Source organism: Triticum aestivum, chromosome 7A (assembly GCF_018294505.1).
Source record: "Triticum aestivum cultivar Chinese Spring chromosome 7A, IWGSC CS RefSeq v2.1, whole genome shotgun sequence".
Lineage (NCBI taxonomy): Eukaryota > Viridiplantae > Streptophyta > Magnoliopsida > Poales > Poaceae > Triticum > Triticum aestivum.
In genome coordinates, this window is record NC_057812.1 from 325,258,978 (window position 1) to 325,331,066 (window position 72,089).

General features: G+C 45.2%; 1 protein-coding gene across 2 annotated transcripts; it reads right to left on the minus strand.

Annotated features, from left to right (window-relative positions):
• Nucleotides 1-37,138: 37,138 nt before the first annotated feature.
• LOC123154239 (DCN1-like protein 4) lies at nucleotides 37,139-41,323 on the minus strand. 2 transcript variants are annotated; one of them, XM_044573012.1, is made up of 11 exons: nucleotides 41,126-41,323; nucleotides 39,870-39,950; nucleotides 39,464-39,548; nucleotides 38,972-39,046; nucleotides 38,857-38,893; nucleotides 38,678-38,761; nucleotides 38,223-38,283; nucleotides 38,034-38,140; nucleotides 37,872-37,937; nucleotides 37,599-37,748; nucleotides 37,139-37,420 (listed from the first exon to the last, which is right to left on the minus strand). In XM_044573012.1, the coding sequence occupies exons 1-10, from the start codon at nucleotides 41,169-41,171 to the stop codon at nucleotides 37,653-37,655; spliced, it is 738 nt and encodes a 245-aa protein (XP_044428947.1). In that variant the 5' UTR covers nucleotides 41,172-41,323; the 3' UTR covers nucleotides 37,139-37,420; nucleotides 37,599-37,652. The 2 variants fall into 2 exon arrangements, with proteins under 2 accessions (XP_044428947.1, XP_044428948.1); XM_044573013.1 differs by lacking the exon at nucleotides 39,870-39,950.
• Between the last annotated feature and the right edge of the window lie 30,766 nt (nucleotides 41,324-72,089).

Consider the following 72,089-nt stretch of genomic DNA (forward strand, 5'->3'; position numbering starts at 1 on the left):
AGTGGTGGAGCTATCAGTTGGTGCAGTTCCAAGCAGAGCGTCGTGGCAGGATCTACCTGTGAAGCGGAGTACATAGTTGCTTCGGAAGCAGCAAGTGAAGGAGTCTGGATGAAGGAGTTCATATCCGATCTAGGTGTAATACCTAGTGCATCGGGTCCAATGAGAATCTTTTGTGACAATACTGGTGCAATTGCCTTGGCAAAGGAATCCAGATTTCATAAAAGAACCACGCACATCAAGAGATGCTTCAATTCCATCCGCGATCAAGTCAAGGAGGGAGACATAGAGATTTGCAAGATACATACGGATCTGAATGTTGCGGACCGTTGACTAAGCCTCTCTCACGAGCAAAACATGATCAGCACCAAGACTCCATGGGTGTTAGAATCATTACTATGTAGTATAGATTATTGACTCTAGTGCAAGTGGGAGACTGAAGGAAATATGCCCTAGAGGCAATAATAAAGTTGTTGTTTATATTTCCTTATATCATGATAAATGTTTATTATTCATGCTAGAATTGTATTAACCGGAAACTTAGTACATGCGTGAATACATAGACAAACTGAGTGTCCCTAGTATGCCTCTACTTGACTAGCTCGATAATCAAAGATGGTTATGTTTCCTAGCCTAGACATGTGTTGTCATTGGTGAACGGGATCACATCATTAAAGATGGACAAGACCCATCTGTTAGCTTAGCATAATGATCGTTTAGTTTTATTGCTATTGCTTTCTTCATGACTTATACATGTTCCTCTGACTATGAGATTATGCAACTCCCGAATACCGGAGGAACACCTTGTGTGATATCAAACTTCACTACGTAACTAGGTGATTATAAAGATGCTCTATAGGTGTCTCCGATGGTATTTGTTGAGTTGGCATAGATCGAGATTAGAATTTCCCACTCCGTGTATCGGCGAGGTATCTCTGGGCCCTCTCGGTAATGCACATCACTATGAGCCTTGCAAGCAATGTGTCTAATGAGTTATCCACGGGATCATGCATTACGGAACGAGTAAAGAGACTTGCCGGAATGAGATTGAACTAGGTATGATGATACCAACGATCGAATCTCGGGCAAGTAACATACCGATGACAAAGTGAACAATGTATGTTGTTATGTGTTTTGACCGATAAAGATCTTCGTAGAATGTGTAGGAGCCAATATGAGCATCTAGGTTCTACTATTGTTTATTGACCGGAGATGTGTCTCGGTCATGTCTACATAGTTCTCGAACCTGTAGGGTCCGCACTCTTAACGTTCGATGACGGTTTGTATTATGAGTTATGTGATTTGATGACCGAAGTTTGTTCGGAGTCCCGGATGAGATCACGGACATGACAAGGAGTCTCAAAATAGTCGATACATAAAGAATGATATATTGGACAATGTTATTCGGACACCGTATGAGTTCCGAGAGGTACTGGATAATTATCGGAGTGCCGGAGGTTTATCGGAACCCCCGGGGGAACTAATGAGCCTTGATGGGCCTTAGTGGGGAGAGAGAAGGACCAAAAGGGGGGCTGGCCGTGTTGAGGAACGCAGTAATTTCAAAAAAAAATCCTACGCCCACACAAGATCATGGTGATGCATAGCAACGAGAGGGAAGAGTGTTGTCCACGTACCCTCGTAGACCGTAAGTGGAAGCATTATGACAACGCGGTTGATGTAGTCGTACGTCTTCACGATCGACCGATCCTAGTACCGAACGTATGGCACCTTCGCGATATGCACACGTTCAGCTTAGTGATGTCCCGCGAACTAACGATCCAGTAGAGCTTCGTGGGAGAGTTTCGTCAGCACAACGGTGTGATGACGGTGATGATGTTGCTACCGGAATAGGGCTTCGCCTAAGCACCGCTATGATATAACCGAGGTGGATTATGGTGGAGGGGGGCACTGCACATGGCTAAAAGATCAACTGATCAACTTGTGTGTCCATGGGGTGCCCCCCTCCCCCGTATATAAAGGGGTGGAGGAGGGGAGGGCCAGCCCTCTACTATGGCGCGCCCTGGGGAGTCCTACTCCCACCGGGAGTAGGATTCCCCCCCCCCCTTCCATGTAGTAGGAGTAGGAGAGAAGGAAAGGGAAAAGAGAAGAGAAGGAAGGAGGGGGTGCGGCCCCTCCCCTAGTCCAATTCGGACTAGGCCTTGGGGGCGCGCAACCTCCCCTCTCTCTTTCCCCTAAAGCCCAATAACGCCCATATACTCCCCGGTGAATTCCCGTAACTCTCCGGTACTCCGATAAATACCCGAACCACTCAAAACCTTTCCGATGTCCTAATATAGCCTTCCAATATATCGATCTTTACGTCTCGAACATTTCGAGACTCCTCGTCATGTCCCTAATCTCATCCGGGACTCCGAACAACCTTCGGTACATCAAAACGCATAAACTCATAATACCGATCGTCACCGAACGTTAGGCGTGCGGACCCTATGGGTTCAAGAACTATGTAGACGTGACCGAGACTCATCTCTGGTCAATAACCAATAGTGGAACCTGGATGCTCATATTGGCTCCTACATATTCTACGAAGATCTTTATCGGTCAAACCGCATAACGGTTACATTGTTCCCTTTGTCATCGGTATGTTACTTGCCTGAGATTCGATCGTGGTATCTCAATACCTAGTTCAATCTCGTTATCAGCAAGTCTCTTTACTTTAATGCATCATCCCGCAACTAACTCATTAGTCACATTGCTTGCAAGGCATAGTGACGTGCATTACCGAGATGGCCCGGAGATACCTCTCCGACAAACATTTATCATGATATAAGGAAATAAATAATAACTTTATTATTGCCTCTAGGGCATATTTCCTTCAGTCTCCCACTTGCACTAGAGTCAATAATCTAGTTCACATCTTTACGTGATTAGTTCACATCTCCAAGTGACTAATACCCAAAGGGTTTACTAGAGTCAATAATCTAGTTCACATCGCTATGTGATTAACACCCAAAGAGTGATCATGTTTTGCTTGTGAGAGAAGTTTAGCTTACGGGTCTGCAACATTCTGATCCGTATGTATTTCTCAAATTTCTATGTCTACAATGCTTTGCACGGAGCTACTCTAGCTAATTGCTCCCACTTTCAATATGTATCCAGATCGAGACTTAGAGTCATTTAGATCGATGTAAAAAGCTTGCATCGATGTAACTCTTTTATGATGAACTCTTTTATCTCCTCCATAACCGAGAAATATTTCCTTAGTCCTCTAAGGATAATTTTGACCGCTGTCCAGTGATCTACTCCTAGATCACTCTTGTACTCCCTTGCCATAAAGATGCTAAGGTATATAATAGGACTGGTAAATAGCATAGCATAGTTTATAGAACCTATGACTGAGGCATAGGGAATGACTTTTCATTCTCTTCGTATTTTCTGTTGTGGTTGTGTTTTGAGTCTTGACTCAACTTCACACCTTGCAACACAGGCAAGAACTCCTTCTTTGACTGTTCCATTTTCAACTACTTCAAAATCTTGTCAAGGTATGTACTCATTGAAAAAATTATCAAGCGTCTTGATCTATCTCTATAGATCTTGATGCTCAATGTGTAAGCAGCTTCATCGAGGTCTTTCTTTGAAAAACTCTTTTCAAACACTCCTTTATGCTTTCCAGAAAATTCTACATTATTTCCGATCAACAATATGTCATTCACATATACTTATCAGAAATGCAGTAGTGCTCCCACTCACTTTCTTGTAAATACAGGCTTCACCGCAAGTCTGTATAAAACCATATGCTTTGATCACTTTATCAAAGCATATATTCCAACTCCGAGATGCTTGCACTAGTCCATAGATGGATCGTTGGAGCTTGCTGACTTTGTTAGCACCTTTAGGATCGACAAAACCTTCTCGTTGCATCATATACAACTCTTCTTTTAAGAAATCCATGAAGGTATACAGTTTTGACATCCATTTGCCAGATTTCATAAAATGCGGCAACTGCTAACATGATTCGGACAGACTTTTAAGCATCAATACGAGTGAGAAAATCTCATCGTAGTCAACACCTTGAACTGGTCGAAAACATTTTGCGACAATTCGAGCTTTGTGGATAGTAACACTACTATCAGCATCCGTCTTCCTCTTGAAGATCCATTTATTCTTAATGACTCACCGATCATCAGGCAAGTCAATCAAAGTCCATACTCTGTTCTCGTACATGGATCCCATCTCAGATTTCATGGCTCAAGCCATTTCGTGGAATCTGGGCTCATCATCGCTTCCTCATAGTTCGTAGGTTCGTCATGGTCAACTAGCATGACATCCAGAACAGGATTACCATACCACTCTGGTGTGGATCTCACTCTAGTTGACCTATGAAGTTCGGTAGTAACTTGATCTGAAGTTACATGATCATCCATATTAGCTTCCTCACTAATTGGTGTAGGAGTCACAGGAACATATTTCTGTGATGAACTGCTTTCCAATAAGGGAGCAGGTACAGTTACCTCACCAAGTTCTACTTTCCTTCCACTCACTTCTTTCGAGAGAAACTCCTTCTCTAGAAAGGATCCATTCTTAGCAATGAATGCCTTGCCTTCGGACTTGTGATAGAAGGTGTACCCAACTGTCTCCTTTGGGTATCCTATGAAGACACATTTCTCCGATTTGGGTTTGAGCTTTATCAGGATGAAACTTTTTCACATAAGCATCACAACCCCAAACTTTAAGAAACGACAACTTTGGTTTCTTGCCAAACCACAGTTCATATGGCGTCATCTCAACGGATTTAGATGGTGCCCTATTTAACGTGAATGCAGCTGTCTCTAATGCATAACCCCAAAATGATAGTGGTAAATCGGTAAGAGACATCATAGATTGCACCATATCTAATAAAGTACGGTTACGATGTTCGGACACACCATTACGCTGTGGTGTTTCAGGTGGCGTGAGTTGCGAAACTATTCCGCATTGTTTCAAATGAAGACCAAACTCGTAACTCAAATATTCTCCTCCATGATCAGATCGTAGAAACTTTATTTTCTTGTTACGATGATTTTCCACTTCGCTCTGAAATTATTTGAACTTTTCAAATGTTTCAGATTTATGTTTCATTAAGAAGATATACCCATATCTTACTCAAATCATTTGTGAAGGTCAGAAAATAACGATACCTGCCGCGAGCCTCAACACTCATCGAACTGCATACATTAGTATGTATTATTTCCAACAAGCTTGTTGCTTGCTCCATTGTTCTAGAGAACGGAGTCTTAGTCATCTTGCCCATGAGGCATGGTTCACAAGCATCAACTGATTCATAATCAAGTGATTCCAAAAGCCCATCAGCATGGATTTTCTTCATGCGCTTTACACCAATATGACCTAAACGGCAGTGCCACAAATAAGTTGCACTATCATTATTAACTTTGCATCTTTTGGCTTCAATATTATGAATATGTGTATCACTACAACCGAGATTCAAGAAACCATTCACCTTGGGTGTATGACCATTGAAGGTTTTATTCATGTAAACAGAACAACAATTATTCTCTGGCTTTAAATGAATAACCGTATTGCAATAAACATGATCAAATCATATTCATGCTTAACGCAAACACCAAATAATAATTATTTAGGTTCAACACTAATCCTGAAAGTATAGGGAGTGTGCGATGATGATCATATCAATCTTGGAACCACTTCCAACACACATCATCACTTCACCCTTAACTAGTCTTTGTTCATTCTGCAACTCCCGTTTCAAGTTACTAATCTCAGCAACTGAACTAGTATCAAATACTGAGGGGTTGCTATAAACACTAGTAAAGTACACATCAATAACATGTATATGAAATATACCTTTGTTCACTTTGCCATCCTTCTTATCCGCCAAGTATCTCGGGCAGTTCCACTTCCATCCTTTGCAGTAGAAGCACTCAATTCCAGGCTTGGGTCTAGCTTTGAGCTTCTTCATGGGAGTGGCAACTTGCTTGCCTTTCTTCTTTGAAGTTCCTCTTTCTTTCCCTTTGCCTTTTTCTTGAAACTAGTGGTCTTGTTAACCATCAACACTTGATGCTATTTCTTGATTTCTACCTTCATCGATTTCAGCATCACGAAGAGCTTGGGAATCATTTCCTTTATCCCTTGCATATTATAGTTCATCACGAAAAGTTCCAGTAACTTGGTGATAGTGACTAGAGAACTCTGTCAATCACTATCTTATCTGGAAGATTAACTCCCACTTGATTCAAATGATTGTAGTACTCAGACATTCTGAGCACATGCTCACTAGCTGAGCTATTCTCCTCCATCTTGTTGGCAAAGTGCTTGGCAAAGGTCTCATACCTTTCGACATGGACATGAGTCCGAAATACTAATTTCAACTCTTGGAACATATCATATGCTCCGTGGCGTTCAAAACGTCTTTGAAGCCCCGATTCTAATCCGTAAAGCATGGTGCACTAAACTATCAAGTAGTCATTATATCGAGCTCGCCAAACGTTCATGACGTCTGCATCTGCTCCTGCAATCGGTCTGTCACCTAGCGGTGCATCAAGGACATAATTCTTCTATGCAGCAATCAGGATAATCCTCAGATCATGGATCCAGTCCGCATCATTGCTACTAATATCTTTCAACTTAGTTTTTCTCTAGGAACATATCAAAATAAACGGGGAGCTACATCGCGAGCTATTGATCTACAACATAGTTATGCAAATACTATCAGGACTAAGTTCATGATAAATTAAAGTTCAATTAATCATATTACTTAAGAACGCCCACTTATATAGACATCCCTCTAGTCATCTAAATGATCACGTGATCCAAATCAACTAAACCATGTCCGATCATCACGTGAGATGGAGTAGTTTTCAATGGTGAACATCACTATGTTGATCATATCTACTATATGATTCACGCTCGACCATTCGGTCTCCAGTGTTCCGATGCCATATCTGCATATGCTAGGCTCGTCAAGTTTAACCCGAGTATTCCGCATGTGCAAAACTGGCTTGCACCCGTTGTATGTGAACGTAGAGCTTATCACACCCGATCATCACGTGGTGTCTCGGTATGACGAACTGTCGCAATGGTGCATACTCAGGGAGAACACTTATACCTTGAAATTTAGTGAGAGGTCATCTTATAATTCTACCACCGAACTAAGCAAAATAAGATGCATAAAGGATAAACATCACATGCAATCAAAATATGTGACATGATATGGCCATGATCATCTTGCGCCTTTGATCTCCATCTCCAAAGTACCGTCATGATCTCTATCGTCACCGGCATGACACCATGTTCTCCATCATCTTGATCTCTATCAATGTGTCGTCACATGGTCATCTCGCCAACTATTGCTTTTGCAACTATTGCTATCGCATAGCGATAAAGTAAAGCAATTACATGGCACTTGGATCTTATGCAATAAAGAGACAACCATAAGGCTTCTGCCAGTTGCCGATAACTTTAACAAAACATGATCATCTCATACAACAATTTATATCTCATCATGTCTTGACCATATCACATCACAACATGCCCTACAAAAACAAGTTAGACGTCCTCTACTTTGTTGTTGCAAGTTTTACGTGGCTGCTACGGGCTGAGCAAGAACCGTTCTTACCTACGCATCAAAAACCACAATGTGGTATAGTGATTGCTTTTTTATCTTCAGAAAGAACCTTGTTCATTGAATCTGATTCAACTAAAGCTAGACAAACAGACACCCACTAGCCACCTGTGTGCAAAGCACGTCAGTAGAACCAGTCTCACGTAAGCATACGCGTAATGTCGGTCTAGGCCACTTCATCCAACAATGCCGCTGAATCAAGAATCAACTAGCGATGGCAAGCAATATGTATATACCCACGCCCACAACTCCTTTGTGTTCTACTCGTGCATATAACATCTACGCATAAACCTGGCTCGGATGCCACTGTCGAGGAATGCAGTAATTTCAAAAAATTCCTACGCACACACAAGATCATGGTGATGCATAGCAACGAGAGGTAAGAGTGTTATCCACGTACCCTCATAGACCATAAGCGGAAGCGTTATGACAACGCGGTTGATGTAGTCGTACGTCTTCACGATCGACCGATCCTAGTACCGAACGTACGACACCTCCGCGATCTGCACACGTTCAGCTCGGTGACGTCCCGCGAACTCATGATCCAGTAGAGCTTCATGGGAGAGTTTCGTCAGCATGATAGCGTCATGACGGTGATGATGTTGCTACCGGAACAGGGCTTCTCCTAAGCACCGCTATGATATAACCGAGGTGGATTATGGTGGAGGGGGCACCGCACACGGCTAATAGATCAACTGATCAACTTGTGTGTCCATGGGGTGCCCCCCTCCCCCATATATAAAGAAGTGGAGGAGGGGGAGGGCCGGCCCTCTACTATGGTGCACCCTGGGGAGTCCTACTGCCACCGGGAATAAGATTCCCCTCCTTCCATGTAGTAGGAGTAGGAGAGAAGGAAAGGGAAAAGAGAAGAGAAGGAAGGAGGGGGCACCACCCCTCCCCCTAGTCCAATTTGGACTAGGCCTTGGGGGCGCGCAGCCTCCCCTCTCTCTTTCCCCTAAAGCCCAATAAGGCCCATATACTCCCCGGCGAATTCCCGTAACTCTCCGGTACTCCGATAAATACCCGAACCACTCAGAACCTTTCTGATGTCCGAATATAGGCTTCCAATATATTGATCTTTACGTCGCAAACATTTCACGACTCCTCGTCATGTCCGTGATCTCATCCGGGACTCCAAAAAACCTTTGTTACATCAAAACACATAAACTCATAATAACGATCATCACCAAACGTTAAGCGTGCGGACCCTACGGGTTCGAGAACTATGTAGATATGACCGAGACTCATCTCGGGTCAATAACCAATAGTGGAACCTAGATGCTCATATTGGCTCCTAAATATTCTACGAAGATCTTTATCGGTCAAACGGCATAATGGTTACGTTGTTCCCTTTGTTATCGGTATGTTACTTGCCTAAGATTCGATCGTCGGTATCTCAATACCTAGTTCAATGTCATTACCGGCAAGTCTCTTTGCTCGTTCTGTAATGCATCATCCCGCAACTAACTCATTAGTCACATTGCTTGCAAGGCTTATAGTGATGTGCATTACCGAGAGGGCCCGGAGATACCTCTCCGACAATCGGAGTGACAAATCCTAACGTCGATCTATGCCAACTCAACAAGTACCATCGGAGACACCTGTAGAGCACCTTTATAATCACCCAGTTGCGTTGTGACATTTGGTAGCACACAAAGTGTTCCTCCGGTATTCGGGAGATGCATAATCTCATAGTCGGAGGAACATGTATAAGTCATGAAGAAAGCAGTAGCAACAAACTAAACGATCATCGTGCTAAGCTAACGGAATGGGTCAAGTCAATCACATCATTCTCTAATGATGTGATCCCGTTAATCAAATGACAACTCATGTCTATGGTTAGGAAACTTAACCATCTTTGATTCAACAAGCTAGTCAAGTAGAGGTATACTAGTGACACTCTGTTTGTCTATGTATTCACACATGTACTAAGTTTCCGGTTAATACAATTCTAGCATGAATAATAAACATTTATCATGATATAAGGAAATAAATAATAACTTTATTATTGCCTCTAGGGCATATTTCCTTCAGCCCCCCCTTGGGTCCGAATTGGACTAGGGTAAGGGGGCACCGCCCCCCTTTCCTTCCCTTCCCCCTCTCCCTTCCTTCTTCCCCCTTTCCTCTAGGTGAAATCCTACTAGGACTTGGAGTCCTAGTAGGACTCCCCTCTCCTGGCGCGCCCTACAGGGCCGGCTGGCCTCCCCCTCCCCTCCTTTATATACGGGGGCAGGGGGCATCCTAGAACACACAAGATCAATTGTCTTAGCCGTGTGTGGTTCCCCCCTCCAGAGTTACACACCTCGGTCATATCGACGTAGTGCTTAGGCGAAACCCTGCGCCGGTAACTTCATCATCATCGTCGCCACGCTGTCATGCTGACAAAACTCTCCCTCATCCTCAACTGGATGAAGAGATCAAGGGACGTCATCGAGCTGAACATGTGCTGAATGCGGAGGTGTCGTACGTTCAGTGCTTGGATCGGTTGGATCGCGAAGACGTTCGACTACATCAACCGCGTTACTAAACGCTTCCACTTTCGATCTATGAGGGTATGTAGACACACTCTCCCTGCTCGTTGTTATGCATCTCCTAGATAGATCTTGCGTGATCGTAGGTAAATTTTTTGAAATACTGTGTTCCCCAACATTTAGAACTTAAATAGTGCTAGATACATCCATTTGAGTGATAAGTAATAACGGACGGTGGTAGTATTACTGTACTTGCATTGCGAGATAGTTGATTATCTAGCATTAGTCCGCATCTTATCTGCCCTGCCCTCCACTTTCTCCAAATTATTACATCTAAATTTACTCTTACCAAAATGTTGAATAAAGCCAATGCCACTGCACACGTTGAGGTATGCATTCCTCTTGTTAGTACCTTTTGCCTTGTAACGTTGTACTTAATTGATAGCTATTTGATTATGTATCATCACTGTGCACCTGGGCTTCATTATCCTCTATTTCTTCCAATATTATTAATCTATACTTACTCTTTACAAAATGTAGAATAAAGGCAACACTTATGAAGAAGTTTCTTTGGGGAATTCCTTGAATTATCCTTCCATCGACATGGAGAAGGGCTTTGTTCAGCCCGTGTTAACATGTAATGTAAGTCCATCATTCTCAAGCCTTCAAACTTTGTTCTAGTATAGATTTGGATAGGCATAATTTCCTCCATTGTTGTTTACTTTGGTGTTTGCATCAGATTGGATGTTTGCAACAACTGCCAGTTTCAAATTATAGTTGTAGAAAATGTTCCTTATGCAGAACAGATCCATTTATTTTCTTTAGCCCTGTATGTATGCATGTGTACTAGATCTCTAATCCGGTGGTGTGGTGAAGCTGCCCACGCCTGCATCATCTCATTTTCTGCTTTCTCTTAACTAATTATGCCAATGATACGGACAATGCCATATTATGTTAATGCTATTTTAAATTATATCTCTGAATTTGCCAATATAAAATGGGACAGAATTGTCAGCACACTGACTATCTGTAACGCCCTCGATGCGGCTATATCTCCCACGTGTCGAAGCACGACTTAGAGGCATAACCGCATTGAAAGAAATGTCTCAAGTGAGGTAATCTTCACAACAACCCATGTAATGAATAAGGGAAAAAGAGATACATAGTTGGCTTACAATTGCCACTTCACACAATACAAGAATGTAACATTACTCATCCAGATACACACAAGGTCCAACTACAGAACCAAAATAAAAGAAGACTACCCCAAATTCTACACAGATCCCCGATCGTCCCAACTGGGCTCCACTACTGATCAACTGAAACGAAACACACAATGAACGACATCTTCATCGAGCTCCTCCTTGAGCTCGGTTGCGTCACCTACACGGTATCCTCGGCACCTGCAAACTGGTTTTGGAAGTATCTGTGAGTCACGGGGACTCAGCAATCTCACACCCTCGCGATCAAGACAATTTAAGCTTATAGGAAGGGTAAAAGGTATGAGGTGGAGCTGCAGCAAGCGACTAGCATATTTGGTGGCTAACATACGCAAATGAGAGTGAGAAGAGAAGGCAAGGCACGGTCGAGAGACTATGATCAAGAAGTGATCCTACAACAGCCTACGTTCAAGCATAACTCCAACACCGTGTTCACTTCCCAGACTCCGCCGGAAAGAGACCATCATGGGTACACATGCGGTTGATGCATTTTAATTAAGGTAAGCTTCAGGTTTTCTACAACCAGACATTAACCAATTCCCATCTTCCCACAACCGTGGGCACGGCTTTCGAAAGTTCAAATCCCTGTAGGGGTGTCCCAACTTAGCCCATCACAAGCTCTCACGGTCAACGAAGGATATTCCTTCTCCTAGCAAGACCCGATCAGGCTCGGAATCCCGGTTACAAGACATTTCGACAATGGTAAAACAAGACCAGCAAAGCCACCCGAATGTGCCGACAAATCCCGATAGGAGCTGCACATATCTCGTTCTCAGGGCACACCGGATTGTCCAAGGTTCCGGTAGGCCAGCCCAGAGTTGCCCCTGGTGGCCACCGGCAGCTGACAGGTTGGACCAACACTCCGAGCAGCACTGGCCCGGGGGTTTAAATAAAGATGACCCTTGGGCTCCGGAAACCCAAGGGAAAAGAAAAGACGAGGTGGCGAATGGTAAAACCAATGTTGGGCCTTGCTGGAGGAGCTTTATTCAAGGCGAACTGTCAAGGGGTTCCCATTATAACCCAACCGTGTAAGGAACGCAAAATCGAGGAACATAACACCGGTATGATGGAAACTAGGGCGGCAAGAGTGGAACAAAACACCGGGCATAAGGCCGAGCCTTCCACCCTTTACCAAGTATATAGATGCGTTAGTTAAATAAGAGATATTGTGATATCCCAACAAAATATCCATGTTCCAACAAGGAACAAACTCCAATCTTCACCTGCAACTAGCAACGCTATAAGAGGGGCTGAGCAAAGCGGTAACATAGCCAAACAATAGTTTTCTAGGACAAGGTGGGTTAGAGGTTTGACATGGAAATATGGGAAGCATCATAAGCAAGTGGTGGGTATCGTAGCATAGGCATAGCTAAAGAGCGAGCATCTAGCAAGCAAAGATAGAAGTGATTTCGAGGGTATGGTCATCTTGCGTGAGATCCCGCAAGGAAAAAGAACGAGTCCATGAGGAAGACAAACGGACGTAGTCAAACGCGATGTTACCGGATCCAACCCAAAGAAGCAACACCGGAAAGGAGCAAACAACATAGTAAACAACCAACACATAAACATGGCATGATGCACTACCAAGTATGATGCATGTCCGGATTAATGAAGCATGGCATGGCAAAGTGCACAAGCAATCCTACAAATTAAGTGGATTGACGGAACACCACATGACTTATTTAGTTCTCTCTTGTTTAGGTACCCAACAAGATTAAATGTTGTTAGCATGGAAAGAGGTGAAGCATAACAAAACTATACCATCTAACCAATTTAAATGGGGCCGGATATAACAAACAACAAATACAGTAATCCCCATATGCATTTAGCAATTTAATGCAACAACAATTTAAACATTTTAATTGTTGTTATCATGATGCGGATGACATGAACAAGTTTATGCAATTTTTAATAAAAGTTGACAAGAGCAATATGAAGCATTTGTCACCGTGGTGGAAAGGAAAAGGGGTGCCACGGCAACGATAACGAAACGGTGCCACGGCAACGTCCTGGTTTCCGGTAACTCGATTGAGATGCTGGTGCAAAAGGAAAAATGACGGGGGCGTGTCAAAATATGGTGGGGCGCTCCCAGATTCTGGGTGTCCCACGAGTTGGCGACAAGGAAACGAGTGACAATTTGGACACGGTGCAAACTCGAGCATCTCATACATCACACAATATTCGTTCACGGGCGTTGTCTCGGGGTTATACCTTTGTAGCGTGCATTATCGGAGCGGTTCGAGTTTGATGCGGTGTAGGGGAAGTAGACGTTCTCAGGACGTTCGTAGTGGAAGAAGTCATACACGGGCACAGTGGGTAGTGGTGGTACTAGCATCTTCGGACTTGTCGGTCTCAATTCTTGCGACGGTAGCGGTATACGTCTCGTTTTCGGAGAGGTACTTGGGGTCATTTGAACTTGTCGGTCTTGTCATCTCGAAGGGGTGCTTGACGTTCTTAGCGATTCCGAAGATGACGGTAGAGGTACACTTGTTGTAGGGGTACTTGTCGGATCCACGGCAACAGTAGAGGTACAAACATTCTCGCGGTACTTGGGTCGTCGTGGAACTTGGCGTTTGCGGTATTGATAGCTCGAAGGGGTACTTGTCGTGTCCAGGGTCTCCGGCCGTAGTGGTACTTGATGATACGGGTAGTCGAACTTGACGAAAAACGGGTCTCCTCGGGGACTTGATGCATCCGAATTCTTCGGGTTTGTAGTAGTACTTGGCGTTCGGAGCGGTGGTCGTTCGTGTTCCGTAAGTCGTGGTACTTGCCGGACTTGGTGAATCCAAGTGTCTCGGTGGCGGCCATGGTACTCCCTGATTTGGAGGGTCTTGACAACGACAACAGGGGCTAGCGATGGCACGGAGGAGGGCCTCGGGTGGTTGAAGACGCCAGCGAAAGTGGGGTGAGGCAGGGAGCAGCAAGGCGTTGCTATGGATCCTGGACGGTGGCGGAACATCTGCTGGCAAGCAGGTGCGGGGTGGAATGGGCAAGAGAATGGAGGGTCCTGGTGCTGGAGCTTGACGGCGTGGACTTGAAGTGAGGAGGAGGCCACGGCAAGAGGTCGGCGACATGGACTTGGGGGCGCCGGCGACGCTTGGCACGATGCAGGGCTCCGGCGGCGCGGTCGACGAGCAGGAGAGGCGGGGTTGAGGAATACGGGTCCGGGCGGCGAGGAGGCACGACCCTGGAGACTGGGCGCGTCGCGCGGGACTTGGGGCGCCGGAGGTCGACGTCTACGGGCGCAGGGCCTCAGCAGCAGGGGGTGCGGCCATGGCGGGGCTTGGCTGCTCGTGGTGGTTGGTGGTGGCTCGGGACGAGGACAAGGGGGGGTTTGAGGAGAGGGACGGCGGGGAAAGAGGAGGGGATCGAGAGCAAGCGCTCTCTCCCTGGCGGCGCGAGAGGAAGGAAACGAGGGAGAGAGAGAAGTGGGATCGAGGCCTAGGGTTATGGGGTGTGCGGGCTGGCCTTGGTGCGGGTAGCCTAGGTAGGCCGGCGCGAGAGTGGGCCTAGGGAGGCCCAAGTGGGCTGCGGCTGGCCTGAGGTGCAGCTGGGCCTAAATGGCCTGTTGGGCACCCTCTCTCTCACTCTAAAGAAAAAAACAGAGATAAGGAAGAAAAGAAAGAGAGGTTAGGGGACGAAGTTGGACGCGCGGATAATTTTCCCGGACTCACAAAAGTGTGATTTTTCCGAGAAAATAGAAAAAGGCCATGATTGAAAGATTTAAATTCAAACTCATTTGATTTAAATTCAAATGATGTGAATAGGAAGTGAGGGTTGGGAAGGTCCAAAAAATGTTCGGATTTTTAGTGGAGCTCAGGAATATGTTGAAAGAATATATGGCAAGGTTGGAGACCAAGAATTAAGATAACAAAGGCATTGAGATAATTTGCAAGTGTGTTATGGTGATATCCCAATTAAAGAAATATTTAAAATAGCTTCCTAATATTGGGAGGATATGTTGTAAAGAGAATCACCATGTGAATTCCCTCGGTTTAAATGGATCAAAGATCCATGCCATTTATTTAGTTGAGTTGCAAAAGATTTATGAGATGATGACATGATGCAAAGCAAAAATAAAAGGGCAGGCACAAATGAAACACACGGCGAAACCCGGAACATATGGAAGTCTTCTCGAGCATCGGTCTCGGGGCGTCACAACACTCCACCACTACGAGAGGATCTCGTCCCGAGATCTAGGATGGCACCGGATAGAAAATGGAAGAGGAAGAGGTAAAACAAAGTTGCTTCTTTGACAAATGAGTGAAACCAAAGAACCTTGAAAGGTTAAGCCATTTTGAGAAAAAAATACAACAGAGATGAACGAAGTTGAAAACACTCCGTTAGAAAAGAGGAACGAGGAAGAACAAATTTTTGGCAGCACTCCGGTTGAAAAGTGATAAGAAACTTTATAAGATGAGAAGAACTTGAGCAGCGGGCACACACTCTGGTTAAAAGGATAAGCAAGAAAAAATCATGATCTTCACAATTCGAGATGATGACTGAAAAGAGCAACATCACAAAGCCTTCGGACAAAATGAAAGAATGGAATGGAATGGAATGAAATGGAATGGACGGAGGGTAACAAGATCTTGAGAGATCATGATTACAACAAATGTTGGAATGGAGTTGTTGGATTATCAACAACGAAAAACATAAACTTGATATGGTCTTATGGAATAGACCTCAAAATTATGAGGTGACAACCTGCCACTCACGGAAAAAGATTGGATTGATAAGAACAAGGAGACGAGAAAATATTTCACCGGGAGAATAAAAGAAGAACTTGGGTCACTTATGAGCACCATAAATAGCAACAATCCTTAGGGAAGGCTTAGATGAAATATAACCCAAGATAACTCCAAGGAAGAAGGTGATGGGTTTAAATATCCCATTCTTGTGAAAGAAGAATGATATATTATCACCTCAAATGATAAGGGAGAACAATTGCACTCCGGATAGCAAGATTAAGAATGCTAGAAGTCCTCAGAAAAGAATCTCAATGAACACTTCGAGATTGAATTAAATCCTTGATGAACCATCATGTAGAGCCTCCATGAAGAACTCCAGTAATAAAAGAATGATCAAACGAAAGGAAAGAGAAGTTGAAAACACAAGGTGAATCCTTGCAATTGATTGGATGAAGCTTTGCGACGAGATAAAGTGGTAACTTGGAACTCCGGAAGGAAAGATAAGGCATCTCGAACCGAGAATGTGATATGATGAACCACTTCAGAAAGAAGAAATTAGAATGCTTGGATGAAACAAGAAATAAGACTTATGTTATGCGTATCCTTCACCAATTTAGCTTGATGGCAAGCAATGGATTGCAAACAACTTAATATCATGGAAAGGATTAAGAGAGATAGATCATACACTCAATGGACCACCGGTAGGATTGAAACAACGAATAAATTAATATGATAACCATGGAATAGAATCTTGAGCAAACCACCGTAAGAATTGAAAAACGAACGAAGTAAAGGGATGAATCACCGGTAAAAATTTGAAAACGAACAAAGATACTTAGGGAAATTTAGATACAATAGAATGAAGAGATCACGAGCTGATTAGATAATACTTGAATGAAGCACCGGTAATATTTGGAGAGCGAGAGCTGAAAGCTAAGAATGGAAAAGTCTTATGAAATGATGGGCTCCAGAGAATCAAACTGAAAAGACTCCTGAATTGCTTCGGATAAGTGGAAAGAATTCTCACAATCGAACACAATTATGAGAGGATGGCAACAAGCTAGAATGACGAATCTTTGAGAGAACGGATAAGATTTAGAGAAAAATCTTCTTCGGTCTTCAAGTGTTGAGAATTGCAAAGAGAAACACCACCATGAATAGTTGAGATACTCCGCGATGACGAATAGAAAGGTTGAGCCAACGGTGACAAGAATTTGAAAGCGATATTGGAGAAGGCAATTGACTGATGATAATTCATTCTTGCGTCAAACTTTGAAAGATTTGAGAATAGCTCCGGGAAAATTAGAAGAGTCAGGTAAGATCCTAGGAAAAGACCTGTGGGTTAGGGCCCACTCAAAAGTTACAACGTTGAACAATTTCAAAGAGAGATTGCACCGGTTGAATTAAATGACTTGAATGGAATAACAACCTCAAAATATCTTGGACGGATTGATAATGGAGACAAAAATCTTCTGAGATATCTTCAGCACTCCGGAACAATTGAATAGCGAGAAATGACTGAATGTGAGGTGCACCGGCATGAGAAGGTATTTGAAACGAGGAAAAGGATATGATCAACAAAGCTTGAATTAGATCCACCGGAGAAGATAAAAGAAATGAAGAATGATGAGCTTGAAGCTCCATTGGAATATTCATGATGATCACCGGATAAGAACATTGACGGAAAATGAATGGAGAGGCTTCCCATCAATAAAATTGATTCCTGATTAAGAAATCCGAGTCCTTGAAGAAAGAGGGTGGGTGGGGGGAAAACAAAGACAATTTGGGACGAATGAAACAAACACCGTTGAGAATGCTTGAGTTGATCTTGCGGATGCTGAAAATGATCGGATCCAGTTGAAAAGAAAACACGCCGGTTAAAAAGGATTGACAAGACAGACTCGATGATCGAAAAGGATTAGTGCTCACATAGCAATATGAGAACACCGCTTAGGAAAGGTATGGAATCTGCATTTGACTTCGAAGCACCTCGAATACCACAACTCAAAACAAAACAAAGGATTGGCTTGCAAAATAAGCCGGAACAAACATATGATAGAGATTTCGTCCGAAGTTTTCATGGTGGGGCCCACACGGGCTCGATCGTACAGCACCATCATGTACAAGGCAGTGCACATGACATATGAAGCGTCCCCGAGTCAGCATAGCCAAGGACACTTTAAGACACAACGAGACCACTGTAAAACCAACCGTGGATAGGCGGACCACTAGACGTTGAACCCCAATTTCATATCATACATCTGTCGGAAAGATATCCTAAGAGCTACTTGAATTCCCACTTATAAACTCCTGAAACTTCCCGGTTATGCAATCAGGTGTTGGGGATACAGGGGAAGCATAATATCTCACCCAAAACTAACAAATCCTACATCCAAATGTATCCATCCTTCAACACATAACCAAGAAACCTTCGGAAATCGTTTACCTCAACCTTCAAAAAGCATCCGTTATACGAGTTATGGCAATACTCCCGAACTCCCGCCCCAGTACTGGGTGGCGTCGAGGTTATCTCACCAACAACTGCATAAAAGAGATTTTCGATGTCGGCGAACTCAGGTATTCCAGAATTGCAACGATAAAATTGTGACGACAACACCTCGGAGCTCAACTCCCCGGGACACTACCACAACCCCTAAATGTCAGGAGGCACCAAGAACAATGTTCTCGTCACAAAACCATCGGAACGATTCCAAGATACCCGCGTGATCCTAATTTTTTTAGTGAAATTTGAGAAGAGAAGAGTCAAAACTCTACGTCAGGATGCCTCACCAGAGCGACGAAGGGACTGAGGAGTAAAAAGAATCCTACTCTCCGATATATATAATCCTAAAGACTCAAAACATTTTTCTAGACTCAACAACGCCAGCGATTCGATCAAGCAGGGGGCTCCTAAGTCGGGGAAGGCTCTGATTACCAACTTGTAACGCCCTTGATGCGGCTATATCTCCCACGTGTCGAAGCACGACTTAGAGGCATAACCGCATTGAAAGCAATGTCGCAAGTGAGGTAATCTTCACAACAACCCATGTAATGAATAAGGGAAAAGAGATACATAGTTGGCTTACAATCGCCACTTCACACAATACAAGAATAAACATTACATCATCCAGATACACACAAGGTCCGACTACGGAACCAAAATAAAAGAAGACTACCCCAAATGCTACACAGATCCCCGATCATCCCAACTGGGCTCCACTACTGATCAACTGAAACGAAACACACAATGAACGAGATCTTCATTGAGCTCCTCCTTGAGCTCGGTTGCGTCACCTGGACGGTATCCTCGGCACCTGCAAACTGGTTTTGGAAGTATCTGTGAGTCATGGGGACTCAGCAATCTCACACCCTCGCGATCAAGACTATTTAAGCTTATAGGAAGGGTAAAAGGTATGAGGTGGAGCTGCAGCAAGCGACTAGCATATTTGGTGGCTAACATACGCAAATGAGAGCGAGAAGAGAAGGCAAGGCACGGTCGAGAAACTATGATCAAGAGGTGATCCTAGAACAACCTACGTTCAAGCATAACTCCAACACCGTGTTCACTTCCCAGACTCCGACGGAAAGAGACCATCACGGCTACACACGCGGTTGATGCATTTTAATTAAGGTAAGCTTCAGGTTTTCTACAACTGGACATTAACAAATTCCCATCTGCCCATAACCGCGGGCACGGCTTTCGAAAGTTCAAATCCCTGCAGGGGTGTCCCAACTTAGCCCATCACAAGCTCTCACGGTCAATGAAGGATATTCCTTCTCTCAGGAAGACCCGATCAGGCTCGGAATCCCGGTTACAAGACATTTCGACAATGGAAAAACTAAACCAGCAAAGCCACCCGAATGTGCCGACAAATCCCGATAGGAGCTGCACATATCTCGTTCTCAGGGCACACCGGATTGTCCAAGGTTCCGGTAGGCCAGCCCAAGGTTGCCCCTGGTGGCCACCGGCAGCTGACAGGTTGGACCAACACTCCGAGCATCACTGGCCTGGGGGTTTAAATAAAGATGACCCTTGGGCTCCGGAAACCCAAGGGAAAAGAAAAGGATAGGTGGCGAATGGTAAAACCAATGTTGGGCCTTGCTGGAGGAGCTTTATTCAAGGCAAACTGTCAAGGGGTTCCCATTATAACCCAACCGTGTAAGGAACGCAAAATCGAGGAACATAACACCGGTATGATGGAAACTAGGGCGGCAAGAGTGGAACAAAACACCAGGCATAAGGCCGAGCCTTCCACCCTTTACCAAGTATATAGATGCGTTAATTAAATAAGAGATATTGTGATATCCCAACAAAATATCCATGTTCCAACAAGGAACAAACTCCAATCTTCACCTGCAACTAGCAATGCTATAAGAGGGGCTGAGCAAAGCGCTAACATAGCCAAACAACGGTTTGCTAGGACAAGGTGGGTTAGAGGTTTGACATGGCAATATGGGAGGCATGATAAGCAAGTGGTGGGTATCGTAGCATAGGCATAGCAAAAAAGCGAGCATCTAGCAAGCAAAGATAGAAGTGATTTTGAGGGTATGGTCATCTTGCCTGAGATCCCGCAAGGAAAAACAACGAGTCCATGAGGAAGACAAATGGACGTAGTTGAACGGATCCTCACAAACGCGATGTTACCGGATCCAACCCGAAGAAGCAACACCGGAAAGGAGCAAACAACATAGTAAACAACCAACACATAAACATGGCATGATGCACAACCAAGTATGATGCATGTCCGGATTAATGAAGCATGGCATGGCAAAGTGCACAAGCAATCCTACAAATTAAGTGGAGCTCAATATGCAACGAGTTGCATATTGACGGAACACCACATGACTTATTTAGTTCTCTCTTGTTTAGGTACCCAACAAGATTAAATTTTGTTAGCATGGCAAGAGGTGAAGCATAACAAAACTATACCATCTAACCAATTTAAATGGGGCCGGATATAACAAACAACAAATCCAGTAATCCCCATATGCATTTAGCAATTTAATGCAACAACAATTTAAACATTTTAAATTTTGTTATCATGATGCAGATGACATGAACAAGTTTATGCAATTTTTAATAAAAGTTGACAAGGGCAATATGAAGCATTTGTCACCATGGTGGAAAGGAAAAGGGGTGCCATGGCAACGATAACGAAACGGTGCCACGGCAACGTCCCGGTTTCCGGTAACTCGATTGAGATGCCGGTACAAAAGGAAAAATGATGGGGGCGTGTCAAAAGATGGTGGGGCGCTCTCGGATTCCGGGTGTCCCACGAGTTGGCGACAAGGAAACGAGTGACAATTTGGACACGGTGCAAACTCGAGCATCTCATACATCACACAACATTCGTTCATGGGCGTCGTCTCAGGGTTATACCTTTGTAGCATGCATTATCAGAGCGGTTCGAGTTCGATGCGGTGTAGGGGAAGTTGACATTCTCGGGACGTTCGTAGTGGAAGAAGTCATACACGGGCGCAGTGGGTAGTAGTGGTACTAGCATCTTCGGACTTGTCGGTCTCGATTCTTGCGACGGTAGCGGTATACGTCTCGTTTTCGGAGAGGTACTTGGGGTCATTTGAACTTGTCGGTCTCGTCATCTCGAAGGGGTGCTTGACGTTCTTAGCGATTCCGAAGACAACGGTAGAGGTACACTTGTTGTACGGGTACTTGTCGGATCCACGACGACAGTAGAGGTACAAACGTTCTTGCGGTACTTGGGTCGTCGTGGAACTTGGCGTTTGCGGTATTGATAGCTCGAAGGTGTACTTGGCGTGTCCGAGGTCTCCGGCCGTAGTGGTACTTGATGATACGGGTAGTCGAACTTGACGAAAAACGGGTCTCCTCAGGGACTTGATCCATCCGAATTCTTCGGGTTTGTAGTAGTACTTGGTGTTCGGAGCGGTGGTAGTTCGTGTTCCGTAAGTCGTGGTACTTGCCGGACTTGGTGAATCCAAGTGTCTCGGTGGCGGCCATGGTACTCCCTGATTTGGAGGGTCTTGACAACGACAACAGGGACCAGCGATGGCACGGAAGAGGGCCTCAGGTGGTTGAAGACGCCAGCGAAGGTGGGGTGAGGCAGGGAGCCGCAAGGTGTTTCTATGGATCCTAGACGGCGGCGGAGCATCTACTGGTAAGCAGGTACGGGGTGGAATGGGCAAGAGCATGGAGGGTCCTGGTGCTGTAGCTTGACGGTGTGGACTTGAAGCGAGGAGGAGGCCACGACAGGAGGTCGGCGACGTGGACTTGGGGGCGCCGGCGACGCTTGGCGCGATGCAGGGCTCCGGTGGCGCGGTCGACGAGCAGGAGAGGCGGGGTTGAGGACGACGGGTCCGGGCGGTGAGGAGGCGCGGCCCTGGAGACTGGGCGCGTCGCGCGGGACTTGGGGCGCCGGAGGTCGACGTCTCCGGACGCAGGGCCTCAGCAGCAGGGGGCGCGGCCATGGCGGTGCTTGGCTGCTCGTGGTGGTTGGTGGTGGCTCGGGACAAGGACAAGGGGGGTTTGAGGAGAGGGACGACAGGGAAAGAGGAGGGGATCGAGAGCGAGCGCTCTCTCCCTGGCGGCGCAAGAGGAAGGAAACGAGGGAGAGGGATAAGTGGGATCGAGGCCTAGGGTTACGGGGTGTGCGGGCTGGCCTCGGTGCGGGTAGCCTAGGTAGGCCGGTGCGGGAGTGGGCCTAGGGAGGCCCAAGTGGGCTGCGGTTGGCCTGAGGTGCGGCTGGGCCTCAATGGCCTGTTGGGCACCCTCTCTCTCACTCTAAAGAAAAAAACAGAGATAAGGAAGAAAAGAAAGAGAGGTTAGGGAATGAAGTTGGACGCGCTGATAATTTTCCCGGGCTCACAAAAATGTGCTTTTTCCGAGAAAATAGAAAAAGGCCATGATTGAAAGATTTAAATTCAAACTCATTTGATTTAAATTCAAATGATTTGAATAGGAGGTGAGGGTTGGGAAGGTCCAAAAAAATTTCGGATTTTTGGTGGAGCTCCGGAATATGATGAAAGAATATATGGCAAGGTTGGAGACCAAGAATTAAGATAACAAAGGCATTGAGATAATTTGCAAGTGTGTTATGGTGATATCCCAATTAAAGAAATAATTAAAATAGCTCCCTAATATTGGGAGGATATGTTGTAAAGAGAATCACCATGTGAATTCCCTCGGTTTAAATGGATCAAAGATCCATGCCATTTATTTAGTTGTGTTGCAAAAGATTTATGAGATGATGGCATGATGACATGATGCAGAGCAAAAATAAAAGGTCAGGCACAAATGAAACACACGGCGAAACCCGGAACATATGGAAGTCTTCTCGAGCATCGGTCTCACGGCGTCACACTATCGTTGCTTATATATTTGTGAAACTTGTTATCTGTCTCCTTGTTTCTCTTTTAGAGTCATATCTCTTATGCCAGGCAGAACTTTACAGAAGATAGTGAGGCAAACCATCTTGAAGAGAGCGAGGTGACCCCAAGGTCATGTCTTGGTTAATAAAGTGAGTTGAAGCTACTCACTGGCAGCTGTGAGACAACCTCAGTGTAGTTGCTACCTCAATCAGTTTGACTTCTTCAGTCTCAACTTAAAGCGGAAAGGCTTGGTTTAGCTTAGGTCTGACTTGATGTCAATTTTGTAACAAATATCTCAGAGGACAACCATCCCGTGCTTTCTTGCTACACAACTAGAGTTTGAGGATCTAAGTTGAGATAACTGAGGTCTCATCGGCATGTTCTACTGCTTGCGATGCACCTCCGGGGCAGGCCTAATGCCTTCTGAATTGTTTTGAAGTGCTATCAGTTCTGTATATTCTTTTTTTGGTGTGTTTATATGCACTGGTGGCGACCTTTGATGCCCAGTGTATGTAATCAGTGGTCTCGTTGTGCTTTATTATCACCGATGGCGAACTTTGATGCCCAGTGGAGGTAATATTTCGTAATTGCTTTATTGTATAGTCTAGGTTTATTCTTAGTCGGTATGATGTAATTTAGGCTGGAAGCTCCAACGAAGCTCAATGTTGTCGGTCTATTAGGCCGGCCCGCAACTCTTATATATGGGCTGAAACGTGGGCCTATAATCATCTTGCTCCATTACCAGGACTAAACGTAAAGTAGTTTTCCACCTTTAATAGGCCGAGTAAAATTCGGGCCTGTTGAGCCAAAGAATACCATGGGCTTTTAAAGGCTGAAAACTAGATTGGGCTAGAGTTGAGCCAAAAAATTCATGGGCCAACATGGTCCAAAACTGTCGTAGGCCCATGTTTGGCCCAGTAACATACGAGCTGTTAACATGCCAAAATGTATCTCGGGCCCTGTTTGGCCCAATAAAATTATGGGATGTAAGCAGGCCGGTATCAACACGGGTCGTAAGCCCAACTGTGTCACAGGCCATTAACAGGATGGGTTGTAAGCAGGCTGGATTCAACGCGGGCCATAATTAGGCCCAATTGTGCCATGGTCCATTAATAGGCTGATAGGCACGTTGGCCTAAAATTTATCCACGAAGACTACGGGCCGTTAAGAGGCCTAAAGTCACTCTGGACAAGAAATAGCCCAGTTGCGGCACGGGCCGTTAAATGGCCTAAAGTGGAATCGGGCCAACGATGGCCCAGGTGCACCAAGGTTCGCTAACAAGCTGAAACGATTATCGGGTCAAACTGGTAAACGGGCCTTTAACAGGCTGAAATACAAACCCGACTTAGAATGGGCCCAAAAGCACAGTGGCCTGTTAATGGGCCTGATCTGATATGGGTTGTAGTTTAGCCCAAAACACGACATGCTGTGAATGGGCCAGATCTGGTATGGGCCGTAATTTGACAAAAAAAACATGGCAGACTGTTTAACGGTCCGGCCCACTAGTGTCTGACAAAATATCATGGACCTTTGGCTAGGCCAACCTTTTTACCTTAAATGGGCCACTGTTGGGTCGTGCAACGTGTCGATGTATCATAGGCGTGTTCCATCCATTGAAGGCATGACATCTGTCCCAACCCTGGGCTGACACATGAATCCTCCGGTGAATAAGAAATTTAAATGTGGAAAATTACCATTGGTCATGGCTGTTAGCGGGTTATTGGATTCAAAACCGGACCCGATAGGTTAACGGCAACCCGTTATGGTGGATGCCACGTGTCAGTTACCCTTGACAAAAACATTTCCATGAAGCGGCATTTATCGTCATGGAAGTGGACCTTCCGTGATGATAATTTCAGTATTGTCATGGAACACTTCTACGACAGCCCAGGTATGACTATCTTGATTCTGTCATAAAATCGTCATAGATGTACATGCATGATAGAAAACGTGACCTACTATGACAAAGATGTATCATCACGGAAGTGTTTTTTTGGTAGTGAGAGGACGCCGACATCGAAAACACTTCTATACTCTTAGTGGTGAGATAACCTCGACGCCAACCAGTACTGGGGAGTGCGTTCGTGAGTACTGCCACAGGTAGTATAGTTGAAGGTCTAAGATACACAAGTTTCCAAGGTTCTTGGTTATGTGTTAAGGAGGTGGTACATTTGGAGCTAGAGTTCTGCTAGGAGTTGTGTGATGATATTTTGCTCCTTGTACTTGTTATACCGGACTGCATAACCAAAAAATTTGCGAGTTCCTAGGTGGGAATTCAAGTAGTTACCTAGCTTATCTTTCCAACAAATGCATGATATGAGATTGGGGTTCGACACCTAGTGGTCCACTTGTTCACGGTCTTTCTTATAGAGGACAGTCTCGGTATGCGTTGTCAAGCCATGTAGTTTACTATGCCTAGGGAGCCTATTCGAATGTCATTTCAATATGCAAATCCAAAGTATTATTGAGCCCATGCCGATCCCACCATGAAAATTTCAGATGAAATCTGTATCATATGTTTGTTCCAGCTTATTCCGCAAGCCAAATCCTTTGTTGTTGTTTTGTTGTGGTATTTGAGTTGCTTCGAAGTCAAATGTGGATTCCATACCTTTTCTAACATGTGTTCTCATATTTCTATGGAGTGCTAATCCTCTTGTTCATTAGAGATTTTCATGTCAATTCTTTTCCAACCAGTGTGCTTTTCTTCTTTGTCCCACCCTCCCACCCTTTTTCTCCATGGAGCCGGAATACTCAAATCAAGTATTATTTTGTTCAAGTCTCCTCATCCATTTTTCTTCAATGTTGTATCCGGTGATTCCTCATGAAGATGGTCAGGAGTTTCAAGCTCATCATTCTTCATTCTCATTTTCTTCTCTGGTGGATTCAATTCAAGCATCCAGTGTTGATAATATCCCTTTCTTTTGTGAAAATACTTTCTCATTTGGAAGTTCTTAGCTAATCCTATCTTAACCGTTCACCTTTCTTTATCCATTTATATCTGGAGTGCCGAAGATATCTCAAAATATTCACGTTTCCGTTTGTAGTTCGTTCAAGCTAATTCGAGGTTCTTACCACATTCAAGCCAACTAATTCAACCAGTGCAATCTCTCTCTAAAAATCATTCAACGGTGTTTTCTTTTGAGTGGGCCCATAACCCACAAGTCTTCTCCTAGGATCTTACCTGACTCTTCTAATTTTTTCAGATTTATTCTCAAATTATTTTTCAAAAGTTTGACATAAGAATGGATTCTCATCGATCAAATGTATCCTCCAAGATCGCTTTCAAATTATTTTTGTCTTTGTCTCCCCCTTTTATCTTTTCATTATTTCAGTGTGTCTCAACAATTTTGGCGGTGTTCCTCGTCTTCATTCTCATTGTTCAAGACTGAAGAAGGATTTCTCCTAAATCTTGGTCCATTCTCTTGAAGATTCATGGTTCAAGCTTGTTGCTATCCTCTCAAATTGTTTACGATCGTCAACAATTCTTTTCATACCCATTCGAAGCTTTTCGTGAGTTGTTTTCGTTTTGACTCTTCGAAGGCCATTAATCCAGAAGAAATTTTTCATTCGCAAATTTTGCTCTTGTTCTCCAATTATTCTGATGCATCGCTCAAGTATTCTCTATTCAGCTCATGATCTCTTCGTTCTCGTGTATCTAAATCCCCTCAAGTATCTTCATTCGTATCTAATTCTTTCTGGTGATTCGTTCTCTTTTCTTCGTTTGTTTTCAATTCTTACTATGGTTCATTCAAGATTCCTCTTCCTTTATTTTCATATCAATTCATTCATTCTTTCCAAATCCTACCGGTGGCTCATTTAAGACCTTCCCAAGTTTGCATTATATCTCTCTTAATCCTTTCAATGAGAATAAGTGGTATGCCAAACATCCATTATTTGTCATCAATTTAAGATGATGAAGGGCAAGCATGACATAGTTCTTATTCTTATTTCATCGAGGTAATCTAATTCCATTTTTCGGAGTTCGTTCATGCTATCAAATTCTCGGTTCTAAGTTGTTCATCTTTTCTTTTACGGAGTTCCAAGTTTTATCGTTATCTCATCGCGAAGCTCCATTTAAATCATTGCAAGGCTTCAATCTTATTCTTTCCAACCTTCATTACTTCTCTAGCATCCTTTCATTTTCCAGAATTCTTCCAAAAGGTTCTTCATGGCGGTTCATTAAGAATTTAATTCATTCTTGAAGTGTTCATATAGAATCTTGTTGGAGGAGCTCAAGTATTCTTCATCTTGCCAAAGTGCTCTCCCAAACATTAAGTCATGACATGAGGCATTTGAAGTATGAGTATCTATGGATTTCATTGGGTTATACTCCTTTAATGCTTCTAGATCTACTCCTAAATTTTCTTTTGGAGATTATCTACAAAGTGTCATGCTTAACAATTTGAAGTTCACACTAATGATTTCAAGCCAACTTCTTGAAATTTTCGTTAGTTTTGCAAAGTTCATTGCAATATCAACCATGATGGTTCTTAATTTACCGCTCGTAAATTAATTATCTCAGGTTTACCCTTATAAGAAACCAATGGCTAAAGAATTTTAGGCACTTGCCTTAATGGCCACAACTACCCTACATTGGTCATGGACATCAATATTTGTCTTATGTCCCGTGGGATAGAGCAATCCCAGGACACTAAGGACCTCAAGGGAAAAGGTTTGAATTCAAGTTCAACCTTCACCCACACAGTGAAAATGGAGCGAGTTGTTCGCATGATGTTCCTTTTGAACCGAGCAACACCATGACTTTCCATCAACAAGAGGGCATTGCTGACACGGAGAACATGTTGGTTGAGTATGCCTCATCGACGTGTTTGAAGACTTCAGCTAGTCTCTCAATTTCCATGGTGATCTATTTATTTATGTCCATTTATGATGTTGTATTAACAACATAAGTCCTATTGTCATCATATATTGTATATCACACTATATTGTATCAGCACTTTGGTACAAATACATTTGTATGTATTCTATATAAGGTAGATATTTCCATACTGAGAATCTTTAAGTATATTTATGATTTCTACGGGGGTTAATCTGATGAAAAATAATATATGCCTTGTGGACATATGCACCACAAACTCTATACTGAGGGAAGTAAAATGTTTCCACTCTTATTAAGAGAATAGGAGATATTTTAACAATCGCTAGACGCAATGATGTAATTATTGGCTCAACTCGAGTCATATTTACTATCCCTATGAATACCCGAGTATCATCAAGGATGCTTTATTGTGTCCGGGTCAACTCGTACCCTACTAAACTATAGAGATATTCACCAAAATAGTTTCCATAGCGAAACTTATGATGAAAACAAAGAGGAATATCTTCTCTTTACCTTATGCAGCGGATATGGCAAGCATGTTCTCTATGTATCATCAGGATTGCACTACACATACTACAAAACCCATCACACATGTTGCGTACAAGATAGTTTTCCAGGATGCCTTCTACATAACAAACTTGGCATGCTCGCCTTGGTCATCCAGGCATTGGTTCGAAACCGAAACTATCAGCAATTCCATTGGTTTATGACTATTATGACGCTAAATTCTAACAATATTTGTATTTTATGTGCACTACACGTGATGCAGGGAAGCTAATTTTAAGGCTCGCGCACCTTAAAGTCTTCGCTGAACCGCTTAGACTCCTTGAATGTATCAGGTCGAGGTAAGTGGCTCTTCCCAACTGTTGACTAGACTATTAGGTATCCCATGGTTTTTAAAAGATACATTTATACGATGCTCTCAAGTGTGCCTTTATCCACATGAAAACCATTGATTGATTATCCTGACCATCTATTTCAAGCAAATCGAATGAACAACATCGTAGAATTCTCCTTCGTGCCTTATTATGACCCTAGGATTGAAGTTTGCACTCTGTCCTAAATGTCTAGACTCAAATTGGTTAGGTAGAATCCTTTATCCAATGAGTTAAACTCATTCTATGATCTTTACCTCGGAATTGCAACTTACCAACTTTACATTGGAGTCATGCAGTTTTACACGCTCATGACCAAACTGCATAATGTTATTCCCCTCTATCTTTGATACGTGGAAATCTACCAAGTATTTCCCATCTGCCGTAATTTGGTTGCATACCGGTATCACCACCACAACATACATCATTGGCCCCTCAACATACATTTGGGATCTATGTGAGGAATAACTATATTTCCGTCAATACCTCAAGCATACATGGGAAGTTATTTATGACTAGTATGTTGATTCAATGAGGAACATTTCCAAACATTAGGGGGAGATTTCAAGTACCATAAAGAATGCTAGGAAATTAGTGGAATGCTCAACACATTTCTGCCTCAAGTCCACGTACTCAAAGATCTCAACCATGCGTTCAGGAGATTTACAACACATTGCAAATAACCTGCCAGATTCATTTACTAAAAATAAAGGTGTCACATAATCCTTCAATCCTGCAAAAATATGCCTGAAGGAATGGAGGTACCAACAAAAACCACTCAAGTACCCATTCATAGCAATAGGGGGAGAAGTATGGCAATAGTACATCAGGATTCGACTTCTCGCAAGCAAGTATATCGAGGCTCTGAATCAGTAAATGCAAGTCAACTTCACGTTGGCAGACACCTAATGGGTAGTATACACCCAGTGGACGGGCAACCTCCACCAACCCAGGTCATAGTGCACACAATGACCGGGACAACGAAATACCCGACTCAACCGCATTGGAAATCATGAACAGTCACCATGGGTAACGATATTTCCGTCAACTCTATATTGATAGGAGAAACATATAATCGAAAGTCTACAATTGTCGACATACATTTCTCAACTAGATTGAAAAAACCTTTCACATGATTTAGGTCCAAAGACCATGGCCATGGAAAAGTGTGAATGTCACACCCTAGTTAGTTCAAGCATTAGAGTGTGCATCATGTTTAAATTCCTCTTAAATTTGAAATGGGGAAGACAGAACCCCCAACACCCCCCCTAAAAACAACTAGGGTTTACTAAAATTATTTTTCAATGAACCTGAAATGCCCTTCTAAAAAGTTCACTCTCTTTGCCTTGGGTTAGAGCCTCTGGCAAAATTGGTGCACAATTTTCTAGGTCAATAGAAGGTCATTGAATTAAATCATAAGTATTTGATTTTGGGCATTTAAATGCTATAAAATAATTTAAATGCTCAAATAATTCCGGAAATAAATGTATACTGTTGGAAATATTCTAAACAGAGCCCACATTTATTTTCAGGATTTTTGGAAACGTTTTAGTATTTTTAATAAAGCCCAACAGTTGCAGTTAAATAGAAAAACAGAAACAAATCAAAAAAAGAGAGAGAGGGAAGCCCACCTGGGCCTTACCTGTGCTGGCCCAGCCCACCTGGCTCGGCCCAGCCGACTGGCCTTGCCAGTCGTCGTCCTCCTCCCGCCAGGAGGACGAGGAGCGCGTGGCCGGCGCCCGCGGCCACACGCCGGCCACCTCCTGCTTCTGCCGACGCCCTGGAGACGTCCAGGGATGCCACGCCGACCCCCACGTCCCCCTCTCATCCTCCCTCACTCTCCCCCTCGTCTCCCTCACCCTCTCCCGCGATGGCCGAGCGCGATCCTCACCGCCGTTCGCCGTAGACGTCACCAGAGCCACCCCCTCGCCCCTCCGACAAGCCCAATAGCTCCGCCTCGTCGCCCTGGACCTCTCCGCTGACCCACGCGACTCCAAACGCCGCCGAACGCCGTCTTCGCCCTCGTCTTCAACCTCGGGCACCCGAGCCGTCTCCGGTCGATTCGTCGCCGCCAGGACCTCCCCGAGCTCGCTGACCCCCTCTCCGACCCCGCTGTGAGCTCCTCTTCCTCTTCCCCTAGCTCCCGTGCTCGTTTGGCCTCTGTAGTCGCCACTTCCACCGCACCCGAAAGCTCCCCGCCGCCGGCCATGGCGCCGTCGTGGCTAGAGCCACAGTGGCTCGAAGCCAAGCTCACCGTTGTGCTCAGCGCAGCACCAGGAGCCCGTAGCCACCACCAGCTCTTTCTCCCGTGCACCGTAGCGTCGAACCCAACCCCGTCCGAACTCCGGCCGCCGCTGCCGAGCTCGCCGGCGTCGTTTCCGGCGTTCCCGTGTCCAACCACTTGCACCACTGGATGCGGCAGCTCCCCAGCTACGCGTAGCACGTCTCCACCGGCGATTTGGTCACCGGAGGACCAAATCCGAAGCTCTCCGCCGTCTCGGCCTCGCCGGCGACTCAACGCCGGCGGGATTAGCCCCGCTGACCAGGGGTTTGACCCCAGTTTGACTCCATCTGAGACACTGATGTGTGGGGCCGGCTTCTAACTAATTTAGATTAGTTTAAATTAGAGCTAATCACTCTGTTAGAGGTTAATGACGCTGTTAACTACCCCTCTCTCACTGACATGTGGGCCCAGAGCCTAACTAACCCAGTTTAGTGCTAACTAAACACTAACCAACTCTGTTAGTTAGCTGAGAGACTGACAGAAGGGGCCCACCAGTCAGGTTTGACCTGGGCTGGCGCCTTTGACCCGCTGACGTCACAGTGACGCAGTGCTGACGCATTAATTCAATTTCTGGATTTATTCTTTAATAGGAAATTCCAGAAAATAATCAAAACTTCTAAAAATCATAGAAAATCAACCATAGCTCCAAATGCAAAGATTTATATATGAAAAATGATCAGAAAAATTCAATCTATCCATCTGTAATGGTTTCATGCATGACAAAACAAGTTAACCTTGCTGTTTAAGCAGAATGAGGTAATGCACTAATAAAGCCATGTTTAATAAGCTAATAATTGAATCTTTGACTCAAATGAGTTCATCCCTTTCTGTTTTAGCTTGCATTAGGCCAAGACACCTTCATCTTGCCATGTCATAGCATGCATCATATTGTTGCATATTGCCATGTGTTGATTATGTTTCGGTGTGTCTTTCGTGGTAGGTTCTGCCTCCGAGGATAACCCCGAGTATCCGTCTGAAGGGCAGTACCCTACTACCACTACAACAGGCAAGCAACCCATTGATCATTCCGATACAAAACCATGTTCTCGCTTCTGCTCTGGTTTACTGCATTAAGACAACGCGATTCAAACTGCTGTGTGTTACGGTAGTTGAACCCTTATCCTCTGCATGACCTGTCATTGCCACAGTAACTAGATGAAACCCACTAGCATGTGTAGGAGTTGATTGAGCCATGTATGTGATTCCTACCTTGCTATGCCTGCTATGCTTAGAGTTGTGTCAGGTCTGGTTCATCTGGGTGATGGGCTAGAGTGATATGATATGTCGGTAATGTGAGGAATGTGTTGAACATGTTTTGGTAAAGGTATCGATGAGAGGCCATGTAGGAGTACATGGTGGGTTGTTTCATTGAGACCGTCCATAAGAACTGAGATCTGTATGCGTGATTTAAGATTCAGCTACTACCACACATTGGGCCCTGAAATATGACCCCGCTCGACTTACTGACCCCTCTCGCCCTCTGTCCAGGAGTTGCAACTAGTTTCTGGTGTTTGTAGGACATGTGTTGGCGGCCGTGCGTAGCGCTGACCCTAGGGGTGGGCTATGATGCGGTAGATACACTGTGGCCGGGTATGCCGGGCGCCCGTTTGGCGTCTCGGGACCCTGTACACATCGTTTGGGGCCGTTGAGGACACCCCGGCCGGATTTCCTTGCGGATGGAACCTGAATAGGCGATAAACCTGGACTAGAGACTTGTGAGGTTAGTCAGGTCGTGGTCTACACCCACGTCGGTTTTCGCTTGAAGTCTGCCGAGCACATGTCGTGTGCAGACGCTAAGTGGTGGAAACATGTGTGACGAAGTACACCCCTGCAGGGTATAAAACTATTCGAATAGCCGCGTCCGCGGTAAAGGACTACTTGGTTGCCTATGCAGTTCATAGACAAGTTAATGGATACTACTAAAAGACTCAAGATAAGTGTGAGTACCGAGAATGGCCCTCTCGTAGGATGACGAGGGAGGATCCTCGGTGGAGTATTGTGTTGGTGAGTAGTGGACTCGTGTGCGAAAACTATTTTACTGGTGGAGTTCCGTAGGATAGCTTAGCCAAGAGTCAAAGCTGGCTTGCTGCAATAACCCCACCTCCTTCTTGAGAATAAGCATTTATAGTAGGTTCTGTTGTAAGACTTGCTGAGTACCCTTGTACTCATGTTTGCTTAATTACTGTTTTCGGACGACAACACCGCCCCCTCCGATGGGTTCTACGTAGACCTTGATGTCGACGAGTGACTAGCCACCCAGGTGGTGATCCTGGCCATGGAGGGCCCTATGTAGATAGACAGGCTTCGAGAAACTTTCTTTCTTTCTAGTGTCTGTACTCAGACTAGTTGCTTCCGCATGTGCTTGTATGATTGTATGACTTGAGTGTCAGGTCATGTGACCCCTGTCTGTATGAACATGTTATGTATGGCTCTCTAGAGCCTTTAAATAAAGTACTTGAGTTGTAGAGTTTTGTTGTGATGCCATGTTGTATGTACTCATATCAGGCATATTGTGTGTATGATTGAAATGCTTGGTATGAGTGGGATCCGACAATCTAGTTGTTTATCCTTGGCAGCCTTTCTTATGGGGAAATGTAGTCTAGTGTTCCTCGAGCCATAGTAGTCCGCTACAGCCTGGTTCACCGGAGTCCTGCTAGCCCAGCACTACTGTTCAGGACACTTGACTGGCCGGCATGTGTTTCACTTCGTTCCTATGTCTGTCCCTTCGGGCATGTGTTTCACTTCATTCCTATGTCTGTCCCTCCGGGGAAATGTCACGTGGAGACTTCCGGAGTCCTGTTAGCCCAGTGCTACAGCCCGGAATCACTCGCTGATGATCGACATGCTCGATGTGATTCATGTATGCCTGTCTCCATAGGTCTGTGCCGCTTTGGGTTCACGACTAGCCATGTCGGCCCGGGTTCTCTGTCATATGGATGCTAGCAACACTATCATATACGTGAGCCAAAAGGCGCAAACGGTCCCGGGCCATGGTAAGGCGACACCCGTGGGATACCGTGCGTGAGGCCGCAAAGTGATATGAGGTGTTACCGGCTAGATCGATGTGGCTTGGAATTGGGGTCCTGACAGTGAACAACACTCGGACTGAACTCGAGCAAAGGGTATAATCTAGGTAGAAATAATCTTGCTCGGTAAAGGGAAAAGTATTCATATAAGCAATACCTACACCAGTTTTCTTCTGGAAACAGAATTGAGAACAACGAGGTGGTGAAACATAGAGCAAGTATTGTAGCACAAGGGTTCACACGGATACCCAACTATGCTCTAGAGATGGAATCTCTTTCTGATAACTTATATCATTGGCAGTACAAAATCATCTATCTATGCAGTTGATAGATGTAGTGATTACATATCCATGTCGATCACTAGATTCAGACATAGATGGTTCCCAATGGAATCTCACTTCTGAATCGAAATGCAAAACACAACATACAGTGTGTAAAAAACCAATAAGTCACTATATGAGTTATTGTTGTTGGTACATTTTGGTACAACTGACATAGTGAGTTTCTTATACACAAGGATTACTCCTACAATGATGATTACCCATGCATGTTTGTCATACACAAGGATTACTCCAGCAATGACAAAGCACATGATCATCTTAATGATGGATTTTGAGATGAAGGATTGGGTAAAACCTCAATCACCTTCACTCATACATTATGGTACGCTATGTTGTCTATATTCAAAATATGTTGGGGAAATTCATTGTGGACAAATCTTATGCATCCATAACTCGCATGGCTTCATTCTCTAGACATAGAGAAAGATCCATTAAAACCATGAGTTGATGAGAATGCGATATTGGGACATAACATAATTGGTTGGGGCTCAAGAATATCTTTGATATCTCCATGGCATCAAATAGCTTGTCCTAGTTTTCAGTTCAGAGAAATCTGGACACCAATATCATTGGATAAATAAATCAGATCCCCACTATGTTAGATCATACACAACCTTTGTGTTCCTCCTAGGTGTGGTAGCCATACCATGAAAGTCTTTGAAACATACCTTTGTGGCTACATCCACCAACCATTTTCTCAAATATAATGTTGCTTGTGTTATCTGGATGCAAACAGGGTACATAGTAAGCAATATCTTTATATTGTTCATCTTGCAAGTCAAATCATGTGACAACCTGAAGTCTCTGCCAACTTCAACATTCTAGAAACATGTTCATGGAATTGGTATTTGATGGCTTCAAGATATGCAAGTATCGGGGGAGTATCTTCCTGAATTACCCCTAAACTACTCATGTTCAAAGCACCATATTATACTCCTTTTCCCTTTATGAGTTTACTTTTACAAGTTCTCATCAAGGTTTTTAATGAGGTAATATCAACATGAGATCATATGTCATACTTTCTGTTTTCCCCACCGAGGTTTTTATGAAAGTATACACGACATATTTATTGTCCTCTAAAATCTATGGATTTTCCCATATTGAGTTAAAGAGACAATTATCATGATATGTCATATCTTTTTGTCCTTATATATTTTTCCCATTGGGTGTTAAAGGAGTTTTCAATGACATATGAGATCGCACTCTTTTCCCTTATGAGCTTTCCCTCGAAGTTTTTCATAAAAGGTTTTAACGAGGCGACATATGCAATATTTTCTATTTTTTCCCACTGGTTTTTTAAAGGTAAGTATACAAGGCATATTTATTGTTCTCCAAACTCATCAATGAGTTTTCTCCTTTCTCAAAGGTTTTCTCATATGAGTTATCAAGAAGACAATAATCATTATATGTTGACTTTTTCTCCTTATTCTTTTTTCCATTGGGTTTAAAGTAGTCTCAGCAACATATCTACTCTATTCTCCTCATATTTTTTCCACGGGGTTTTGGGGAAGACTCTCAAGATTATACGAAAGATTTCTAAAGATGGAAGATCTATGTACAAGAAGTTTTCAATGATGAAACATTCAAGGAGCGGTGTTGTACAAGGGGGAGTGTTAGGAGCGGGGGTGCCTCCGAATAATCAATAGAAATCCGGACTAATCATCAATTCACTTTCAATCTCCCTTTACTTTCATTTTACTCTAACATAATTGATTGGATATCCCGCATAAGGAATCGAAAAAAGACACGATGTTTTATTCTAGGGAATCCCTAACGAAAAATGCACACTATTCCCCTCTTTTCTATCAAATCGGTCATAACCACTACCTACATTCCACAAAATAGTAGTACACCACTAGGAGCAAATACATGCTCTAAGTACAACTAGGTGAAATGACTACGGTTTACATGATGAAAAATTATATTTTTGAGAATTATACAGTTTGAGGATATGCTATAAAGGCCTTGATCCCTCAAAACCTAAAATTTCCCCTTAAATATAACATTTGGGGAACCTGCATGAGATGTTACTTTGTGTTCTAGGCATAGTTTCAAAAACTAAACTCGTTTCAGGTTTTTACTTGTCAGACCGTCGATTCATCGGTATTTGCAACAAAAAAACAAATATTTAAGGTGATTATTGAAAATTTTGACCACATATAATATTGTATGTAAACCATTAATAAATCATGAAATGTTATTAGCCTAATTGGTTATTGGGCCTTTAGCATGTCTTGCCTCAAGGTTGCCTAATTTTTAGAACATATTTTTGGTTTTACTAAGAGACCGGTACATATTGAAACAAACTTGGCGCCAGTTTCCTGTTTTTCTGGTCGGACCGACAGTTTAGCGCGGTTTTTAAAACTATATATATGCCTCGAGGTAGATTATGCCCACATGCACGTCAGGCCGAAAGGAGCAGTAAAATAATCTGTTCTCGGGATATGGGATGGGCCAACAGGGCAAGAGAGGAACAACATATGCCAACATGTTCTTTCAAGACTTCCAGAAAATTTGCATGCTCTCAAAACTACACACCTACGAAGCCATTGAATAATACAAATATAGAGAATGACAATGTAAAATTCTAGATGATGACCCTGCAAAGTATTTAAATCAAGTATAAAGAAAGCAAAAGGCAAACTACAAGGCGATTGATAATTTCTAAAACCAGACTCTGAACAGAGCAGTCACAAACGAGCTTGATCTGCATCCTCCAAAATTCTCCAAGGTGCTGAAAAAAAAGGACAGCAACAAAATTGCATGAATGCAACTGTGTGATTGAAGGAAAATGATCCATATCTTCTTCCTGATTAGAAATGCTTGCATGGAGTTCCTATTTCTTTTTAGGAGAGATACCACATCCCATATATCTCAAGTCATAGGGTAACAAGATAAGGTAGTTCACTTACATTTCTGAGTATTACATTTGGATTGCATCTTCACCACCACTCAGTACAACAGAGCTAATTTTCACTTGCTCTTAACCATTCAACAAAATTGTCTAAAATTAAAGGCCAAGCTTGGTCTGCATCATAATTGTCAAGTGATGGGAAGTTTATCTGAATGAAATGTGATTCAGCGTTAGTAGTATGAGAAGGAAATGTTATTAAGTACTGTACACAAAAAGGAAGCAAAAGGGGAAAAAAGATGCTGGGACATGGGGTTGACGTTTAAATCATGACCTCATTGCAGAACCGAAGAAATCCCATCCATTGATCCATGTTTATAACCTTGTACTCATTTTGATGCTGAAACCCAAACTCACATAAATAAGCACATCAACCAAAATACGAGTCCCTTAGATGAATGGGACCAATAAATTAAAATATTGAATCAACCGTTACCTTAAGGTAATTAATAAGTTTTTCAACCTGCGGGCGGAACTGCAAGCTCAACACTAGATTCAATAACTCACAAGCAACAGGTATTTCTATACACTTCTTCTTGTCCTCTGAGCAAGCACAAGTGCACAACCAAGTCATAAGTATTTATCAAGGAAAAAAATGTGTCATAAGAATAGCAAGTGTGACTACCTGTTAGGCAATAACGGAACGCATATGGATAGAAATCCTGGAAATTAGAGGACCTCGTAACCTGGTTTGTAAAGAACACGTTATGAGCAAGCCGGTTACAGTACAATTAAAAGTATCATCGTTTAATGGTAGCTCATTGTTCCATTCCCATGACAAGCCTTCCGTACTCAAATTCTGTTTTAACATAACTAGTAGGGCCCATCATAGGTAATTTCCACCCTTAGAAAAGTATAAACCTTTCAAATATATTTAATATACTACTCCCTCCGTTCCTAAATATTTGTCTTTTTAGAGATTTCAAATGGACTACCACATACGGATGTATATAGACATATTTTAAAGTGTAGATTCACTCATTTTGCTCCGTATGTAGTCACTTGTTGAAATCTCTAGAAAGACAAATATTTAGGAACAGAGGGAGTAGTTACTAAATATTTGTGGAATAGAACACTCACTTCTTGGACCAGTTCAGGAAAGGCTTTCTTCAGTTTACTGATGCTATCAGCTCGCAGAGCTTTCATCCCAGTTCTCCATTCATCCTATCAACAGAGTACTACCAGTCAAAAATCAGAAAGACAGTGCGATATATCATACCAATAAACATTTTGAACAGTTTAAAAAATATAATGCATACCAGAGTAAAATAACCTTGCTTTTCACAGCCCATTTTCCTGATACAAGATAGATGTCCATTAGATATTTCGGTAAATGATATCACCACTAAAGAATTTTAGAGAACAGTGACATACCATGCTAACATCAGAATCCGAACATCTGTATGTGGAACTTCAAGATGAGAGCAGAGTGTTTCGATGCCTTCTGGGCTGTTCAGGCAGGTTAAAAAAAATTGGAATAATGTCGAGCAACAGTTTCATTGGAGCAAACAATGGGGGCAATATGGTGGTGGGGGGGGGGGGGGGGGGGAGGGGTAACACAATAAAACCCTGATGTCTCTACCAAAGATGAAATTATAGCATTAAAGAATCATTAACATCTAGCTGCATCAAAATGGTATGTAAAACTACCAATACACATTTTCGTGAATGGGATTACATAACATTGACAACTATTACATCACAATTTACAATGATTCATATAAAACAGCTCGTATTTTTACCATGTGCGATAATTCCCTAATTGGAAGGTATACATAGAATTTCTAAATGGAAGGATGACCACCATGAGTATACAGCAAAAATAATGACAGGCAAGTGTTTGAGAAAAACTGTGAAAAAACTTACTCAATCATGCTGGATGAGCCATCAGCATATGTATAGAAAAGTTGGTCAATCCGCTCTATTTCCTTTGAAACCGCTTTAGTGGGAACTGGAGATAATAATGGAAATGTTATTACAAATAGATCCAAGGAACATGTGGTTTCCTATCAATATACAGTATCTTGATTTTGCATACCACATACCATATGATAGAATTTAGCTTGCAAGCAAAAATTATGCATTTGGTATTTCTAATGTGCAAACAAAACTTGTGCATGTGGAAGAAGCAGAAGTAAGGAGAAGACCAACACATAGCTTGACATAAACCAAATGACTGAATAACACGCACATGCACATTCTTACACCCAGATGGATAAGTGTATAGGGTTCAACAAGTAATTCAGAAAGAAAAGGAATCAATGCATCTCACCACGTTGTGCTTTCCTGCTGGTCAGGTTTGTACTGACTCCTTTTCTTTTTCTGTTTTGTTTTTCATTTACTTGTTCCTCACCTAAATATAATCGTTTGCTTAGTACTCATTCAGATATACATACCCTCAAAAGAGAATATGATAGCTCCTACACCAACCCATTTGGAAAAAGAAGTAATGCGACAACAAATTTAAAGAGAAGGTAAGAATCAAGAGTTCAATACACAAACATTTTAATAACCTAAAAAAGAAAACCTATTAGGACAAAGTTTGAGCCAATGGGCAGCTATTCTAGTTGCTTATGAAACTTCTATGTATACACACGCAATTTCAAGATAAGCTTCTTAATCTGTCTTTTACATTTACTGGGGTAAAATTCAGCACTACAAATTACAAAATGGCACTAAAACCCCATGGGAGCAGCAAACTAACCACCAAATGAGTAAGTTGAAGTAATCACTTGAGATATGTAGCAAGACAGCATGTAGTGATTAATCATTCCAATAATAAGGGACTACATAGGAGCAAAATGAGTGAATCTACAAACATATGTCTATATACATCCATATGTAGTTTGTATTGAAATCTGTAAAAGGACTTATACATCCATATGTAGTTTATACTAACCTGATTTCTGTAGTCACAGAAAAAAGGTAAAGATTTACCGCACAAGATACATGGCGAATTTATGTTATTAGTGGTGTAAAATTGATGCAAAGACAACAAATCACCGCGGAGATTGCAGAGCTGAACCAGAAACCCAGAACACAGTGTTAACAGGTAGCTGCTCTTTAGATTTTACTTGCAAAGCGTTTCGGCATGGGTAGGCACACAATTAATAAACCTATGAATTGCCATCTGCTTACATTACGAATGTAAATCTGCTAGCGAATCCACACCCAATTCTGCACCAGGCGATCCAAACCCAGGATTCAGCTCCTTCTCTTTACCACCATGACAGATTCCCAAACCCTGAATCTACCCCGACCCTTCCCATCCCGTAACAAGCGATCCGAACCCCACATACCGGCAATCAACGAGTCGTACCTCGTAGGCTTCCGCACAGGACAACTCAAGATTGGATCTTCCCGAGACAACGCACCACACGGAATCTCGCAAGACAACGAACGGACCGGGGACCTGCCGAGGCCACCAGCAAGGCCTCGCACGCAGCCTAATCACGAAACAAGGAAGACAACCAGGGGAGCGGGGATGGGGGTCGGGGTGGGGGTGGGGGTTGAGGGGAGGAGCATTACCGGCCGCGGCGGACGATGACGACGACTTCTTGGAGGAGCGCCTCATGGTGGCCCGTCCTCTCACCTTCTCGTCGCGCGTCCCTCTCTTTCTCTCTCGGGTACCTACTTCTCCCCTGCGCGCGGTCGCCGAGTTATCTTCCCTCGTCTCGCCTTCTCTGCTGTCTCGGTTGAGAGTTCGAGTTTGCGGAAGAAACGGACCCCCCCCCCCCCCCCCCCCCCTACTTATATTAACTACGATTCGACCTGGTTAGGAAGTTGTGTCCCCCGTGCGGGCCCTGGAGGCTAAATTTCATGTTTTGATCTTTTTCCAAACCTATTCGAGATCTGACTTAGTTTGGAAAAAAATTGAGATCTGTCCCTTTGCTACCGCCAGGGACCATGGCGGTAGGGTATAACAGCCTATCGCCAAGGACCCTGGCAGTAGGGTTGCATGCCCTACCGCCAAAACTCGTCTAAGTATTGAACACAGTATGTGCTCGTGTCTACCGCCAAGCACCTTGGCGGTAGGGTTGTGCAGACTACCGTCAGCTCGTTTGGTGGTAGAGATGTTTTCTACCGTCAAAGTCTCTAGCGGTAGGCTGTTAGACCCTACCGACCTGGTCTCTGACGGTAGCAAAAGGATCAGATCTCGAAAAAAATTCAACTTAGGATCAAATCTCGAATAGGTTTCGAAAAAGGGTCAAAACATGAAATTTTGCCGGCCCTGGATACCTGCACCAACACGGCTGCCCCTATTTCTTCCTTGGTGAAAGATCGTACTCCCTATTGTCTTTTTTAGTTTGCATATATATAAATTTTATCTGAAATTAAATCATCTCTATTTTAATCAAGCTTGTAGAAAAATATTAACATTCATAATGCCTAATTAATATCATTAGATTCTTTATAATATGTAATTTCATAGTATATATATTTGATATTGTAGATGTTGGTATTTTTTAATATAAATCACAAATCTAATACGTAAAGTAAAAAGGACCGAAGAGAGTACAAATTTGCGAGTTTATATCGATACTGCCGAACGCTTAGATTTTAAAGATCTGGGTTGAACGTCCTTTTCACCGCTAGATTTTGAGCACGCATGCTAAAGCAGAGAACACAACCACGTTGGCAAATGAGATCTTTCGGTAAAATGGAAGTTGTCGTCGCAAACGCCTCCCGGATCCTATGTTCCCTTATCCATCCACACGACCTCCCCGAGCATGCTAGACAACGATGTTGCAAACCTGCACGGGGATTAATTCCTTGCCTATCCTACAGAGTTGTCGCTTGCCTTACCCGATGGTTCTTGATTTTGGTTATGGTCGGCGCATGAAAAGAAAGAGGCAGTATACTATGTCAGAGCTTTGATTTAGCAAGCAAACATCACATGCTCAACTATTTTTAGTCTTAGATGATTATTGGTATACGACAGCTGTCACTTGTTCTATCGAGCAGTCCTTGGTTTTGTTTCTGATCAGCGCATGGAATAAAATAGGTAGAATACTACGTCAGAGCTTTGATTCAGCAAACATTACATGCTCTACTATCTTTTAGTGTTTAGATGATTATTAGCACCCAAGAGTATATTTTAACAAGAAACGGGCAATTTCAAACAAACAAAAAACTTCAAATGTTGCATTCTTCATCAAAAAATACGTCGAACTACTAAACTTGACACATCTGTCGACCCTGATCGAATGCAGCGAACACACCATTTTTGAACTTTCACCGTGCAATCATATTCAATTAAATCCAACTTGCACTAAACGAGACATTGTACTCTCGACACGCTTCGGCAAAAAAAACTCCTAGGAGCTAACCACCATGTAGGTTGCACTGGTTGTCGCGGGAACCTTACTTTGCTCCCTGCATTAACATGTGAAAAATAAAATTGTGAATCTTTTATAACGATGAGTCGGAGAGCAAGCAAATGACAATAAAGGGGTCAATAAGAAAAGCGACCAATCAAACTGGCCAGAGAACAATGGTGCTCCAGGACAGGAGGGACTGCACTCAAACTCGCTTGCAAAAAACATCTCCGAACACGGCACCTGAAAAGCCAATACATGGCACAGACACAAATTGAACAGCCTGGTTCCCTAATGGCTATGAATACAACAAAAAGAGAAAACATTGGCTTAAATGGTAGACAAACATTAGCTTAAAAAGTTAAGGAAACTAATAGAAAGAAACTCCTACAGAACCATCTGAACCCACAACGTTAACCCATAGCAGCCGACATTGCATGTCCCATCCCACGTCAGCCAACCGAGCACAAAGCAACATAGTACCTGAACACATAGGCATACTCGCGCGAGACGGACGTTAACGCACAACCTTCTGGTCGGCTAGATGCACAACCTTTTGGCCGACTAGACGCATGGCCTTCTGGCTGGGTAGACGTATGCATCCACCAAGCAGGCCCAAGTGGTGTGCCCCACACTCACCAAGTGGGAAGGTGAGTACTACCTTGATGGGCAAGCACCTTCGAGCCCAAGTACCTGGGAGTCTGGCCGGGCAGACACACGGCCTTCTGACCGGCTAGACGGATGCATCCACCAAGCAGGTCCTAGCGGTGTGCCACATACCCACTGATGAGGTACCTATTATAGGTAGGGTCAAAGACCCATTTGGGACCCACATGGGGCCCATCACCACCATGGGTAGGTCCTTGTGCCATACCAGCATACGGATGCATACATCAAGAAGTCCACTCGGGCGGCTCAGCGACACTCGGACAACCACCCGCCACTCGGCTGACGGACCACCACTCGGACCAAGGAGGCAAGCGGGCGGCGTGGGAGCTGCAACGGTCGAGGAATCCTAAGTCATCCATTAAACAGAGTCAAGGCACCCGTTACCTGTAACTGCCATAGTAGAGGCTCATCACACCTGTAACGGATGCATTTAGTGTCATTTAATGCCCTGCAACATGGAGAACACGGGGCTGCGGCGCACTCTATATAAGCCGCACCCCCTCCATGACCGGGCACGAGCAACCTTTGTAACCATACCCAACAAATCAAAGCAAACCTCAAGGCATGAGACGTAGGGCTATTACCTCTGCCGAGAGGGGCCTTAACTCATTAAACACCCGAGTGTTACACCTGTGTCGTAGCTAGGTTCTGCCCCTATTCGTACCCCTAGTACTCATTGTCAAAATCGTAACCCTAACAGTTGGCGCCCACCATGGGGCTAGGCGTCTAGCAAAATGTCACGGCGTAGGTGGATTTCTCCATCATCATGTTAGTCGGCGGCGAAATCCATTTCGGGACGCCTCTCGTTCATCATCGACGACTCAGCGTGGCTTCGCGAGGCCCCGCAGGACGTGGAGGCGCTGCCCACCCACGACACAACACACTTCCATGTGTCTTCGTACGGAGTCCTTCTCTGGCAGCCCTCGGCTCCGTAAGAGTGGCCGCTCACCCTCCCATCGTGTGACGCCACAAGCGTTTCGGGCGCTCGCGGTTGCAGCGCTGGATTAAGCACTGTGTGGCAATCCAAGCCACGTTAGAACATGTGGCGGCTCTCGAATTCGGCGAGCCCGCCCTCGACCTCTTTGACGGGTCACTCGGCGATTCCTCCGAGGAGTTTGAGTGCGAAAGTGTTGACTCGACCGCCGAAATTCTCATGGCGGACAACTCTGAGCATCGCACACCCCAGGGATACACGGATGCCCGGGACAACCGCGCGGGTGCATCATACGGCAACACTGACGGCGGTGATGCAGGCCACGAGCCGTACGTGCCTCAAGCTCTCACCAGGGATCAGCGGGATGAGCTCCACCGCAAGAACGAATAGATCCTAAACACCCCCATCACCAGGATGACCCTTGACGCATCGGCCATGGAGTCGATTCGCCTGGCCACCCTGGCGGAGCGCGATCGCCTCGAACGGCTTCAGAGGGAGCTAGACGATCGTGAGCGCCATCAACCCAGCTCCAGTCGGCACAAGCGTTGGCTCTTCTCGAATGATCAGCCTCGTAAGTATCAAGTCCTCAATACTCCGCTACAAAATCTGGCAGCCGCCACTCAGATCACGGATTCCATCCAGCCCTCTGGTTCAGTAGCTAGAGAGGGGATTCGGCAGATCCAGGCGCTCCTCAAGACAACACTATCGCAGAATGCGGTGGTGTCTCACTCCAGAGATCGTATCCACAGTGCATTAGTGCGTGCGGAGACGGTCTAGTCAGCTCACATCCCACTCGGCTCCGGCAGGCGCCAAGTCACATCCTCCTCGAGAGATCACTATGAAAATCGGAGGCGCGATCGGGTTGTGTCTTGCCAACGGCATGACGACTTTGATCGCGCCCTGATGCCTCCACCGCGAGATGGTGCGTATGGGCGCCAGCCCTATGATGATAGACGGACGCACGACAGTGATCGTAGGCTGAGTCCCACTCGCCATACGAGGGACACCCAAGACCCGCAGTTCAACGCGAGATCCGTTCTCGCTCAGAACCTGGCCGATATGGGTCGGGCCTTGCGAGAAGGCCAAGATGCCGACATTTCGAGTGGTTTCGTACCCTCGGGCCCCGAGTGTTTCAACCGGTATATATGGGAGGTAGAGATTCCCAGCAACTTTAGGCTGGCCACGGGGATCAGCAAGTTCACTGGCGAGTCCAAGCTGGATATTTGGCTGGAAGATTACCGAGTGGCGGTTTAGATCGGCGGCGGCAACGATAATGTGGCCAGGAAACATTTGTCGCTGATGCTCGAGGGCTCTACTCAGGCCTGGCTGACACAGCTCCCGCCTGGCAGCATATACTTCTAGGATGATTTGGCGAGAGTGTTCGTCAAACTTTTGAAGGCACTTACAAGAGACCAGGTGGTTTGGCCGAGTTAAAGCACTACGTACAGAGGCAGAACGAGACTATCCGTGAGTTCATTCAATGGTGGACCATCTTGTACAACACGGTGGAAAATGTCATCGAGCACCAGACGATCTGCGCCTTCAAGGTCGGAGTCAGATACCGAGAGCTGAACATGAAGTTTGGCTGAACTGAGACCCTGACTCTCAATTGGGCTATGGAGATAGCCAATCGGTACGCCAACGGTGAAGAGGAAGACTGTCACACCCTGATTTTCATGCCACAACACTTAAGCTAATAAATCATGATAAAGTGTGGTTTGTCAAAAACTTTTGAGTGTTTAGGTCTTTGCTTGATTTGATTTTTGTGTGTTGGTTGCAGGTGCTCTAAAAATCAAATAGATCCTCCAACTCTTATACTCCTTCTCCTTGATCCAAAACCTTGCCCAATGATCATGCCATGTGTGTAGGACACAAAAACAATTTCTTGCAAAAATATTTTGGCCAAAAAGAATTTTCTAAATTAGGTTTTCCAAAAACCCCTGAATTGAGACTTGAACTACAAGTACTTAATTAAGGGTGTGAAAAATCTTTCAAAAAGTATATTTGAAACATATTAGGTATAGGGCTCCCATAAACCACAAAAATATAATTATAAAATTTATTTTCCTATTTTATTTAAAGGCTTTTTCTTAAGGCCAGAAATGGTCTTTAATAGGTTAAAATTATTTTAATGCTTCAAAAATATTTGAGAAAATTTAGGGAAGCTCAGTGGACATATATTGTCCATATATAAGATATTCAACACATGGCCATGTTCAAATTATTGGTAAAATCCCTCAAAAACTATTTCTGGACATTTCAAGCTTTTGAAATGATTACAAAGAAAATATTCTCCATTAAATACAGGAAAACTCTATCATGTCCAACATGACCTACTTGAGAATCCTACAAAGTCTCATGTCATGGAGAATAATATAGCCCCATGAAACCCTCTCAAAACCATTTCTGTCCTTTTCTAAGTCTGAACAACTTTGCACTACCAAACATGTCCAAATGATCTCAAAATTTGTACACATGCTCAGATGGTCTAATAATTCACCTAGGCAAAGTGACACAAGTTGAGAATAGTATAACTTGATCAAAGTGCCTCAAAACCTTTTCTGTCCATAACCAAATTTGAGCAACTCTACATTGCCAAGTGTCTCCTTTTGATCTCAAATTTTGTGTACATGCTCAAATTCCCAAATTATGACACTACACCAAGTGGTGCATCAAGGAGAACAAGAAAGCATGATAAAATCCAGCCAAAACTGTTTCTGCCCATTTCTAGGGTTTATAAAAGTTGCATTGGCGACTTTCGCCATTTGACCTCAAAATTGGTGTGCACTACTAAATTCTAATGCCTCTCACTCCTTTTAAGTTTCAAAGCAAATTGAGCAACTTAGATAGCCCAAACCACCATCAAACACCTTATGGCAGAATTTCAAAACTCATGTTTTGGCCACTTCCACTAATCTCCATGAGCTGAACTTTTTCCCACGACCTCAATTGCTCCTCCTCTACCTCCTTCATGCTTTGCTGCCCAAGGAGCAATGATTAAGGGGGGAAAATACCCATTTTTCTTCTCTAGACAACAACATTTTCACTCTCTCTCCACCCCTCCTCTCCTCTACTGGCTCACCAAGGCATCCAATGCCCTTGCCACATTGTTTACTTCCCCCTGCAGCCACTAGGCACAAGTGGACACGCGAGTGTGCGTGGAAAAGCCGCAGATGCCGGCCACTTGCACGCTCTGGAGCGCCTGGCAGAGCACCCGACCGTTGACGCCGTGCTCCCCCACCCCTTGGGCCGCCCCAGTGTGCCAGTCGAGGTGCCTCGACGTCCGCAACACGCCACCGCGCTGGCCCCCTCCTTTCCCTCTCTGTCCTGCCCGTGATGCGCTTGCCCAGAGCCGCCCGAGCCCGCCAATGTGTGTGTGAGCTCGTGGCTCCACCTAGAGCTCGCCTCTCTGTCTTTCTCTCTCTCCCTCTCTCTCTCTCTCTCTCTCTTCCTGGCGCCCTACTCCACCCCCACGAGCACCGCAGACAAACCCTCGCTCTCTCTCCTGGCCGCCCGAGCCGTTGCCGCGGACACCCGTGCGCTGTGTCCACGGTGAGCCGCGGGTCGGCTACTTAAGGCCGTTTCAGGCCTCTTTGCTGCTCCATTTGCTCCCTCTCTCTCCCGAACACCACCTAGTCCGACCCATTCTTCCTCCCGTGCCCTCCATCCACCACCATGGCCGGGGCCTTGCCGTCGGCCTCCGCCTAAATTCGCACCCACCGCTCCTCCTCCTTCCCTCTAGACCACACAAGAGCACTGCCACCATCACCGCGGGCCCCTCCCACGCTTATCCCTCTCCTCCCCGTGGCCGTGCCGTCGATTTCCATCACCACCGCCGGCCTTGCCTGCCGCGGCCGATTATGCGCTCGCGTCTGGCCACCCCTGCGATTGTGGCGCACCTCGGAGCATGCAACACACTCTCCTGATCACACCGATACGCCGGGCGTCGCCGGAGGTGGCCGGTACCGCCGAGGAGAACACCGGCGCCCACTCGGCCTCGCCTTCCCTGCCTTTGCTCTGTTCGGGCGGGAGGTAGGAGACGGCCTGAGCACCGGGCCTCGCTCGTCAGTGACCCGGTGGGCCGGCCCCGCCCGTTTTAAGTGGAGACGGGCCAAGTGAAACCCGTTTCCCCCACAGCGAAGGCGGAATCCCACCGGTACGCCTTCGACATTGCCCAGCCACCCGCGCGCGGCAGAGCAGCTGGGCTGGCCCGCTGCTAACTCCCGCCTGGCATGCAAGATAAGGGTAAAACCCATTTCCTTTCCTTTTTCTTTTCCAGTGAGTTTCAAAAATCCATAAACAATTCAAATGAACTCCAAATTTGATGATTCAGATTTCTAGTAGTTCCTAAATTCATGATCTATCAGATGGTGCAATTTGCACATTTGTCCAGAAATATTTATTTCACAAATAATTAACAAATCCCATTTTTCCATTTATGTCATAAACTCTAGAAAATCACGGAGGGCTCAAATTTGATCCAAATGCCATGATTCAAATTCCTAGATGCTTCTAAGTTCATAAATTAGTTTATGAACATTTTTCTCAATACTTTCTGTGCCACACAAAATAATGAACCATTTCTTCATATTTATCAACTTTACAAATTCATAGGAAAATCATTTGAACTCCAAATCCAGTGAAACCAACTCCTAGATGCTTCAAAAACCATTCTTTGTTCAATGGGTGCCTTTGCTCATTTTTCAAAATAATGATTCTGTACACTTCTTGCAAATCCACATATCCCTTGATTCCATCATATTGAAATGTTCAGAAATATCCACTGACCCAATCCCAATGAAACCACTTTGGTTATTTTTCATATAACCAGAGATGTCCTAGAAAAGTCAAATTAATATTTTTAGAGCACTTTTATTTTTTGCCTTGTTGTGTTGCTTACTATGATTGTTTCCGACATTAGTTGACGAAGTAGACGAAATACTCAGAGATGAACCAGAAGACTTGAAGACTCTGAAGAACCAGGCAAGCAGCCCTTTGACCATGTTGAACCCTTTTATATCATGAGAACATTTTCACTGTTTCATCGAGTGCATGATGGTTCTTGAATGGCAACCTTGCTGGGCTTGCCTTTGTTGCATACCTGTTAATACTTGCATTGTTCATGACTCTATCCTTGTTTAGAGTTGTGCTAATGGATTGTAGAAATATGCTATAGTAGTTGGCTACGCAAAAAGGTGTCAGGGTTATGCATGTAAAGGAACAAGTGTGGATGACATACTTGCATATAGCCTAGTGGGAGCTACTAATGCCCCTGGGAGATGATGATGAATTAGGTCACTACTGGGTGGAGAGGTAGTGTACTGAGGCTTGATGAAAGTGTTGTTTACAGAAATGGATTAGATTTAAAATTTGTCGATTGTCCCAACCTTACATGCGCAACCACTCTACCCTTATATGGGAAAGGGCATTATTGATTACCTAGGCCGATACTAGCTTGGAGCCCGCATTACTAGTGACGGGAGAGTTGTTGTTGCACTCTCTCGGGACGGGGTCATGCCAGGTAGGGCGGCCATGACTATTTTCACAGGGCACCAGACACACCGTTGGTCCCCCGTGCTTGTGGTATGTGATGAATATGGGAGTGAGGCTCCACAATTTTAAGTTGTGAAATGTTGGGCACGGGGGTTACTACCAATCGAGTGGACTCTATGTTAGTGTCGTCTAGGGAAAGATAGTGATCGAGTGCTTACCCCGGGTACTTGAGGTACCGCGGGTCGTGGATGACACAGAAGACCCTGGATCTTGTGGGTAAAGTGTGCAACCTCTGCAGAGTGTAAAACTATTCGAATAGCCATGTCCATGGTCAAGGACAGTTGGGTGGTGCTGCTTAGACTATGTCCATAAGTTTCTGGAAAACAACACGGTTTGGTAAATCTGTTGACGTGATTCGCGAGAAAGTCACGGTGAGCTTAAGCATGAGTTGTTCATAACTCTTTCTCAATGTTGATGTCTATAACCTCCTGATACTTGTTGCAGACACATTCATGTCCTTGATAAATGATGATCATACTTGCATGAGAAAAACTAGCTTTCCGCAAAAATGCCAAGTTAGCAGTAGAGCCTTGCATAATTATTATGTTATCACCCTTGGGTTGCTTGCGAGTACATTCAAAGTACTCATTGTATTGCCACTGGTTATTTTATTGGCCAGACACGAAAGAATAGGATATGATGAAGAATACTCCAGTGACGAACATGCGAGCTAGGACGCTTCCCAGTCAGAATGCCTGTAGGGTTAAGGCAGATGGCATGGGTCCAAGTTATCGACGAAGATTTTCGCTGTGAAGATATACTCAAGACTCGACCATAACGGTCATAATTTATGTAAGACGGTATGTATGGATGTAAGACTCTTGTTATTCAGCTTCTGTGTGTTCAGTGAGCATTGATCTTTGGGATCACTGTACACGTGCATTCGGTGATCACGACTTATGAGTCGGGGTCCCCACAAAGACCGACTGAGAGGCGGCAAAATTTGAGCAGGCGATGCTCAATAGTCGGATAACAACAAGGGCAAGAAGCACAAGCGGAAGGCTGAAGCTGGATGGAGCGCTGAGGATGCGGCCCTGGCCGTCCAAGGTAAAGGCAAAAGCTCCCAAAAGCAGAAGAAAGACTAGAAGGGGAAGAAGCAAGTCGCCTTGAAGAGTAAAATCCTCGATCGACCCTGCCAGATCCATATGAAGAACAACGAGGAGGGCAATTTAATTTTGCCCAAGCATACCACTCGGGAGTGCCGACTCCTGAAGCAAGAGATGCGGCAAGATTCCTCTGGGGATAAGGATGAAGACGACGATGACGACAGAGGAAAGGGTACTTCTGGGTACCGCAACATCGAGAAAGTCTTGATGATCTTTGCCGATGTCGAAAGCAAGAGTCGCCTCAAGGTTATCAACCGAGAGGTCAACATGGCAATTCCGACTGCCCCCAAATTCCTCGACTAGTCCAAGATGTTGGTGACCTTCGATCAGTCGGACCACCCAGCCCACATACCAACCCTCGGGCGGCAGGCTTTGGTGGTTGAACCAGTTGTTGGAGGAGTCTGATTGCGCAAAGTCCTAATGGACGGTGGCAGCAGGCTCAACATCATTTATGCCGACACACTGGAGGCAATGGGAATCCCAATGTCCCGGCTCAGCAATAGCAACATGCAGTTCCACGGGGTAATCCCCGGGAAGAAAGCCAAATCACTCGGACATGTCGCCCTCGACGCCTTTTTCGGCGAAGAGATGAACTTCCGGAAGGAACGGTTGACTTTTGAGGTGGTACTCTTCTGAAGTGCTTACCACTCTATCCTGGGTAGGCCTGCCTACGCACGTTGTAACACCCTTGATGCGGCTATATCTCCCACGTATCGAAGCACGACTTAGAGGCATAACCGCATTGAAAGCAATGTTGCAAGTGAGGTAATCTTCACACAACCCATGTAATACATAAAGGGAAAGAGATACATAGTTGGCTTACAATCGCCACTTCACACAATTACATGAATAAAGCATTACATCAAACAGATACAATCAAGGTCCGACTACGGAACCAAAATAAAAGAAGACTACCCCAAATGCTACACAGATCCCCGATCGTCTCGACTGGGCTCCATTACTGATCGACTAGAACGAAACAACACAAAGGACAAGATCTTCATAGAGCTCCTCCTTGAGCTTGGTTGCGTCACCTGCTCGGTAACATCGGCACCTACAAACTGGTTTTGGAAGTATCTGTGAGTCACGGGGACTCAGCAATCTCACACCCTCGCGATCAAGACTATTTAAGCTTATAGGCAGGGAAAAGGTATGAGGTGGAGCTGCAGCAAGCGACTAGCATATTTGGTGGCTAACATACGCAAAAGAGAGCGAGAAAAGAAGGCAAAGCACGGTCGAGAAACTATGATCAAGAAGTGATCCTAGAACAACCTACGTCAAGCATAACTCCAACACCGTGTTCACTTCCCGGACTCTGCCGGAAAGAGACCATCACTTGAACAAGGAGACGAGAAAGTATTTCACCAGGAGGATAAAGAAGAACTTGGGTCCTTTATAAGCACCATAGATAGCAACAATCCTTAGGGAAGGCTTTAGGTGAAATATAACCCAAGATAACTCCAAAGAAGAGATTGATGGATTTAAAATATCTCATTCTTAGCGACATGTGAATCACGAAACATGAACTCAAATTATCAAGAATGACATAATACCACCTCCAAAGATACGATAGAAAGAATTGCACTCCGGAATGCAAGATGAAGAATTCTTGAGCTCCTCTGAAAAGAATCTTGATGAACGCTTGGAGAAGGGAATAAATCCTTTGATGAACCACCATGATGGGCCTTCATGAAGAACTCCGGTAAACAAAAGGATACCGAAAAGAAAGAGTAGTTGAAAACACAAGGTGAAACCTTGTAATGCTTTAGATGGATCTCCGTGACGAGGTAATTGAGAGAACTTGGAACTCCGGGAAAAGAAAGATGAACACATGGAAACAAGAATTTGATGAGCCTCCGAAATAAGGAATTGAATAAACTCGATGAAACAAGAATAAGGATTACATTATTCTTATCCTTCACCAATTTAGATTGATGACAAACAATGGATTTGGCATACTACTTATTCTCGTAGAAAGGATTAGGAGAGATATCAATAACTTGATAAGGTCTTCAATGAAACACCGGTAGGATTGAAAATAATGAATAAATTGATATGATAACGAATGACGAGAACTCTTGAACGAACCACCGTAAGAATTAAAAATGAACGAAGAGAAGATAAAGAAACACTGGGAAGAATTATAAATTGAACAAAGATGCTTGAGAGGATTTAGATACATGAGAACGAAGAGATCACGAACTGATTAGAGATCACTTGAACGAAGCACCGGTAAGATTTGGAGAACAATAGCTGAAAGCTGAGAATGAATAATATTTGAAAAGATGGCCTTTGGAGGAAATAAATGGAAAATAACTCATGAAATGCTCTGGGTGGGTGAAAAGAATTCTGACAATCGAAAATGATTATGAGAGGATGGTCTCAAACTAGAGCCACGAATTTCTGAGAGAACGGATAAGATATGGATGTAAAACTCTTCTTCGGTCTTCAAGTCTTGAGAATGACGACGAGAAACACCACCAAGGATCGTTGAGACACTCCGGGACGAAATTTAGGAAGGTTGAACCAACGATGAAAGAATTTGACAGATCAAGGAGAAAGGCATTTGACTGATGACAATTCATTCTTACGTCAAACTTCGAAAAGAATTTTTAAGATATCTCCGGGAGAATTAGAAGAGTCAGGTAAGATCCTGGAAAAGACCTGTGGGTTAGGGCCCACTCAAAAGATACACCGTTGAAAATATTACTTGAAAAGAGAGATTGCACCAGTTGAATTAAAATGGCTTGAATGAGATACCCATCTCGAAAGAGCTTGAACGAATGCAGAGTGGAAACACGAATCTTCGAGATATCTTCAGCACTCCGGAACAACTGAATAGCGAGAGGTGAATGATTAAGAATTGCACCGACATGAGAAAGCATTGAAATGAGGAAAGGGTATGATCAACACCAAAAGCTTGAATAGAATCCACCGGAGAAGAAAAAGAATGAAGAATGACGAACTTGAAGCTCCATTAGAATCTTCCTGAGAATCACCGGATAAGAACATTGACGGAAAAGGAATGGAGAGACTTCACAAGAATATAAAGGATACTTGATTAAGACATCGGATTCCTTGAAGAAAAAAGGGTGGGTGGGCGGGAAAACAAAGGCAACTTGGGGACGGCTGAAACAAACACTGCTGATAAGAACTGATAATTGATCTTACGGATGTTGAACTGATTGTATCCACTAGAAGAGAAGCACACCGGTTAAAAAGGATTGACATGACAAACTCGATGATCGAGAAGGATTAGTGTTCACATCGGGGTATGATAACACCGCTTAGGAAAAGGTATGGAATCAACATTTGACTTCGAAGCAACTCGAATACCACAACTCAAAACAAAACAAAGGATTGGCTTGCAAAATAAGCCGGAACAAATATATGATAGAGATTTCGTCCAAAGTTTTCGTGGTGGGGCCTACATGGGCTCGATCGTATAGCACCGTCATGTACAAGGCAGTGCGCATGACATACGAAGCATCCCCGAGTCGGCATAGCCAAGGACTCTTTAAGACACAACGAGACCACTGTAAAACCAACCGTGGATAGGCTGACCACTAGACGTCGAACCCCAATTTCATATCATACATCTGTCGGAAAGATATCCTAGGAGCTACTTGAATTCCCACTTATAAACTCCTGAAATTTTCCAGTTATGCAATCAGGTGTTGGGGATACATGGGAAGCATAATATCTCACCCAAAACTAGCAAATCCTACATCCAGCTGTATCCATCCTTCAACACATAACCAAGAAACCTTCGGAAATCATCTACCTCAACCTTCGAAAAGCATCCGTTATACGAGTTATGGAAATACTCCTGAACTCCCGCCCCAGTACTGGGTGGTGTCGAGGTTATCTCACCAACAACTGCATAAAAGAGATTTTCGATGTCAGCGAAACTAATATTAGGTATTCCAGAACTGCAACGATAAAACTGTGACGACAACACCTCGGAGCTCAACTCCCCGGGACACTGCCACAACCCCTAAATGACAGGAGGCACCAAGAACAATGTTCTCGTCACAAAACCATCGGAACGATTCCAAGATACCCGCGTGATCCTAAATTTTTTTAGTGAAATTTGAGAAGAGAAGAGTCAAAAATCTACGTCAGGATGCCTCACCAGAGCGACGAAGGGACTGGGGAGTAAAAAGAATTCCTAACTCTTCGATATATATAATCCTAAATGACTCAAAACATTTTTCTAGACTCAACAACGCCAACGATTCGATCAAGCAGGGGGCTCCTAAGGTCGGGGAAGGCTCTGATACCAACTTGTAATGCCCTTGATGCGGCTATATCTCCCACGTGTTGAAGCACGACTTAGAGGCATAACCGCATTGAAAGCAATGTCGCAAGTGAGGTAATCTTCACACAACCCATGTAATACATAAAGGGAAAGAGATACATAGTTGGCTTACAATCGCCACTTCACACAATTACATGAATAAAGCATTACATCAAACAGATACAATCAAGGTCCGACTACGGAACCAAAATAAAAGAAGACTACCCCAAATGCTACACAGATCCCCGATCGTCCCGACTGGGCTCCACAACTGATCGACTAGAACGAAACAACACAAAGGACAAGATCTTCATAGAGCTCCTCCTTGAGCTTGGTTGCGTCACCTGCTCGGTAACATCGGCACCTGCAAACTGGTTTTGGAAGTATCTGTGAGTCACGGGGACTCAGCAATCTCACACCCTCGCGATCAAGACAATTTAAGCTTATAGGTAGGGAAAAGGTATGAGATGGAGCTGCAGCAAGCGACTAGCATATTTGGTGGCTAACATACGCAAAAGAGAGCGAGAAGAGAAGGCAAAGCATGGTCGAGAAACTATGATCAAGAAGTGATCCTAGAACAACCTACGTCAAGCATAACTCCAACACCGTGTTCACTTCCCGGACTCCGCCGGAAAGAGACCATCATGGTAACACACACGGTTGATGTATTTTAATTGAAGTCAACTTCAGGTTTTCTACAACCGGACATTAACAAATTCCCATCTGCCCATAACCGTGGGCACGACTTTCGAAAGTTCAAATCCCTGCAGGGCTGTCCCAACTTAGCCCATCACAAGCTCTCACGGTCAACGAAGGATATTCCTTCTAGTGGGAAGACCCGATCAGGTTCGGAATCCCGGTTACAAGACATTTCGACAATGGTAAAACAAGACCAGCAACACCGCCCGAATGTGCCGACAAATCCTGATAGGAGCTGCACATATGTCATTCTCAGGGCACACTCAGATGAGCTCTCCATACAACTAAAACCAAACCTCGAGTTTCCCCGAGGGGGCACTGCACAGGGCTCTAGTTTGGACCAACACTCAGAGGAGCACTAGTCGGGGGGGGGGGGGGTTAAAATAATGATGACCCTTGAGTCTGCAGAACCCAAGGGAAAGAAAAGGCTAGGTGGCGAATGCTAAAACCAATGTTGGGCATTGCTGGAGGAGTTTTATTCAAGGCGAACTGTCAAGGGGTTCCAATTATAACCCAACAGCGTAAGGAACGCAAAATCCGGGAACATAACACCGATATGACGGAAACTAGGGCGGCAAGAGTGGAACAAAACACCAGGCATAAGGCCGAGCCTTCCACCCTTTACCAAGTATATAGATGCATTAATTAAGTAAAAGATATTGTGATATCCCAACAAGTAAACATGTTCCAACAAGGAACAACATCTCCATGTTCCAACAAGGAACAAACTTCATCTTCACCTGCAACTAACAAGGCTATAAGAAGGGCTGAGCAAAGCGGTAACATAGCCAAACAACGGTTTGCTAGGACAAGGTGGGTTAGAGGCTTGGTTCAACAATATAGGAGGCATGATAAGCAAGTGGTAGGTATCGCGACATAGGCATAGCAAAAGAGCGAGCAACTAGCAAGCAAAGATAGAAGTGATTTCGAGGGTATGGTCATCTTGCCTGAAATCCTGCAAGGAAGAAGAACGAGTCCATGAAGAATACAAACGGGCATAGTCGAACGGGTCCTCACAAACGCGATGTTATCGGAACCAACCCGAAGAAGCAACACCGGAAAGAAGCACACAACATAGTAAACAAACAACACATGGACATGGCATGATGCACAACCAAGTATGATGCATGCTCGGTTTAATGATACATGGCATGGCATGGCAAAGAGCACAAACAATCCTAACAATCCTATAAATTAAGTGGAGCTCAACATGCAACTCCATTGCATATTGACGAAACACCACATGACTTATTTAGTTCTCTCTTGTTTACGTACCCAACAAGATTAAATGTTGTTAGCATGGCAAGAGGGTGAGGCAAATGAAAACTACCTATCTAGGCAAGTTTAAATGAGGCCGGAAGCAACGAACAACAATTCCGTAAACTCCTCATATGCATATTTTAGGTTTGGTGCTGTTCTGCCCTAAACATAATTTTAGAGTTGTTAAACATGCAAAGAGATGCCACCATGTTAAACTAGGCAAAATTCTACCCCATTTACATATAAAGTTTGTTAGGTTTGGAGCTACGGTTATTTAGATATGAATTAAATCATTTTAGCAAGTTATTTAAGCAAATTTAAACAAACAGCATTTTAAACATTTTAACCATGGATGAAAATGACATATTATGAAACTAGATGCAATTCTAAGCATATTTCATATATAAATTGTTTTAATATGATGCACCGTTTGTGAGTTGTTAAATGCATGAACTAGAGGGACTTTTCTGCAAAACTGTTTTACTGGACTAATTAGCAAAAAACCCAGGAGCTGAAAAAAACATACACGGGCCGAAACTAGGTGAGCGTAGGATAATATTCAGCACCCAGGGCGTCACATAAGCAAACAGGGATGGGTTGGCTGGTGCTCACCTCGCGGGCCTTGGGCCAGCGGATCTGGTGGGCTAAGGCTGCAGAAAACAAGGTGGAGCAGATCGGAAAAGGATCCCGAGGGAGATGGAAGAGAGTGGCGGCGGCGGAGGATCCCTAGAAATTAGGGATTTGGTCTTCGGATAGACTAATATATATAGCGGGTAGGTTAGGCTAGGGGCTATCTCGTCCCTCCGATCGTAATCAGATGGATGGAAAAATATGTTAGGAAGTCCAATTAACAAAACAGAGATGTTTTGTAGATGTTTGGGGATGATCCGGACCCAACGGTGACAACTGTCCGGGTAGGGTTCGGGTAAGTTTCGGACACGCGCGAGGGGTCGATGCACTATGCAGAGAGGGTTTCGGGGTCTGGAGGTAGGTAGTGGGCTGTGTAGACGATCTCGAGCTGCGAGAAGAGAAGAGAGGGAGGCCTGGCAACTGTTTCCGGAGACCGAAAACGTCCGATGTTAGACCGGCTATACTGCCGCTATAGTTATCCGTTGGGGCATGAAACGATCTTCGAATGCGATGAAACTTGACAGGTGGTCTATCTACACTAAAGTAAGACCACACGTCAACTCTCATCCCATTCCGAGAACATTTTCCGGCCACTTCTAAAATACTATTTCGGACATGCCGCGGGCGCGTGCAAGTGTGTCTGGGCTCAGAACGGGCAACAGATGAAACAAGGAGACCGGGACGGATGCAAGTTTCAAAAACATGATGATGCAATGCACATGATGACATGATGAAATGCAACACGCAAGCAAATGACATGGCAACGATAGCGAATAACTAGAAGACACCTGCACGTCGGTCTCGGGGCGTTACACATGTTTCATGGGCCATCTGTGTTACGTGTATCTTAAGCTTAAGATGCCAGGGCCAAAGGGCGTGATCACTATCACGGGCAATAGGAAGTTGTCTGAAGAATGTCTCTAGAAGGGCTCCCAGATCGCTGACGAGCAGATGACAATGGCCAAATTAGATGAGTACAAGAAAACGGTGGATTCAAGTGACCTGCTAAAGTCCAAAAAGGTTATTGTGGAATCCGCTTTCCAATCGGAAGGAGAGACGAAGCCAGTGCACATTCATCCTAAGGATTCAAATGCCGCCCCAACCAACATCTCCACCACCCTTGACAGCAAATAGGAAGGCGAGCTCATCCAGTTCCTCCGTGAGAACTGGGACATCTTCGCATGGAAGCCTTCTGACATGCCTGCTGTTCCCAGGGAACTGGCTGAGCACAGACTCCATGTTGACTCAAATATGAAGCATGTCAAAGAGCACCTTCGACGATCTTCCATAGAGAAGCGCAAAGCAATCAGCGATGAGATAGTGCGGCTGTTAGCCGCCGAATTCATCCAAGAGGTATACCACTCCGAGTGGCTCGCCAACATCGTCATGGTTCCGAAGAAGAATAACCCCCTCTAGATGTGCATCGATTTTAAGCACATAAATCGGGCCTGCCTGAAGGATCACTTTCCTCTCCCTCACATTGATCAGATGGTAGATTCTACTGTCGGGTGTGAGCGGTTATCGTTTCTGGATGTGTACTCCGGGTACCACCAGATCCGATTGTACGGCCCTGATGAAATAAAAACAGCGTTCATCACCCCATTCAGGTGTTTTTGCTATATCACTATGCCATTCGGGTTGAAAAATGTTGGGGCCAAGTTTCAGCGCATGATTCAGAAGTGCTTACGGAAGCAGATCAGTCGGAACATGGAGGCTTATATGGATGACATCATGATCAAGTATAGGAAAGGTTCCGACCTCCTGACTGACCTTGTCGAGACCTTCGCAAACTTACGCACTTTTGGCATTGAGGGAGTCCTGGATTAGGGGGTGTTCGGATAGCCGAACTATACCTTCAGCCAGACTCCTGGACTATGAAGATACAAGATTGAAGACTCCGTCCCGTGTCCGGAAGGGACTTTCCTTGGCGTGGAAGGCAAGCTTGGCGATACGGATGTTTAGATCTCCTACCATTGTAACCGACTCTATGTAACCCTAACCCTCTCCGGTGTCTATATAAACCTGGGGGGTTTTAGTCCATAGGACAACATACACATCAACAATCATACCACAGGCTAGCTTCTAGGGTTTAGCCTCTCTGATCTCGCGGTAGATCTACTCTTGTACTACCCATATCATCAATATTAATCAAGCAGGACGTAGGGTTTTACCTCCATCGAGAGGGCCCGAACCTGGGTAAAACTTCGTGTCCCTTGACTCATGTTACCATCCAGCCTAGACGCATAGTTCGGGACCCCCTACCCGAGATCCGCCGATTTTGACACTGACATTGGTGCTTTCATTGAGAGTTCCTCTGTGCCGTCGCCGTCAGGCCCGATGGCTCCTACGATCATCAATGGCGATGCAGTCCAGGGTGAGACCTTCCTCCCCGGACAAATCTTCGTCTTTGGCGGCTTCACACTACGGGCCAATTCACTTGGCCATCTAGAGCAGATCGAAAGCTACGCCCCTGGCCGTTAGGTCAGATTCGGAAGTTTAAACTACATGGCTAACATTCGCGGAGACTTGATCTTCGACGGATTCGAACCACTGCTGAGCGCACCGCACTCTCACGACGAGCATGATCTAGCTCTGCCGCCGAACAGTGCCCTGGAGGCCGCATCCGCATCGGCTCCGACCCTTAGTTCGGAGCCAACTGCGCCGATCGAGGATGGGCGGTTGGACGCCACCTCTGGGGCTGTGATCCCAACAGTGGTTGAGCCGAACACCAGCCCCGTACTCTGCAAGACTCGTGACTCCATGGAGCCGGATTCTTCTCCGGACTCCGAACCCTCCACGCCCCTGCCAATCGAATCCGATTGGGCGCCGATCATGGAGTTCACTGCCGCAGACATCTTTCAGCACTCGCCTTTTGGCGATATCTTGAAGACACTGAAGTCTCTCTCTTTATCAGGAGAGCCCTGTCCGGACTGCGATCAGCGAGGTTGGGGTACGGATGATGAAGAAATTCAAAGCCCACCCACCACCCACTTTGTAGCCACTGTGGACGACCTAACTGACATGCTCGACTTTGACTCCGAAGACATCGACGGTATGGACGCCAATGAAGGAGACAATGAAGAACCAGCGCCTGTTGGGCCCTGGAACGCCACCTCGTCATATGACGTATACACGATGGACGCACCAAAAGATGACGACGAGGAGAGGAAGGACGCACCGAAGGCTTGTTCCCTCGAAAAGCAGTCAAAACAGTGACGCAAGCGCCGCCCCAAATCCCGCCTCGACAGAAATAGCGATCACACAGACCCAGCGCTGGAGCAGGGCAAACCGCTGCCGGACAACGGCAATCCAAATGTTCAAACCGAACAAACAAATCCTATCAAGGCTAATGGCCCGGACGACATAACGCCGGACAGGCACCCGGAGCATCAGAATGCCCACAAAAGGCTCGTTGCCACCGCGAGGAGCCTTAAAAAGCAGAAGCGAAGGCTCAAGGCCGCGCAAAACACACTCCAATTCAGATGGAGTAAAATACTCAATACAGCAACAATGTACGGCGACGATCGCCCCTCAAAGAGCTACCGAAAGCGGAAGCTACTACCTGAATTCGATGAGGAGGCCTCCGACCCCCCACAACCAAATATCAGAGCAGCCACCCGGTCGGATAGACGACCCCTCTATCAACACAGAACGACATACAACGCCGGTCACAATACAACACGCAACCCACGCGAGGGCTCGCACCCAAAGGACGGCGCAACAAGATCCATTTATGGACCATGCAGGCGCGCCCCAGCATGCAATGCAACACAACAAACGTCTGAACAATGTGGCATACGCAGCTACAGGGGTGCCGCACATCCCCTGTGTTTCACCGATGAGGTGCTAGAACATGAATTTCCAGAGGGATTCGAGCCCGTAAACATAGAGGCATATGACGGAACAACAGACCCGGGGGTCTGGATTGAGGACTACATCCCTCATATCCATACGGCTCGAGGAGATGATCTCCATGCCATCAAGTACTTACCCCTCAAGCTCAAAGGGCCAGCTCGTCACTGACTCAAAGGCCTCCCCGAAAGCTCCATTGGAAGTTGGGAAGAGCTCGAAGACGCCTTTCGGGCAAATTTTCAAAGGGACTCATGTCCGACCTTCGGATGCGGATGATCTGAGTCATATAACTCAGCAGCCCGGAGAGTCAGCCCGAAAGCTTTGGAATAGGTTTCTTACTAAAAAGAACCAGATTGTCGACTGTCCGGACGCCGAAGCCTTAGCGGCTTTCAAGCATAGCGTTCGTGACGAATGGCTCGCCAGACACCTCGGCCAAAATAAGCCGAGAACAATGGCCGCATTAACAAACCTCATGACCCGCTTTTGCGCGGGTGAGGACAGCTGGCTAGCCAGATGCTGCACCAGCGATCCCAACACATCTGAAGTTAGAGATGGAAACGGGAAATCACGGCGCAATAGCAATAACAAACGCCGGAATAAAGAAGACATCACGAAGGGCACGACAGTAAACGCTGGATTCAAAGTCTCTCGGCCAGGTCAAAAGCCGCCCCCTAAAGGCACCAGGGATGAACTATCCAGCCTCAACAAAATTCTGGACCAAGTATGTCAGATCCATAGTACCCCTGGCAAACCTGCTAATCATACCCACAGAGAATGTTGGGTCTTTAAGCAGTCCGGCAAACTCAACACCGTACACAAGGGGGAGGATACACCAAGTGAAGACAAGGACGAGCCTCCCAAGCAAGACACTAGGGAACAAAAGAAATTCCCACCGGAAGTCAAAACAGTAAACGTACTACACATGATCAAGGGAAAAAACAATGCGGCACCCCCAAGAAAATATACCCAAGTGCCTGTCACCGCGAAGTCCTGCCAACGGTCATCTCAACCGATCATTTTCGACCATCGCGATTACTCAGCAAGTATCCGACACGCAGGATGGGCTGCCCTGGTATTAGACCCAGTAATTGGCGGATATCACTTCACACGAGTCTTGATGGACGGCGGCAGTAGCCTAAAGCTAATATACCAGGATGCAATCCGCGGGATGGGGTTAGACCCAACACAAATTTGCCACAACAATACTACCTTTAAAGGAGTAACGCCAGGCCCAGGGGCTCATTGTGCGGGCTCCCTCCTACTGCAAGTTATATTCGGCTCCCCCGATAACTTCCATAGCGAACATTTAACTTTCCACATCGCTCCGTTCCGAAGTGGCTATCAAGCACTGCTCGGACGCAAAGCTTTCGCTCGCTTTAATGCAATACCACGCTACGCCTCCCTTACAGTCAAGATGCCTGGTCCACGAGGCATCATTTGAGTGCACGGAAGTATCAAGCGATCTCTACGCGCCGAAGAGAGTGAGGCTGCCTTGGCAGCCGCACACTAAAGGCACCCGGACCAACGAAAGCATCCAATAGGTCGTCAAGACCTCAGATACAACTAATCGAGTCCGGCGCCACTACTTATACCGCATAAACGGTCACACCCCTATTTTTCAATACAAGGGGCTCCACGCACGCAGACAAGTGGCAATTTCTCCTCCTCTTGAATTACACATGGTTTCTTTAGAAAACTATCTTTTTTGCACGACCACCTTTTCACCCAAATTCCTCTCTTTTACAGACGATCATCATGCTACACCCGTCCAGGATACGGCACAACAGAGACACAGGCACAGACGTGCAGCAGGGACCCACTCCAAGGATTCTTTTTAGATTAAGACCCTGCGTAAACCCTTTTTACTGTCTCTTGTTGATACATATCCGCCGTTGAGAAGGATGCTGACGTCTTGGCATGTGGCCATGCCAGACCAATGCACGTACCTGGACATAAGGGGCTTCTTACAAAGGCCATTATTTAGGCCCGGTTTATACCATAAAGACCGAATACCTTAGGGAGTGTTCGGCGTCGCGAGTTTGGCCCTATATGCATCAGCTCCGAATCATTGTCTTTGGTCAAATGTTGGGTTTGCCCGGCTCCTGTGTTTTAGTGCCTTACATTCTGCTTTACCGGCTAAGGTAGCACCAGGAGAACTACTGCGATTGTGCCCTGGTTCATCCGGACGAGCACCTCAGTAGAGAAAGCCGAAAACTGACTGTCATGATCTAGCACGAGACTGGTCAACCACTCGATGACCCATGGGAATGTTAGAATTCCTACGCCTTAACGAAGGGCCGCTTTTCGGCCAGGCATATACGCACCCCGGGATCAGGAGAGTGCGGAGCCACTAGGGGCTATCTAGTAGCCCCACTGTCAAACTCCTATGGCTAAGTGAAAGTGTTAAAGCATTATAGTCCGGTTGCCTCGCTCGCTCCGCTATCACCTCCTTAATAGGACCAAGACGTTGGGTTAAGTGTGAACGCGTGTTTCTGCAAACACATCCGTATTATATGTGTGGGGGTTGAAGCCGACGACTGCAATCTTTCAGGTTATACACATGTATACATAAACGGCCGCCCAGGAGGCATCACATTACTTTCAGGCAAAAGTATAAAAGTAGCCTTATGAAAATTTATAAAAGCACTTCGCTTACAATGAGATTACATGTCACTCAAACATACTATTTTTTGAGCACTGTGTCTCTATCAAACGAGCACCCTCAAGAACTTCCTCAAAGTAGTGCTCAGCAGCCCTTCGACCTATGGCCGAATCCTGCGCTGCAACAGTGGTAGCATCCATCTCTTCCCAGTATGCTTTAGCACGGGCAAAGGCCATTCGTGCGCCTTCTATGCACGCCGACCTCTTCATCGCATTTATGCGCGGCACCACACCAAGGAACTGCTGCACCAAGCTGAAATAGCTGCTCGGTTTCGACCTTCCCGACATAGCTGATCCACAACAGACCTCATGGAGAGTCCGGACAACCTATTTAGTTCGGCCCATTCGGTTAATTGGTCCATCAATGAAAGCGGACGCTCGGGAGAAAGGAATTTGTCGGGACCCTGATTCTAAGTCACACCGATCTAGCATGTAACACCTCATATCACCTTGCGGCCTCACACACGGTATTTCCACAGGTGTCGCCCTACCATGGCCCGGGACCGTTTGTGCCTTTTGGCTCACGTATATGATAGTATCGCTAGCATCCATATGATAGAGAACCCGGGCCGACATGACTAGTCGTGAACCCTAAGCGGCACTAACCCATGGGGACATGCATACATGAATCAACTTCGAGCATGTCGGTCAGCAGCGTGTGAATCCGGGCTATAGCACTGGGCTAACAGGACTCCGGTAACCTGGGCTGTAGCAGGCTAGGCAGGACTCTGGATGTCACTGCGTGACATTTCCCCGAAGGGACAGACACAGGAACGAAGTGAAACACATGCCGGCCAGTCAACTGTCCTGAACAGTAGTGCTGGGCTAGCAGGACTCCGGTGAACCGGGCTGTAGCGGACTACTATGGCTCAAGGAGACACTAGACTAAATTTCCCCATAAGAGAGGCTGACAAGGATAAACAACTAGATCGTCGGATCCCACACATAGCAATACATGTTACACGTACGCATAACATGCAAGTATGTGTTGTACAACATGGCATCAGAACATAACGCAAACTCATATAGATAAAGGCCCAGAAGAGCCACATAACATATATACGAACAGGGGTCACATGACCCATCATTCAGAGCATACAAGCAACAAGCGGAAGCATTACATGTCTGAGTACAGACAACTACAAAAGAAAAGGCTGTGAGCCTGACTATCTACAACGTCCGATCAAGATCATAGCTGAGGTACAAGCTACTTGTCGAAGTCCACGTAAACAAGTAAGACCCAAGTCTCCGCTGCAAAAGCATAAATAAAGCAACGTGAGTACAAAGGTACTCAGCAAGACTTACATCAGATCCTATCATACATGCATTTGTATCAAGAAGGTAATGTGGGGTTTAGTTGCAGCAAGCCAGCTTTGACTCAGTGGCTATCTTGTACTATGACTGCTGGTAACTCTTCTGAGGTGGCGCACACGAGTCCACTAATCACCACATCAATACACCACTATGGATTCATTCCCGTCTCACTACGAGAAGGCCATCCATAGCACTCACACTTATCTTGAGCATTTTAGGGTATCCACTTTAAGTTGTCTATGTACCACATAAGCATCCAAGAAGTCCATAACCGAGGACACGGCTATTCGAATAGATCATGATAACCCTGCAGGGGTGTACTTCTTCACGCACGCTCTCACCACTTATCACCATGTACACGTCATGTATCTCGGCAACCTTCAAGCGGAAGCTTGGCGAGGGTGTCGGCCACGACCTGACTAACCACACAAGACTCTAGTCCAGGTTTATCGCCTATTCGGGTTCCATCCGCAAGGAGATCCGGCCGGGGTTTCGCTCACGGCCCCAAACGATGTGTACAGGGTTCCCGAGCCCACCATCCGGGTGCCACTCGGTACACCGGGCCACGTGTGCCTAGTCTGTCCCAAGCCCACCTGGCCGGGTGCCACTTGGTAGACTACTAACACTACCTACAAACACCAGAAACTATTTGCAACTCCTGGACAGAGATCAAGTTGGTTAATAAGTCGAGAGAGCTTGGAGTGCCCGGAGCCCAATGTGTGGTAGTAGCTAGTCATTGGACAACATACACAGAACTCAGTGCTTAAGGACGGTTCCAGTGAGACAACCCACCATGTACTCCTACATGGCCTCTCACCGCTACCTTTACCAAAACGTGTTCACACGTTCACTCTCAGCACCAGAACATATCGTAACACTCCAATTCATTCCCAATGAATCAGACCTGACACAACTCTAAGCAATAGCAGGCATGGCATGGTAGGAACACAACATGGCTCAATCAACTCCTACACATGCTAGTGGGTTTCAACTATTTACTGTGGCAATGACAGGTCATGCAGAGGAATGGATTCAACTACCGCAGCATAAAGTAGCAGTTGAATCGTTGTTGTCCTAATGCAATAAAAGAGAGCAGGAGCGAGAGAGTGGGATTGTATCGGAATGAACAAAGGGGTTTGCTTGCCTGGTAGATCAACAGAGGGGGCACTGCTCCACAGATAGGTACTCTGGAACACTCTCCGAAGCAGAACCTATCGAGAAGGAACGGTGTCGACAATCAAACACGAGCATATGCAACAATATGATGCATGAATATGGCATGAACATGTGATGTGTTTTGAGCTAATGCATTTAGCATTCAACTGGTTGAAGTCCATTTGAACCAAAGGTTCAAATGCAACTCCAAAATAAGCTCTTATAAATGCCATTCATGTGTTTTCACCTATACATCAGGTATAACTTGGTTTTTCATTCATGAAACTGATACAGATGGATAGATTGAATTTTTATGATAATTTTTCATATATAAATTATTTCAATCTGAGCTACGGTTGAATTTCTGTGATTTTTGAAGTTTAGAACATTTTCTGAAATTTCCTGTTTTAAAATAATTCCAGAAAAAGGATAACTGCGTCAGCATGACATCATGCCTGCGTCAGCAGGCCAGTGGCGCTGACTGGGTCAAACCTGACATGTGGGGTCCACACGTCAGTGTCACAGTTAGTTAACAGGGGGGGGTTATTTCTAATCTAACTTAGATTAGTGGCGCTGGGGCCCACTGTCAGTGTCTCAAAGTTAACTAAGTGGTGATTAGCTTAAGCTAATCACCTGGCAGGTCAGACCCACACGTCAGGCCGGCGAGGTTAACACCGGCGACGTCTGGACGTGGCGGCGTCCGTGTTATAGGCCACGGGGGCGGCGACTAAGGGCACCGGGGCATAGCCCGGGCTCTCGCACAGCCAGCGGAGCAGGTAGAGGAAGCTGGGGTGGCCAAAGCTCGCCGGAGCGGAGCTTGCGGCGGTGGAGGGGCTAGAGGCGCAGGGAAGCAGAGGAGTAGGGGGAAACGACGGCGGGGCTTACAGCGGACTTGCAGGGCTGCTCGTTGTGGCCGGGGGACGCGCTGGAGACGACGGAGCAACGATGGCGATCTACGGCGGCCGGAGGCGAAGAGGATGGCGATGGCGGCGCTCCAGGGCTTCCCGCGTCACGTGGCTCGATGGAGAGGTGGACTGTGACGTGGCGGAGCTTTTGAGCTGGTCGGAGAAGCGAGGGGGAGGCGGTGGCTACGGAAACGGTGAACGGCGGCGACGACAGTGCTCGGGCGGTCGCGCCGGAGAGAACCAGGGGAGGAGGGAGAGCGAGGGAGAGGGAGAGAGGTGCGGGGCGTCGTGGCGACATCCAGGAAGGCTAGAGCGACGAGGAGGGGAAGCAGGAGGTGGCGGGGAGACGTGGCCACGGCCGGCTGTGGCGCGGCCACGCAGCAGCTCCTACTGGCAGGAGCTTAAAGAAGCTCCTGGCAGTTGGGCTGGGCCGTAGGGCCAGGCCAGGCTGCACAGGTGAGTTGACCCAGGTAAGTATTTCCCTTACTTTTGTTTTCTGTTTTCTATTTTTTGACATTTGTTTTGATTTAGTAAAAATACTAAATCATTTTATTTACTTCTGTCAATTTATGCAGGGACCTAAGGGATTATTCCAAAGCCCCTCACCAAAATTCAGAATTTTTGGACATATACAAAATATATAACATATATATCCAATGCAAATAAATATTGGATTAATTCCAAATGCCCAAAATAAATACTTATGAGATCCTAAAAATATTGGTTTGATTTTTATCTCTGTCCAATATTTTCAGAGAGCAACATGAACATTTTCTTGGACCTTTTTGGAGCAATTTTTAACTGGGTTATTTCCAGAAATGATTCTGAGGGTTTCACAAATCCCCATTTCAAATTTAAATGGAATTTAACATGATGCACACATGACTAGCTAGCCTTGAGCATACCAGAACTAGGGATGTGACAACTCGCCCCCACTTGAAAGAATCTCGTCCCGAGATTCAGGGGTCGATGGAAAGAAGGTGGGGTACTCCAGTCGAAGACGATCTTCTCGCTCCCAGGTAGCTTCTCTCTCGGAATGATGAGACCACTGAACTTTGAGAAACTTGATGTTCTGATGTCGAGTAACACGCTCTGCTTGATCAAGAATGCGAACAGGATACTCTCGATATGTGAGGTTATCTTGGAGATCAAGCGTTTCGTGGTCCACTCCACGGATGGGATCCGAGAAGCAACGCCTGAGTTGAGAGACGTGGAAGACATCATGAACTCGAGAAAGGTGTGGGGGTAGTTCCAACTGGTTGGCAACCTCTCCTCATTTAGCGAGAATGTGAAAAGGACCAATGTAACGAGGAGCCAACTTGCCCTTGATACCGAAACGATGGGTACCCTTCAAAGGGGTAACCCGAAGGTAAGCCTTGTCGCCAACTTCATAACCCACTTCCTTATGACGACGGTCATACTGGCTCTTTTGACGAGATTGGGCTGTTTTCAAATTCTCACGAATGATGCGAACTTGCTCTTCTGCCTCCTGGATCATGTCCGGTCCAAAGAATTGTCTTTCACCTGTTTCTGACCAGTTCAAAGGTGTTCGACATCTTCGTCCATACAGAATCTCAAAAGGAGCTTTCTTGAGACTGGATTGGTAGCTATTGTTATAAGCAAACTCGGCGAAAGGAAGGCACTTCTCCCAGTCCATACCGAATGAGATAACGCAAGCTCTAAGCATGTCTTCGAGAATTTGATTGACCCGTTCCACCTGACCACTCGACTGAGGGTGGAAAGCGGTACTGAAGGAAAGATGGGTGCCCATGGCAGTTTGGAAACTCTCCCAGAAATGAGAAGTGAAAAGACTACCACGGTCTGAATTGATCTCTAGTGGAACACCATGAAGTGACACTATTCGAGAAATGTATAAGTCAGCAAGCTGACTAGCAGTGATATTCTCTCGAACAGGTAGGAAGTGAGCCACTTTGGAAAGACGACCAATGACTACAAATATAGCATTATTCCCTCTCTTGGTCCTGGGAAAACCGGTGATGAAGTCCATACCAACCTTATCCCATTTCCACTCAGGAATAGCTAAAGGCTGAAGGGTGCCAGCAGGCCTTTGATGCTCTGCCTTAACGCGACGACAAACATCACAATTAGCAATGAACTGAGCGATTTCTCTCTTCATCCTAGTCCACCAGAACCTCTGGCGTAGGTCCTGATACATCTTAGTACTACCAGGATGAATCGTGAGAGGAGATTCATGAGCCTCCTTAAGGATCAGTTGTCGTAGATGTTGATTCTTGGGAACCACCAAGCGATTCTCAAAGAAAACAACACCTCGATCATCTATAGAGAAACTACCACCAACTCCCTTGTTAATGTTTCTCTTGATCCGGGAAATTCCCATATCCTGCTTTTGACCAGAGATGATTTGATCCACAAGAGTAGGTTTCGCCACCAAGGTAGAAAGGAATCCGCGAGGAGCAATGTGAAGATTAAGATTACAGAATTCCTCATGGAGAAGTGGTTGGCCCTGCTGCAACATAAGATTGTTGCAATAGGACTTACGACTTAGCGCATCAGCCATGACATTTCCCTTGCCTGGGGTGTAGGTAATCCCTAAGTCGTAATCTGAGATCAACTCCAACCAACGTCTTTGCCTAAGGTTCAAATCTGGTTGGGTGAAGATATACTTGAGACTCTGGTGGTCGGTGTAAATCTCATAACGTTTACCGAGAAGGTAATGTCGCCATGTCTTAAGTGCATAGACTACGGCTGCAAGCTCTAGATCATGTGTAGGATAATTCTCCTCATGTGGATGCAACTGTCGAGATGCATAGGCAATCACATGATGATCCTGCATAAGAATGCAACCTAATCCCTGTCGTGAGGCGTCGCAGTAGATAACAAAGTCTTTAGTGAAATCCGGTGGCACAAGTATGGGAGCAGAAGTCAGGCGTCTTTTCAGTTCCTGAAAACTGTACTCACACTATGGGGACCACTCAAACTTTTTATCTTTCTTGAGAAGTTCCGTGAGAGGTTTGGCCACTTTGGAGAAGTTCTCAACGAAGCGGCGACAATAACTGGCTAGACCAAGGAAACTCCTAACTTGTTTAACTGTTTCAGGTGGAGTCCAATCAAGAACGGCTTGAACTCTCTCGGGATTGACAGCAATGCCCTTACCAGAGATCACGTGGCCTAGGTAGGTCACTTCTGGCAACCAAAATTCGCACTTGGAGAACTTGGCATAAAGGCGATGCTCTCTGAGTTTTTCTAACACGAGTCTAAGATGTTCGGCATGCTCTTCCTCGTTCTTCGAGTAAATAAGGATATCATCGAGGTAAACCACGACGAACTTATCTAAGTACTCCATGAAGATCGAGTTCATCAAATGGGAGAAGGTAGCTGGAGCATTGGTTAGACCAAAGGACATGACGGTGTACTCGTACTGGCCATAACGAGTGATGAAAGCCGTCTTAGGAATGTCCCCATTTCTGATCTTGATTTGGTGGTAGCCTAACCTCAAATCCATCTTGGAAAAGACTGTGAGCTGATCATACATGTCGTTGATCCTGGGGAGCAGATACTTGTTCTTTATCGTGACTAAATTAACGGGATGATAATCTACAACCATCTGGTCCGTACCATCCTTCTTCTTGACGAAGAGGACGGGGCAAGCCCAGGGAGAAGAACTAGGACGGATGAAACCCTTTTGCAAGGATTCATCGAGTTGTTTCTTAAGCTCGGCTAGCTCTAAGGGTGCCATCTTATAAGGTCTCCTAGAAATTCGGGCGGTTCCTGGGATAAGATCTATGACGAACTCTACATCCCTGTCAGGTGGAATACCTGGCAGTTCTTCTGGAAAGACATCCGGAAAGTCACGGACTACCGAGATATGCTCAAGGTCTGGAAGAGGGCTGGCATTAAGAGAATAAAGCTGACGCTTTGCAATTCTGGTGGAGACAGTGACTATCTTGCCAGAGGGGTGTGTAAGCTGAACAGACCTAGTGTAACAATCAATCTTGGCATAATGAGCTTTCATCCAGTCCATACCCAAGATGATGTTAATATCTGTAGACTTGAGGGCTATGAGTGACACAAGGAATACGAGTCTGTCGACAAGGATTTCATTACCATGGCTTATTCTGGTAGTTTGCCATCTAGACCCCGGAGTTTGGATTTCA

What these genes read in the sequence shown, in the direction of transcription:
- LOC123154239 (XM_044573012.1), bottom strand. Translation starts at nt 41,171, where the DNA reads ATGAGGCGCTCCTCCAAGAAGTCGTCGTCATCGTCCGCCGCGGCCG. An exon ending in CAGCAGGAAAGCACAACGTG is followed by an intron (nt 39,549 to 39,869) that starts GTGAGATGCATT and finishes TATTATCTCCAG; the next exon opens with TTCCCACTAAAGCGGTTTCA. An exon ending in AGCAAGGTTATTTTACTCTG is followed by an intron (nt 38,762 to 38,856) that starts GTATGCATTATA and finishes CTCTGTTGATAG; the next exon opens with GATGAATGGAGAACTGGGAT.